Source organism: Phalangium opilio, unplaced genomic scaffold (genome assembly GCF_054372755.1).
Source record: "Phalangium opilio isolate 3A_F unplaced genomic scaffold, DU_Popi_V2 ptg000046l_1, whole genome shotgun sequence".
In the NCBI taxonomy this organism is placed as follows: domain Eukaryota; kingdom Metazoa; phylum Arthropoda; class Arachnida; order Opiliones; family Phalangiidae; genus Phalangium; species Phalangium opilio.
This window is the reverse complement of record NW_028324169.1, coordinates 191,438-263,526: the sequence shown is the minus strand read 5'-3', so window position 1 is coordinate 263,526 and position 72,089 is coordinate 191,438. Positions and strand designations below refer to the sequence as shown.

The 72,089-nt window shown below is 37.4% G+C and overlaps 1 protein-coding gene and 1 long non-coding RNA gene across 2 annotated transcripts; one reads left to right on the top strand and one right to left on the bottom strand.

Annotated features, from left to right (window-relative positions):
* Positions 1-50,548: 50,548 nt before the first annotated feature.
* Positions 50,549-55,047, bottom strand: LOC149674116 (uncharacterized). The gene is made up of 4 exons (XM_089838631.1): positions 54,149-55,047; positions 53,525-54,071; positions 51,716-53,452; positions 50,549-50,683 (listed from the first exon to the last, which is right to left on the bottom strand). The coding sequence occupies exons 1-4, from the start codon at positions 55,045-55,047 to the stop codon at positions 50,549-50,551; spliced, it is 3,318 nt and encodes a 1,105-aa protein (XP_089694757.1).
* A 5,063-nt stretch (positions 55,048-60,110) lies between these two features.
* Positions 60,111-62,192, top strand: LOC149674115 (uncharacterized). Its single transcript, XR_016366740.1, has 3 exons — positions 60,111-60,432; positions 61,727-61,793; positions 62,177-62,192. It is a non-coding gene; the product is annotated as an uncharacterized LOC149674115 (long non-coding RNA).
* The last annotated feature ends 9,897 nt before the right edge of the window (positions 62,193-72,089 follow it).

The window sequence follows — 72,089 nt, the reverse complement described above, 5'->3', positions numbered from 1 at the left end:
CAACAATTTAAAGCAGCGTACAAGAGCACTTTCATGGCAAAACTAGAAGCGTTAGGATCTGCTAATGTATTAGTTCTCGATGATACGGCAGTCCCTCACCTTTGTGAAATGTCAAACAATTTCTTGAGCATAAGTAGTCAGGGGAGCCTAGAAACAACTATAGGCGAATCATATATGACGAGAATGAGCTGAATTTTTATTTCGATGGATCTAACCTTTTGGGGGATAACATCATCCACTACGTTGGAGGCTTTGTTGTGAGAAAACTATGCAGATTCTTGAAGTGTGAACTATGCAAAGCTGCACTTGAAGAGACTCCCAATGAGAGGAATTCTAGTTTCCATGACTATAGCTTGAATTCAAGGGGCTTGATAGTTCTTCGTGACCGTTTAGGTTTAATCTATCCGTCCAAAAGCGTAGTGAAAATTTTGGAAACCACAGAAAAATGCATTAGAAGCCAAAACTTTGAGACACAAGGCAGTTCATCGAGAAGAATTACATTGAAAATTGAAAATTTGGTTCGAAGGTGCCTCACAGAAACACAGCTGTTTCCAACCCTGAATGAGCATTTGTTCGATCAGGGGTCCTATTCTGAGACGTTCGTTAGCGCTACCGAAAATTTCCTAACGATCGGGCTAACGAAAAGCCCGTAACGAATATTTTCTGCCACCCGAAAAAGGAGCAATTCTAAACACATTTTTTATCGCTTTCGTTACCTCGTCCTTCGGTGATAGAAGCAACGCGGTTTTCGGTATAGGATGATAGAAGCTTTTTTTTCCTCCTACACAAGTACCAATCATATTAAAGAAACTTTGTAGTAGACGACGTTTCCTCTTTATCTACGCAGTAGCGGCAGTACGCAGTGATCTACGAGACTACGCTGCAGCGCCGCGGCTGCATTCGTAAGAGAACGTAAGAAAAGAGCTGCGTTTAATAACAATCAACATTTTTAGATTTTGAAATTGAGCTATTTTGCTAAATCTTTCGATACGAAACATTTAATTAACAAAAATGAAAATTAGGAAATGTGGAATTAATCGATACACTATTTTTATTAGTCTTAATTTTATCATCAGAGACTGGAAATCTTATATTCTCCGGGGCTAAAATATCAACAATAGCCTTGCTGAAAAACCTAATGGCCGTTAAAATCTAAATGACATTAAAATGGTTAAACAGTATTTGTTAGACTAAATAAGAGAAATCTTTACCTTAACCTTAATATTTGGAGGAATGGCCAAAACGTTTTGCCCCGTAAGTATCTCGCCAAGAATATCACAAATATGAAAACTATCTCTTTCCTAATTCTAAATAACCTTCGAAACCTATAATCATTTAGTTCAAAAGCTTGAAGCCTATCTCTAAATATTCTTTGACGTCTTAAATCACGTCGAGGCAATTATTGCTAACCTTAAAACTTCACGTCGCAAAATATCCGCCATTTTAAAATTGTCTTTTCCAAGAAAACATCTTCGGTACAAGCCCTAACGAAAGGAAATCCCTATCGTTATCGTACCGATCATTTCACGCGATTCCTACCGAACAAAATCTCTACCGAACGCCTCAGAATCGCTTTTTTGCCCTCTAACGAAATTTTCGGCCGCTAACGACAAATTTCGTTCGGTAGACGTCCTACCGAACGTCTCAGAATAGGACCCCAGGAGTTTGGATGGAACCACCATCTAAACTTCCTCGTGTCAAGGCTAATTCAAATCTACATTGATATAAGGATGAAGAAAATCGCCAAAAATATGAATGAAGAAATAAAAAGGGAAGCAATAAGAAAGAAACTTACAAAATTGATATTGTTTCAAGGCCAATAATGGGCCAATCATCCCTTACTTGCTTATTTGCAATGAGAAACATCGCAATGATTTTTATTTCAACAATTTATTATATTAAAAAGGACTAGAGTTTTTATTATTTAACTTGCGTATTTTATTTAACACGTTTAAAAACCATCTTGACAGCTGATTGTTATTTGCTGATGATACGAAGCTATCACACGTGTTTCGCGATATCACAGACTCCTTACTACTTCAAGCAGATCTCCACTCTATTGAACAATGGGCTAAAACCAATGGTCTCAAATTTTATGTCGCCAAGTGTGCTGTCCTTCATTTGGGTCGCTCTTATCCAAGGTACACTTACTACCTTTACGATCAACCTCTGCACCAAAGTATCTCAGAGCGAGACCTCGGAATAACGATGGAGCCAAATCTCAAATTCGATGCTCATACAAACAAAATTTGTAAAAAAATCCACTCTATCAATGGCTTAGTAAAACGCAATTTTGCGCGACGATCTCCTAAATTCATCCGTACCCTATACAATGCTCTCATTCTACCTAACTTGGATTATGCCTCTGCCATATGGCCCCAACATCTATCGGTACTCAAACGATGCTTCAAAAAGCTCAAAATCAGTTTACTAAACTTACACAAGGAAGGGAAAACAGTCGGGCACCTCAGCGACTACATAACCTGAAAATAGACAAGTTGTAATTCGCCATCGTATTGATGATCTATAACTCCTTCATGACTTTTTCAACAATAACCTAGAATTAAACGTTGAAACCTTATTTGAAATCTCATCACTCTCTACCACTCGTGGTCATTCAAACAAATTGGCAAAACCTCGTGTTAAGACTTTATTGCGTCAAAACCATTTCACACAATCGGACATCAATCACTGGAATTGCCTTCCTTCGGAGATTGTTGGCATTACAAATAGAAATCTTTACACACTTTAAATGTCCAACAACTTAATTAGATTTGTCAAACCACATAATTTGATTGCTCTGCATTATTTTTATAAATACTAAATATCTAACTATTTCTGTAAATACTTTCATTATATTGTAATTTACCAGTATTGTTTTAATATTTCAACTCCATGAACCTTGTTTTATGGTCGTCACAGGTCGTTACTGGCTTACTGTACGAAACTGACAAATAAATAAATAATTTTTTTTTAGCTTGTTACACAGATTATAGCTGAAGACGGCAATAAAAAAAGTTCTTCGAATGACTAATAGGTGGCGCCACCCGTATTTGATAAAGATTCTTGCTCGACAAAAAGTGTATCGCGAATCGTCGATCTCGAGATCTCTAGGTTTGATATATATATTCTATCTCATTGGTTGGAACAACAATGAAGATATATTTTTAGATGCCACTACTGAAGTAAGTCTCAGTCAATCCACACCAATCGAAGAATCTAACGAGTCGTCGGACGAATCCTTGGGCTAATCATATGACGAATCTTTGAACGAGTCACGTGGTGGATCTTCGGATGAGTCATTTGACGAATCATCTGACCCCGACCACCCAGATGAAGAATTTTGGGGTACTAGACAATCCCCTATTCGCAAAAGATGTGTGGCCCATTCCTTACAGCTTGTGATAAACGGAGCGATGAAGAAATGCAAGCGAACGAGAAGAATGGCAAAAAAGATCAGCAAGTGGATCTGTTTTTTACGACAATCTCCCAAATGTACTAACGTCTTTAAGTCTTTGTCATCAGGAGGTAAAGACTTAAAGCAAGATGGAGGATTCAGGTGGAATTCATTATTCGTTGCAATAGAACGCTTAACTATGGTGAGTAGATGGGTAGATGATGGTTTATCTTAAACCTCTCCCTTCTGACCGATCAGCTATGCTAAGGAAGATCGTTGTTAGTCCTACGGTTTGGACAGTCCCTTTTAAAATTCTTTATTTTTTTAAGTTTAAGGTTTTTTAATGAAAATTCATTGTAGCCAGGCATGATAGAGGCGTTGAGACACACAATCGTCATAGCAAAGGGAGAAAAAATAATAAATTAGAGAAATTGTCAACACCTTGTGAAAATGATGTCCACATCTCTTTAAGTTATCGACAGATATGTTCCGAATCCATGCACCCATTGCTTCCAAAATTATCCCGACGCTATTGAGGAAATTCGATGAAGTTTGGAGGGCGAAAAATCCCTACCTCATAAAGCTACGGTCATCTTTGTTGGAGTTAATGGTAGAAATAATTAAGGGTGAGCTAAATGACGAAGATAACATTATTGCAGTTCTTCTTGATCCAAGGACTAAGGCTTCAGTATTTAATGTTAAGAACCTTCCTTGTACATCACATGTTCAGTTCTTTGAGCAATATAAACATATATATTCGCGCATATTTTATAATAGGTGCGTTTCAAAAGCCGGAATGGATCAATGAATATGCAGATATGAAATGATGGAATAAGGATAAGGCAGTTGGCTCGTTGAAGAAGCAAATAAAACTTCTTCAAGATCAGCTTATGCCACAGGAAGAGAAAGTTAGCCTGATCGAAATGTTTCCTGGCTTAGCCCCACCAGAGACTTGTTCAACAGCTACTGATATCCATGGCGAACTTAATGATTATTTGCATGAAATTTCGATGATGAATACCGTCAATTTTTCACCTTTGGAGTATTGGAGAATCAAGAAAGGCAGATTTCCAACTTTAGCCAAATTGGAAAAAAGATATCTGTCCATTCCAGCTTGTTCAGCTGATTGAGGGCGAGGAGGTCTAGAATATCACTTCAACGGGTTGCTCATTTGTTAACTCTGCGAGAGTATGGCTATCTAAGCCAGAAATCAAAGGCAGAGTAACTTGGTGCAATTTTGCCTTGAATCGGCAACATGAAAGCGGGGATTAGGGCTAGTGGTGAAACCCCGCAGGGGAAGTCTGTGCTTCCTCCAAATAAAAGCTCGTCATATATCGAACTAATTAAAGCAAACCGCGCGTCCAGTGGGTTCCTGAATATGTGACTTTCCACCGGAACCCCAGTTTCAGCTTGGCAAAGACACTGGCCATTTTTGGGCGGGGTTTTTTAATGCACTTATAAATCGCGCCCACTAGCCTTCGTCAAGCTAAACCTAGAGTTCTGGAGTACAGTAACATATTTTGGGGCTTGACTGAACTCGCGCTTTAAAGTCTTGAGAATAACGCTTCCACGTTATGCTCGATACTATTTCGATTCATTGTACCTCTTGGGTTGACGTCGAAACAATGGGCTTAAAATAATAACGCGACAAATTCCTTTGGATGCCATTAAGAACGCTTGTTTTGTGGGCTTTACTGGAGTGGATAAGGGTACTTTCAAGCTTCTGCAGCCCACGGAAACCACGTCAACGGCTGATGCTGAGTCTTCGGCAGTGGGCGGGACCAGCGAGCTGGGAGATCTTGCTGTAGAACTAACTGGAGTCGCTTTAGGTACAGAGGGAGAGGGAGGGGCTCATTCGGAAAATTTATCTTCCATGGATGAGTCCACCCTACTGGTAGAATCGGATGCGACCCTTCGGGGTCTAGACGATGAGCGTTCTAGTGATCCTGACGGGGGGGAGGATCTTTGGACTGGGAGCTTGCCTGTCAAGGAGGGAGGTGCTAATGGCCCTCTCAGGACTGATGATGTGTGCCAGGTCCCTTCTGAACCCCTCTCTTAAGGATCATGGAGACGCTACGTGCCATTTAAACCAATCTGCACCATAGTAAGGCGGCTTCCGCAGTAGTCTGTAGGAGTTTAGCTATAGAGGGTCTTGATGTGGCCCTCATACAAGAACCATGGATTTGCCGTGGCAAAATCCTCGGTCTCGACAAGTGGGGCGGCTCTTCTTTGACCGTACTACTGTTAGACCTCGGGCGTGTATTCTGGTCCGGAAAGATCTCTGCCGTACCTCTCTACCGTTATACACGTCTCAGGATACAGCGGCCATGAAGTTGGTACTGGGCTCTAGGCGGGCCGAGATGACGTTCACAGCTGCCCACAATGCGGACTCTCTCCCGACATTGGAGGTGATCAGTTTGGTTGATCAATGTGAGAAGAAAGGCGATAAACTTTTCATTGGCTGCAACGCCAATGCTCATCACGTCACGTAGGGAAAGTTCTGACTGCAACAGGAGAGGTAATCATCTATTGGAATATCTAATTGGTTCTAAACTCTTTTTTCTTAATCAAAAACAATGAACCTACTTTTGTTACTTCTAACAAAATGGAGGTCATTGACCTTACGTTAACGACGGAAAACATTGAGTCCTCTGTGTCCAATTGGAATGTATCTAATGAGCCGTCTCTGTCGGATCATAGGCATATTTACTTTACTGTCGCGACTACTTCTTTCCCGGTGGGGACGGAGATACGCAATCCAAAATGGACCAATTGGGCCTGTTATAGAGAAGACTTACTCCTACACTACGGGGGTGGTCATACACCTAAGCTAACTTCACCTAAGGATCTAGAGAGGGCGGCTGGTTTCCTACAGTGCTCTATCATTGAGTTCTATCACCGAAACTGTCCACTTAAGACCGTAAACCGCTAGAGGCTTGTTCGTTGGTGGAATGCGGATCGTAGCCGGTTTCGGAAATGTACTGAAGGCTTTTTAATAAAGCCAAGAGTTGGGGAGACTAGGCTAGCTATAGGCAGTCTCTTAATACCTAGAACAGGGCCATTGGAGCTGCCAAGAGGGACTCTTGGAGGACCTTCTGTGAGCAAATCTCTAGTGTCCGGGCTACTGCAAAGGTCATGAAGATTCTCGCGCATGCTAATACACATCGGCTTGATACTATTACGTTGAAAGAGGGTGTGTACACTAGGTCGGGGGCTGAGACTCTCAAACATATGCTGGGGTTCCATTTTTCTGACTCTACTTTAATCAAACCAAGAAGACCTGAGTCTCTCCTTTCTGTTTTGCACAGGGCGAAAAGGGAGGACTGGCTTGTAGCCAGGCAGGTTGTTACGATTCCTGGGCTTCGTTGGGCTGTCAATTGCTTTGAGCCCTACAAGTCTCCGAAACTCGATGTGGTCTTCCCTCTGCTTTTACAATCGGGCTTAGACTACATAATCTCTCCGTAATGCAAGATCTACAGACTTTGTATCGCTCAATGTCACATACCTTGTGACTGGAAGGGCTCTAGGGTCATCTTTATTCCTAAGCCTGGGAAAGGTTCCTATAACGAGGCGAAGGCATTTAGACTCATATTCCTGAACTCATTCCTCAAAATTTTAGAGAAGCTGGTGGACAGGTACATTAGAGGCAACGTACTCTCGGTAACTCCCCTCTCCTCTTCACAATTTGCCTATCAAAAAGGCAAATCCACTGAGACGGCCCTTCACGGCCTCACGAATTGCCTGGATAGGGCATTCGAGTTTCAGGAAATTTCACTGGCCGTCTTCGTCGAAATTAAGGGGCCTTTGATAAGGTTCAGCTCGGTTATTGGTATCAGCGACACTGTAGGCTGTTGGATGTTGGATCAAGTCCATGCTTACCGACCGCGAGGTGACGGCGTTCCTCCTTGGGGACTCTCTGGGGGGTGACGAACAGCATTGGCTGCCCTCAGGGTGGAGTTCTCTCCCCCCTGTTGTGGAGCCTGGAGGTAGACGAGCTCTTGGGGTTGGTGGGGGGAGCTCGTGGGGGTGCTGAAGGGTGTAGGGGCTGCCGGTGCTTCGGGTATGCGGGCGATGTGGCGATAATAATTACCGGGAAATTCCCGGCTACTAACGCCACGCTTATGAACTCCGCTTTCTCTAAACTGGAGCAATGGTGCCGGGTGGTTAACCTCACTGTTAATCCTGGCAAAACTGCCCTTGTTCCTTTTACGAGGAAGAATACTAAATACCTGTTCAATGATGTCTCCTTTTTTGGTCAGATCCTGACAAAGTCCTCCGAGGTGATATACCCTGGGGTGACTTTCGATTGCAGACCTACATGGAAGCCGCAACTTGATCGGTGCATCAAGAAGGCCAAAATACTTTTCTGGAGAACCAGGAGCTCTGTCGTCAAGACTTGGGTCCTCAACCCCAAGGCTGTAGACTGGCTTTACACTGGGATCATTAGACCCATAATATCCTACGGGGCACTTCTCTGGTGGACGAGGGCTCAAAATGGTGCAGGCTGACCTGCGCAAGCTTCAAAGGTTGGCCTGCATTGGTATCACGGGGGCCACGAGATCGACCCCGACTGCTTCCCTGGAGATACTCCTTGACACGCTTCCTCTTCATCTCTTCGTTGAGGAGGAGGCTGCCATGGGGGCCTACAGGCTCTACAATAATGGCTGCTGGGTACCCAGACTTTTGGATCACAGCCATACTAAGCTCTTCTGGGAGTATGCTGCACTAGAGCCATCGCTGACGATGTGCTCTGACAAAACCGTTACCAGTTTTGATTTTACAAAGCCATTCAGCATCCACTTTCCCAGTCGGGCCGAGTGGACTAACCTGATGCCTCTTGGTACCAGGAGTGAAACTATTTGGTTCACTGATTGTTCTAAGACTGATTCCGGCGCTGGTGTCGGCTACTACTGCCAAGCCACAAGGGTGGGTTTCTCAGAGAGTCTGGGCAGCTACGCAAGTGTGTTCCAGGCGGAAATTGCCGCGATCTCTTATTGCGCGCAATACTGCATCAAGAAAAGGTATACCGGACGGACTGTGAGAATTTACTCTGACAATCGGGCCGCTTTGAAAGCGCTGAACCAGTGTCAGATAACTTCTCAACTGGTGCGCAGCTGCCTTGATCTGCTTGTGCGACTGGCGTCCCGCAACAGGATCCAGTTTTACTGGGTGGCGGGGCATAGCGGACATCATGGCAATGAGCAAGCCGATAGGTTTGCCACAAGGAGGGCGGGGGCCAAGTTCTTGGGACCAGCGCCGGTCGTCCCCATCCCCTACGGGTAAGCTAGAAGAAGCCTGCATGACAGGTTGACTGACATTCAAAAACAGCTCTGGCATAATAAGACTGAGTATTTCGTGAGAGAAAAACAAAACGCGAACTGCGCAATCGCGTTGAAATTCCAAAAAAAACCGCTTGATATGTCATATGGCCATAGTAGTCCCTCCCGTTTTAAACCGAATTCTCCGTTTCTATTCGAATTTATTCCGTTGCAAACGATTTCTTGGTTTAAGGAACTATATTCGTATTTAAAACCCCTGTAATTCGAATTTATTTTTGAATAGTCGTTTAAAATGTCCACTTTCAAGGTCACCAGGTTCTCAATCCTACATTTTACGTCACACAGATAAAAAGGCGTTCATTTGCTGTAGTTCGCAATCAGTAAGAGAACTTTAGAAAATAATACATTTTGTGTTGGAGAGTGGGTGCCAAATAGCTGCTCAATATATGAAGTAGAAACAGTAAGCAACGCGACAAGAATGAACCTTTGGCTCATATGGGAGACTAGCGTCACTCACGTGTAATAAGAACTTCCAGCAAAATGATATAAAGAATGGGTAGATTTTACTTATTGGACTAATATTTTTGTACCACTCTAGGAGCGAAGGCACTCGGCGTTGCCCGTCAGCCCCTAGGGATGCATTTTTTAGTACTTTTCACGCGGCCATTATTCCATAAAGAAGGGTTCTTAAGTTTCTGGCCGCCATTTAAAAAGATGGCGACAAATCGAACCCAAAAGACCATTTAGCCGGTCTATAAGTTAAAGGAAACCAGTGTACTAAACATTTGTGAAATCGGTTGAAACGCGCGGACTTTGTTGCATTGAGAATATTTTTTACATTTCTGGGCGCCATTTTTTAAAATGGCAGAGGATTGGAAAAATTCTTTCTTAGTACGCCCTACTACTTATGAGTAACGTTCCTGCAAATTTTCAGCCTTCTTGGGCAAGCGGTTTGGGCTGGGCGTTGACTATCAGTCAGTCTGTCAGTCAGTCAGGACTTTCATTTATATAGATATAGACTAGGACACGCGGTGTAGAATGCTAGTTCACCCCCACAATACGACTCCAATTTTACTCCTCTCTGATCCAACCCTCCAAAATGCTCCAATTCAACCTAGCTTACATTTTATCATTAAAAAATTTCTAAGGTTGAATTTATAGTTGTGTTGAATAGGCCACCCGTCCAGATGTCATTAAAGAACATGACAGAAGATGGAAGAAGTTCCCGCTGAAGAAGGGAGAAGGCTGGAATGCCGTCTTCAACAAGGGAAACGCGGTTAACATTGGGAGTATTAGTCATTTGGAATATTTTTGTAATCGTGATTACACCTCGAAAAAGCCTTTGCATTACGGAAAAAACACTTTTTTAACGTCCTTTAGTTCGTTTCAACTCTCAATCAATTCCTCAAATTTCATCAAAAACGTCATTAACATAAGGTAAAGTATTCCACCGCTTAGCAGATATTCCGCGTCTCTACTCGGAGAGGTTATTTTGGTTTCCCAACTTGTTTTGGTTAGTAGTTGGTGAGATAGGGAGTGCGGGCGGGTGTGACCCAAAATCCCCCCAGACATAATCCCCCCGGACAAAATCCCCCCAAATCATAAGTAACGGACAAAATCCCCCCAAAACTCCTACTAGATGGACAAAATCCCCCCAAAATTCCTACTTGATGGACAAAATCCCCCCAAAATCATATTTAATGGACAAAATCCCCCCAAATCATATTTAATCGACAAAATCCCTCCAAATTATATTTAACGGTTAGGTTTGGTTAGGTTAGGTCAGGTTTGGTTAGGTTAGGTTTGGTTTGGTTCCAATAATTCGTTGACACCTTTTCCAAAATATGCTCCTTTTAATTAGCTACCACCTTTTCCAAATCATTCTCCTATAATTAGCTGCCATCTTTTCCAAAATATTCTCCTATTAATTAGCTGCCACTTTTTCCAAAATATTCTCCTATTAATTAGCTGCCAACTTTTCCAAAAGATTTTCCTATAAATTAGCTGCCACCTTTTCCAAAATATTCTCCTATTAATTAGCTGCCACCTTTTCCAAAACATTCTCCTACTAACTAGCTGCCACATTTTCCAAAATAATCTCCTTTTAAATAGCTACCACCTTTTCCAAAATATTCTCCTTTTAATTAGCTACCACCTTTTCCAAAACATTCTCCTATTAATTAGCTGCCACCTTTTCCAAAATATTCTCCTATTAATTAGCTGCCACCTTTTCCAAAATATTCTCCTATTAATTAGCTGCAACCTTTTCCAAAATATTCTCCTATTAATTAGCTGCCACCTTTTCCAAAAGATTTTATTATTAATTAGCTGCCACCTTTTCCAAAATATTCTCCTATTAATTAGCTGCCACCTTTTCCAAAACATTCTCCTACTAATTAGCTGCCACATTTTCCAAAATAATCTCCTTTTAAATAGCTACCACCTTTTCCAAAATATTCTCCTTTTAATTAGCTACCACCTTTTCCAAAACATTCTCCTATTAATTAGCTGCCACCTTTTCCAAAATATTCTCCTATTAATTAGCTGCCACCTTTTCCAAAATATTCTCCTATTAATTAGCTGCAACCTTTTCCAAAATATTCTCCTATTAATTAGCTGCCACCTTTTCCAAAAGATTTTATTATTAATTAGCTGCCACCTTTTCCAAAATATTCTCCTATTAATTAGCTGCCACCTTTTCCAAAACATTCTCCTACTAATTAGCTGCCACATTTTCCAAAATAATCTCCTTTTAAATAGCTACCACCTTTTCCAAAATATTCTCCTTTTAATTGGCTACCACCTTTTTCAAAACATTCTCCTATTACTTAGCTGCCACCTTTTCCAAAATATTCTCCTATTAATTAGCTCCAACCTTTTCCGAAACATTCTCCTTTTAATTAGCTGCTACCTTTTCCAAAATATTCTCCTATTACTTAGCTGCCACCTTTTCCAAAATATTCTCCTATTAATTAGCTGCAACCTTTTCCAAAACATTCTCCTTTTAATTAGCTGCTACCTTTTCCAAAATATTCTCCTATTAATTAGCTGCAACCTTTTCCAAAACATTCTCCTACTAATTAGCTGCAACCTTTTCCAAAACATTCTCCTACTAATTAGCTGCCACATTTTCCAAAATATTCTCCTTTTAATTAGCTACTAATTAGCTGCCACCTTTTCCAAAATACTCTCCTACTAATTAGCTGCCACATTTTCCAAAATATTCTCCTTTTAATTAGCTACCATCTTTTCTAAAATATTCTCCTATTAATTAGCTGCCACCTTTTCCAATAGATTTTCCTATTAATTAAAAATATATTTAATGCAAAACCACACAGTATGTCTGGTTATATATTTCTCAGAGGATTTTCGTTGGGGGATTTTGTCTTCTGATAAAGATTTGGGGGGATTTTGTCTTGTTATAATGATTTGGGGGGATTTTGTCTTGTTATAATGATTTGGGGGGATTTTGTCTTACATTGGGGGGATTTTGTCCTACATTGGGGGGATTTTGTCGCATTGCGTTAAATGGGGGGATTTTGGCCGGGGGGATTTTGGCTGGGGGGATTTTGGTATACAATCAGTGCGGGCAAGGTACCTAGAATGAGAGATTCAGTTTCAGGCGAAAGAGCACTATCTATAGAGGCTGTGTTTGTTTCGTTGAATACTTCTCCTGACCCTTCAATATATATGTATTTACAGAAGTAGGATAAGGGACTAGAAGTATCGAGGTCCCTTATTTTACTTCTGGTAGTTATAATCGGATTTTAGGTACGAATGTGAAAGTCTTTTTTGATTATGATCGGTGGTTGTGTATGTTTGTGGTTTGTGTGTGGAGGCTCGATCGACGAAATAGATTTTTAGCTAGGTTCAGTAAGAACTTAATGTACCCCAACCGTGAGCCATCTCGAATTTTACCTTGGCGAGTTAGAAAACACTAATACTGTACTACATTAGCACATACGAAACTAACACACCTCGCTAATGCGTTAAAATTTTACGTGACTTGTATGTTTTTGGAAAGATTTTAATTGGGGTCGCGAATGTAAAATATATTACACAACTTACTGGATGTACGGGTCAAGGACAGCGGTTAGCAATTTCGCCCCCTGCTCTAGTTAATAGGTAGGCATGCCCCTCAAACAATGCAGGTGCAAATATAGTCTGCTACCACGAACTTTCTCGTGACGTCACACCCTCCAATCTCTTACCTCTGTTTGGCGACCATATTGGAAGTCGTCAGCTCAGGCCATACAATTTAGACTACCAATGTTGACGTCACGTTCCCGTAGCTCCTCCCTTCTCAGTATTACTCTATGCAACCATGATCTCTAAAAATGGTGAAGTTTCAGTCATTATTTTTGTAGGCTTATGAATTTTTGGGAGACTGGACATAAAATCCTAGCAAAAGACCTCATTAGCAAGAAAGCCTGTTCAAAATATCTGAATGAAAAACGAGTGATGGAATTTTCAAAGACTTCCTTACACGACGTCAGCGTCTTGTTTCTGGTATTCGCGGCTTCGACAATGCTGGCCATTTTCGTCTCCTTCGCTGATTTCTTTCGCGTTTCGAGGAAAAGGGGCATTGAGCAAACTCTCAGAGGAGTTGAACTCGAGACGTATTGCCGCAGTATCCCCGAGGACATCGCCAAGGAATGCGTCCACTGTCAGAGATGTTTGGAATGTGGTCAGTCTAAAGGTTCCGTTACTGTTTTACGAAAAGCGACAGACGTCGAAAACCGATCCGAAAGCGTTTGAGTTATATTAGAGAATTTGAGAAGCTTAATTTCCAACATGTATAACTGCCACGAAAGCTTTTATATTCTGCAGGGGCCTACTTATGACCTGACACCCGTTTATAATGCTAAAGCAAAAAAAAATAACTTTTTAGGGTTTGCGTCACTTATAAAAAGCATTAAATATCGTATGCATTATATCTCTTTCCTGTTATTTATTTTGAGATTGAGAACGAAGGACACTTCTACTTGTCCATTCTAGACTTTCCCCACGTTAAATTACATAACCTAATAAAATGAGCTAACGTATTCGAATATTTCAGTAAACTAATATTGGACATATTTAAAAGTAAGAAATTTTTATTTCTAACTATTTAGGTAGCATTGTTTAATTTCCCCTGCTTAGTGCTCCGAATTTCTGTAACTTTTGTTTATTGGATAAGATCATCTGAAGGGCAATGGGATTTACTCATATATATAACATAGTATTATTTTATACGACAAACAATTAAACGAATTCAAGGTGTAGTAGAATCGTGTAATTGTATTCGTTATATTATTGGCATAATTTCAAATAAATAAAGTAATTGCAATCAGGGAAACTTAATCTTGAGTGATTAAAGTTCAACCGTGGAAACATAAAAAATTTATTTTGCCAATCGTACATTTTTTTAACCAATAAAGCTATGTATTGTTGAAAACCAAAGAGGCCGAGATTTTAAAATAGACATTAACTGTTAAATAAAAAACAGGTAGGCATATTTTTTTCATTGAGTTTTTTTTTGTTTCATTCACAATCCGCGGTGTTTTCCGCGCTTGTAATACGCATGTTATTTAGTCATTAAACATTCGGATGTCTGAACTCTTATCGTGATAAATCAATCGCATAGTATTTCTGCTTAACGAAGGGTTAGATTTTCGTTGTTAAATATCTAATAAAGTCATGGCTGAGGGTGTTTCAAGTCAATCTAAATGCCCACAAACTAGGAGCGACGTTTGGAGGCATTTTAATGTGTCTTTTAAAACATCTGAGGATGGTACCTCTAAGTATGAAGTGGCTCAATGTCGTTACTGCGAAAAGTAAGTATAGCTCATTTAATCGTGTTTTTTTTAATTGTTTTAAATCATTGTATTTTATGCAACTAATTAAGCACGTCATATACCCATCGACCAAAATCCAACATTAGTACGGGGAATTAACGATACCATATAGAAAAAAAGCATCCGCAATATCTACTTAATGAATCACTAGCAACGGTAAGTTGTAATTTAGTAATATAATGTACAAACACAGGCATTCTATGGCATGACATATTTAAAGCCTTATTTAAACCGTTACTTGCTGTACCTTGGCGAAACATTTGACACATTCTGGGTTGTCGTGAACTATAAATCGATCGCCGGAATACCGTAGTCTTATTGTAAAACTTCACAACCAGGTTGTTACTAGTATTATTTCCCCGATTTTTTGTCAGTTGGAAGCCCTATGTCTTGTGCAACTTCCATTTTTAAACAATGTTCTTTCAAAAATTATAATCTGAGCCCGTTCCAACTTGGCAGACGAAGGGGCAGACGACGTTTATTAGACCCGGATATACATACGAAAATAAGACCTGCCTCTTCTTTCATATCCCTCCGTCACGGGTAGGGGGGTCGTGGACTTGGACGCGCACCCGAATAACCCTGTTACCCATTCCGTCTTAAAAAAATAAATCTATCCCTGGTTTCACTAAGTGCTAACAAGGAACAGAACATTAAATTTTCAGAAAACGTGCACGGAAACATCAAGCTTTCTAGACGGTTTTACGCCAAATCGTTCATGTGTAGCTGAAAAACAATCGCAGATACATTTTAATTTGTAATACAAATACAATAGGCATAACACTCACACGTAGGATAGATATAAGAGTAGTCTTTTCCTGAACATGCATAGTACAGACCGTTAAAGAAGTCTTTGCGCGTTGCAGTTTTTGCACATATTTTACTATATTTCGAAAACTATGCAAGCTAGCGCTCTGGAATAAATTGCATTTTAATAAATTTTCATTTCTCTTTCATATTTTATCCGTTTCATAGTTGTCCATTGCAAACTTTTACCGGAAACCGGAAGTGTCCGAATTAGCAACTTTTTAAATATTGGATTCTCGCGGTTATAAATGCGATTTTCGGATTCCTTGGGGTCGATTCATATTAGAAAAGTTCTCACCAAATTCAATTCGGATGAGTATTTCACGAGTAATTAGCCTTTATTCAAAATCTGGCAACTTCGATTTAAATGGCGATAATAAATAATCGAGAATCGAATCTTTGTCGAAATAATGCTTGTTGATGTCATGGCGCTTTATGCATATATATATGTTAGGTCTTGTGGCGCAATGCTTTGAAACAAACCCGTCGTTCATTAAGAGAAAACCCGCGTTTTTAAAAGAGGACAAGCGGTTTGAAAACGTTGTCAATTGGGCCATGACATAATAATATCTGAAACTCATTAATTATGTCTGGGTCTTCAACACGACTCATTGCAGCCCAGTGAAAATTTCATTCATGATGGCATATGCGCTGCACGAGAGACCTTCAAATAGACAAATTGGACTATTCCATATATAAAAAACAACTTCAGAGGAGATAGCTTTCATGCTAGGAACATTCGCTACACGATTGAGCGTCGCTAAACGGAACCTAATGTTGTCTATAGCCTTGTTGAAAATAAGTATATGAGGTTTAAATTGATGTGTAAGAATGTTTTTTATAGAATTAGGCCTAATTCACGCGCGCGCGAAATATTCGTGTTTTTTGTTTGTATTAATTTGTGTTTTATATATTTTTTGTAAACTTTGGATTATTATTGTTCCTTGCAAAACAGTATAGATAGGTTTAGTCGGATATTTTGTATAAGAAAAATAAATATAACTGCTTTAAATAGAATCTTTGACCGAAGGGATCGGTTCGCTTAAAAAACAAAGTAGAAAGACTAGTTAGTTTGGATAGGACTGTTCAAAGATTCAGGGTATTATATGAAATGCACGTGCACTGTTTCAATGTTAAGATTAAGAAAAATAATATCGAAAATGAGGGGATAGAATAATAAGGGTAAAGGCCGATGCTCTGGCCATAAATGCAATTGGTAAAAACTAAACTGAACTTTGAATATGGGGGTGGAAAATAGAAATTGAAGTTTGAGACCTAGCAAGAAGTTAGGAATCCTCACTTGGACATAAGAGAAAAGTCAGTTGGTTATGGGCTAGCGAAGAAGCGAGAAGTCCTTAGATAGACATAAGAAAATAAAATGTTGTTAGCAAGCAAAGAAGCTAGAAGTCCGTAGTCGGTCATAACTTAAATGGAAATTGTTGAGATCTAGCAAAGAAGCTAGAAGTCCTAGTTGGACATAAGAAATAATAGAAATGGAGCTCAGACCTAGGCTAGGAGCTATAGTCTTCGGACATAATAATTAAAGAATGGCGAGGGGGAAACCACTTGTGAAATCAGGTGTACAAAATATTTGAAATCACGATTGAAGTCCAGAAATTATTTTTGAAGTCTCTATAAATCGCAAAATTAGGTTGATATCTCGGAAGTCCCTAGAGAAGTCACGCGAAGTCCCTTGGAAATCGCTTGAAGTCATACGAAGTCCTCTTGAAGTCATACGAAGTCCTCTTGAAGTCATACGAAGTCCTCTTGAAGTCATACGAAGTCCTCTTGAAGTCATACGAAGTCCCCTTGAAATCTCTCGAAGTTGATGAAGTCCGTTGGAAATCTCTTGAAGTCATATGAAGTTCTTGAAAAATCTCTTGAAGTCCAAGGAAATCCGTTAAAAACATCTTGAAGTCTATTGAAATTCCGTTTCAAATCTATTCAAGTCTCATGAAGTTCCTTGCATATGATTTTTTTCTCTCTTTTCGTTTCTTAAAAATTGGGTCTGTGGGGGAGAAATAGTTCATTTGAAGGTGGGAGAGATAATTAGGCACTAAAACCTTGCCGACTGAAAAACAAGGTTTCTAAGATAGATTAAAAATCACTAAACCAAGAGTTGGTTCGAGGATGAAAGGCCGAGTTTTAACAACTAAAGTAAAAGTCCAGAGTTTAATATCAAAATACAACTAAATCTATTCCATTGCCTGCTAGGGTAGCCAGGTCTTTTTTCTCATACAAGTTTTTAGAGTGAAGTCACTAAAAAGGGTTTAAAATTGTAGCCTCTCTTGACCCAGCGGAGCCTCCCAGTTGTTTCCCAAAAAATTCCTCTCTCCTGGGGTTGCGGTAAATTTCCATTCTGGAATCTCGAGGTGAGGTCCGATGAAATCTCACTCGCGTGCGCGTGCGCTTATTTGTTTGAAAAACCAACCGATTGAACCTGAGTTTGGTCAGAAGTGGTATGATACTAGAAGTATTGAGCTAACCAAATTCTTCACTCGGCATTAGTGAAAAGACTTGATAAAACACAAACGGTTGGCCCTCTAGTGGCGGTTTCAGAATTTTCCCTCCAAAACGTGAGACGCTCGCGGTGGTAGACGGCCGAACTAGATTCAAGGAGCCGGGTCCGTGTTCTGCGGCTTTGGGTTGAGGGGAAGGGGGTGGGAAATGTTTTTGGAACTCGACCAATTTTTCTCTCTCTAGTTTTAGAGCGTGGGAAGCGGCATAAAATCCTCAAATTTGTTCACTAGTGCCAGGATCTATTACCAATGCTAGAGCCCTTCACTTCTAGTCTCATACCACTTCTGGTTTGGTGTATCTAAGCTGCTGGCCCATTGGACCGAATCCCATTAGACCGAATGTCCCATTGAACCGAATCCCGTTGGACCGAATATAGCCCAAACGTGCGGGTTTATTATCTTAAAATTTTCATTGCTATTTAAAGATATATATTTAACGCCGAATTAAAAAGTACCTGTTTTGGTTTAAAGAAAATACCCTTGTCCTAAAGCTTGCGTCTATCAATTCACTTTCCCATATAAATAATGATACTGTGATGGTCACATCCCAAGTTTAAAAGGATGCCTCTATTGTAGCCGAGCCGAATCAAAGCCAACCTGAAATGACCAGTAAAACAATCAATATTTTGGAAAAGGCATATATTTATTGTTCAAGGAACTTAATAAATTCAGCGTTAATTGCTCCAGAATCTTTATAAAAAAAATTTGTTGGAAAAGGCCCGCCTTTATTATGCAAGGACCTCAATGAAAATAAAAATATTATGGAAAATCCTACAACTTCCAATCCAAACCTAACCAAACCTAAAATAACCAAACATAACCAAACCTAACCAAACCTAACCTAACCTAACCTAATCTAATGAAACCTAACCTAACCTAACCTAATCAAACCCAGCCAAACCTAACCAAACCTAACCTAACCAAACCCAACCAAACCTAACCTTAACTAACCAAACCTAACCTAACCAAACCAAACCTAACCTAACCTAACCTGACCCTAACCTAACCCAACCTAAAAAAACATAACCTAACCATACCTATCCTTACCCTACCTAACCCAACCTAACAAAACATAACCAAACCCTAACCCAACCCAACCTAACCTAATCTAACCTAACCCAACCCACCTTAACCTTAACCCTCTAAAATGTTACCGTAATTTTACTAAAATTTACGCAAAATATTTCAAATACTCAAAGGCCATTATTGCAATAGTATTTTTTTATTACTTTATAGTTTCCCACATTGTCTAACGTAACTGCAATTAAGTTCAAATGAAATTAATAATCAATTGCATGAAACTATTATTACGTAGTTTACTTTTTCTTTGGGAGAATCGATGCAAGGACTATCGCACGGTAGGCCGATACTCTTCCAATGCGCCACGGTGAGACGAAAGTTCCTATCGCTAAATTAACTTATATAGCCTTATAATAATTTTCCTAATAAAAAATCCCAATAGACAGAAACCGCACAAACGGCGGGATTTAAAAACATATTTCAGATAAAATCGGTCGATTGGGAATTCGGTCGAATGGGATTCGATCCAATGGGAGGACACCGTATCGCAACGTGTTTTTGGAGGCTCAGCTCGGATAAAAAGAGATTATTTACAGAGTATAGTACAAAATCCAAAACAGAAAAGTTTCCACAACCTGATTATCATAATAGATAATAGTATTTTTGAAGGCGATTATTAATATTCACAAAGAATGGGAGTAATAATTCCTCATCAACAGGGTCGCTAGGTTTGGAATGGAGCGATATTCCACCTGATTGGCACAATACATACACCAGTAATAAGCTTAATTTGCGAAATTTTGAGGTTCTTTCGCACTTCACTTCTAATGTTTGCGGTCAAGCTACACACCTTGTGTTAGTCAAAAAATACGATAGTATTGTTTAAGGTTTGCGGGTTTTTTTTGGAAAATCGTAGCTGGAAATTTCCTTTTCTACAACTATTATTTTCTAGAGTCTTGGTCCGTTTTGCAGTAACGCCTCCTCTACAGAGGGCACTCAATTTTCGGCCGTTTTTGGAGGTGCATTGCAATCTTACCCTCGTGCCAGACACTTTCCCCAGTATTTTTTGCCTTCTTGGACTTATTGTCGGCGGCTAATCATTCCGTTTTCAAAGAATATTCGTAAACGATATATTTTTGTTTGTGACGAAGTTTTATAGGTAAATATATAAAGAAGGATTAGTTAATTGAAAAATATAACAAATCGTCGCTATCGAGTGACGTATCTAGTCTGGAGAAATGGCGCTCGCGCTCAGAATCATAAGATCATGGATAAAGAATGCGCGTGAGGAAATTGGTTTTCATGTTGTAGGATAGTTTGAAAACCAATTTCATCTCGCGCATTCTACTATAAATCACGTGTCAAGTCACGTAAAAAATCGCGTCGTGATGACGATTTCTTATTTTCAACAAGTTCAGCAAGACCAAATACTTAATATAATCACCTATTGGCTTAATAAACTATTATTTAACTAAATTGGGAACCTTAATTTCGAAACGTGTAAGAAAATAATAAAAAGTCAGAGAATACGACATAAAAGCTGCCTATTTAAAAATTGCGCCATCTAGTTCTCTGAACCATGAATCCGAGTATGAATTAGACGATAATCACTTTAAAACACAGCCCACGCGCTCACGAACGTGATCGAGTTAGCTATGCCATATAAAATCTTCTTTCCGTAAATGGCGGCCGATCACGTGATAATATTTTTCCCGCGTATAACGCCGCAGAATTCTTTAGAGTGAGACATGGACCAATACTATTCGGGCTTGTATCTGCGCCATATAATTCGGCATCGATACTTGCTTTTGGTTGCTCTGCACCTTAGTACTTAATAGCAAAGTACATAGATACTTTTCAATTATTGCAATTTAATGAAGTCTTGAGAAAAAATAGAAATCGGCTCTAGTCTATAAATTCTATTGAAGTCACTAACTTATGTTGAAGTCACTAGAAGTCTTCACATATTATACTGAAGTCACTTGAAGTCTTCACATATTATACTGAAGTCACTTGAAGTCTTCACATATTATACTGAAGTCACTTGAAGTCTTCACATATTATACTGAAGTCACTTGAAGTCTTCACATATTATACTGAAGTCACTTGAAGTCTTCACATATTATACTGAAGTCACTTGAAGTCTTTAAATTATGTTGAAGTCACTTGAAATCTTTACAAACTAAATTGAAGTCACATTGAAGTCTTTAAATTATGTTGAAGTCATATTGAAGTCTTTAAAAATTATATTGAAGACACTTGAAGTCTTTAAAAATTGTATTGAAATCACTTGAAGTCTTTTTAAATTTTAATGAAGTCATTTGAAATCAAATACAGTTAGTGAAGTCTTTGAAGTCAAATGAAGTCTATTATAGTTCAATTGAAGTCATTTGAAATCTGAAATCAGGTGTACAAAATTTTCCTAGTGGTTTCCCCCTCGAAGAATGGAACTTGGAAATTTGAAACGGTAGTCTTTGGACATAATAAGGAAAGAATAGAAAATAAGAATAGATTTGGAAAACGGTTTAGATACCACGGAAAGGATAATGCAAGAGAAAAGCTGAAGTAAAGGAACAGTTTGAAATAAATAAAGCGTTGATTCGCCTAAAGCAAAAAACTGAGTGACTTTGCCATTGATTGGAGTGATTCTTATAAGTTACGAGACGAACGTGGACTTATGGTTTCGATTTTTCCGTCGGTCGGAACACTTCCAAAAATTTGAGCTCTCCCAAAAATAAAAGTAACGGATTAAGAGAAAAAAAGCAATGAAAGCAACAAGCCTCCCGCGTTTAACGCAAATGCTAGGCTTAATAATAAAGCCGCCCGCAACTAAGGCAATGGCAAGGCGCATTTCACAACTGACGTTCTAAGCTACCGTATTTAAAAGCATAAAAATTAAATGAACAAAAATAACTGAGTGTTGTTTTAAAGAATTAGGCCTAATTCAGGCGCGCGCGAAATATTCATGTTTTTTGATTGTATTAATTTGTGTTTTATATATTTTTTGTAAACTTTGGATTGTTATTGTTCCTTGCAAAACAAAATAGATAGCTTTAGTCGGATATTTTGTATAAGAAAAATAAATATAACTGCTTTAAATAGAATCTTTGACCGAAGGGATCGGTTCGCTTAAAAAACAAAGTAGAAAGACTAGTTAGTTTGGATAGGACTGTTCAAAGATTCAGGGTATTATATGAAATGCACGTGCACTGTTTCAATGTTAAGATTAAGAAAAATAATACAGAAATTGAGGGGATAGAATAATAAGGGTAAAGGCCGATGCTCTGGCCATAAATGCAATTGGTAAAAACAAAACTGAACTTTGAATATGGGGGTGGAAAATCGAAATTGAAGTTTGAGACCTAGCAAGAAGTTAGGAATCCTAACTTGGACATAAGAGAAAAGTCAGTTGGTTATGGGCTAGCGAAGAAGCGAGAAGTCCTTAGATAGACATAAGAAAATAAAATGTTGTTAGCAAGCAAAGAAGCTTGAAGTCCGTAGTCGGTCATAACTTAAATGGAAATTGTTGAGATCTAGCAAAGAAGCTAGAAGTCCTAGTTGGACATTAGAAATAAAAGAAATAGAGCTCAGACCTAAGCTAGGAGCTATAGTCTTCGGACATAATAATTAAAGAATGGAACTTAAAGAATAGAAAATAAGAATAGATTTGGAAAACGGTTTAGATACCACGGAAAGGATAATGCAAGAGAAAAGCTTAAGTAAAGGAACAGTTTGAAATAAATAAAGCGTTGATTTGTTTAAAGCCATTGATTGGAGTGATTCTTATAAGTTACGCGACGAACGGGGACTAATGGTTTCGATTTTTCTGTCGGTCGGAACACTTCCAAAAATTTGAGCTCTCCCAAAAATAAAAGTAACGGATTAAGAGAAAAAAAGCAATGAAAGCAACAAGCCTCCCGCGTTTAACGCAAATGCTAGGCTTAATAATAAAGCCGCCCGCAACTAAGGCAATGGCAAGGCGCATTTCACAACTGACGTTCTAAGCTACCGTATTTAAAAGCATAAAAATTAAATGAACAAAAATAACTGCTTACAGCTAAAATGAGCCCGAATGGTAAAATGTGAAGTTGGTCTCTCTGCGCTGCTGGCCTTCTAATCCTTTTGTTTATCTTCTATGGCAAAAACACCAACTTCGGGAATATATATTATATTATTATTATACTTAGTATCTTTATTGATAATTTGTTAAAACGTGAAACACATAATTAATAAAATATGCAAATAACACGACTTCCTCAGAGTTTCAAACTGAAGAATGTTCGTTAGCTTTATTGAACTTTTAAAAACCATACAGTCTCTTTCAATTGTTCCTTAATATTTTATTGGCCCTCCCTTAACCCTTAAACACATTCTTAATCTTTTTCTAAACGGCAGACATAAAAGCTGAATAAAATTAGGAGGCAAAACATTGTAAGCTGCCATGACCATATTCAATAGGTCGGCCCTGTTCTTGGGTATTCGTTTCTCCATGTTATTAACCATGTAAGCCCACATGGTTTCGATCGGGTTTAAGTCGGGCGAGAGAGCGGGCCAGTCCAGAACGTCAATCCCATTGTTTTCCAGATATCTTGCAACGATTCGGGACGGATGGGCTGGGCAGTTGTCCTGCTGAAACCATACACAATAACAATATTTTAAGTAAGAAAAGAATAATGATTAGTTTATAAATATTAATACCGGTCGCGGTCGTCTTCATTATATATAGCTGCCATATAGGGGAACATGGCGTTTCTCAAGATATCTATATAGGCGTTGCCGTTGAGACGACCCTCAATTGGTTGCAAAACTCCCACTCGTCCATCGCCAATGCAACCCCAAACGTTCACGCTAAAACGACCGCTGGTTTTCTTGTAGTTCACATACTCAGGAACGTATCGCTGGTTTTGTATCCTCGAAACCCACACAACAGGCGACGAAGATGAACTTTGGAACGTCTATAAAATAATACGGGTGAAGTAAGACATAACAGCTTTGACCAAAATTAATTGACATTATTCGCTGAACCTTTTCGTCCGAAAATAGGATGTATCGTTCTAGATCTTCCCTTGGCCAGGCTAAAAGTTCCCTGAAGAACTGGCGGCGTATTCTCTTATGCATTGCCGTCAATGATGGCTTGTTTGCGGACCTGCGTCACCTAACGCCCGCCTTTTTCAATCTACCCCAAACAGTTGGGGCGGTAACCCGAACACCGTCCCTAACTTCCCAACGGTCTCGTAGTTGTCTTATCGACAAGAACGGTTTAGCGTCCCGAATTAACGCTCTATTCTATCGAGCATTTCCCACCAAAGGTCTTCCAGACCTATCTAGATCCTACAGCGATATAAACGAATTACATTCAACTAAGCCCATTAAATTAAATATATGTAAACATAACGTTAAGGCGCCCTAGCTATATACTACCGGTTCTAGCAAAAGTAACATTGAAACCATACTTACCGTTGAGGTTTTACGACAACTGGTATTCTTACTTGTTTTTTAACTTGCAAAACGAAACGGTTGGTGTAATATGTCTTTTTATAATGAAAAAATGTTGTATATAAGGTCCCGAGAGCTCGTTAATTGTATTCATAAATCATGCCTCGTATTACATAAGAACAACGTTTGGAAATCGTTAGAATGCGGCAAGAAGGCTTGACTTGGAACCACATTGCAAATCAAGTTGGATGTTCAAGTCGTGGAGCTCAGTATACGTATGCACGCTACCAAAGGTTTCAGAGGATACAGGTAAGTATGGTTTCAATGTTACTTTTGCTAGAACCGGTAGTATATAGCTAGGGCGCCTTAACGTTATGTTTACATATATAGATTTAATTTAATGGGCTTAGTTGAGTGTAATTCGATTATATGGCCGTAGGATCTAGATAGGTCTGGAAGACCTTTGGTGCGAAATTCTCGGTAGCATAGAGCGTTAATTCGAGACGCTAAAACGTATAAGTTCTTGTCGATAAGACAACTACGAGACCGTTGGGAAGTTAGGGACGGTGTTCGGGTTACCGTCCCAACTGTTTGGGGAAGATTGAAGAAGGCGGGCGTAAGGCGACGCAGGTCCGCAAACAAGCCATCATTGACGGCAATGCATAAGAGAATACGCCGCCAGTTCTTCAGGGAACTTTTAGCCTGGCCAAGGGAAGATCTAGAACGATACATCCTATTTTCGGACGAAAAGGTTCAGCGAATAATGTCAATTAATTTTGGTCAAAGCTGTTATGTCTTACTTCACCCGTATTATTTTATAGACGTTGCAAAGTTTATCTTCGTCGCCTGTTGTGTGGGTTTCGAGGATTCAAAACCAGCGATAAGTTCCTGAGTATGTGAACTACACAAAATCCAGCGGTCGTTTTTGCGTGAACGTTTGGGGTTGCATTTTCGATGGACGAGTGGGAGTATTGCAACCAATTGAGGGTCGTCTCAACGGCAACGCCTATATAGATATCTTGAGAAACGCCATGTTCCCCTCTATGGCAGCTATATATAATGAAGACGACCGCGACCGGTATTAATATTAATAAACTAATCATTATTTTATTCTAACTTAAAATATTGTTTTCGTGTATGGTTTCAGAAGACAACTGCACAGCCCATTCGTCCCGAATCGTTGCAAGATATCTGGAAAACAATGGGATTGACGTTCTGGACTGGCCCGCTCTCTCACCCGACTTAAACCCGATTGAAACCATGTGGGCTTACATGGTTAATAACATGGAGAAACGAATACCCAAGAACAGGGCCGACCTATTGAATATGGTCATGGCAGCTTACAATGTTTTGCCTCCTAATTTTATTCAGCTTTTATGTCTGCCGTTTAGAAAAAGATTAAGAATGTGTTTAAGGGTTAGGGGAGGGCCAATAAAATATTAAGGAACAATTGAAAGAGACTGTATGGTTTTTAAGAGTTCAATAAAGCTAACGAACATTCTTCAGTTTGAAACTCTGAGGAAGTAGTGTTATTTGCATATTTTATTAATTATGTGTTTCACTTTTTAACAAATTATCAATAAAGATACTAAGTATAATATTTTCCAAAAATTCTTCAAACAGACACGGTTTCTTTCCTTCTAAATAATCTTAAAAGCCAATGTTACCCGAATATCCCAATCACGGTCTAGAAAATAAATATATGTGATCAAGTTAACAACAGCATGGGGTTTTTTTTTCAATTTGCTACACCTCGATTTCCGAAGTTAGTGTTTTTGCCATAGAAGATAAACAAAAGGAGTAGCAGGCCAGCAGCGCAGAGAGACCAACTTCACTTTTTACCATTCGGGCTCATTTTAGCTGTAAGCAGTTATTTTCAGTTTTTACCTCTCCGAGTGACGTATGTCACGGAGAGGTATTACACCGGCCATGTCTGTCTGTCTGTGTGTGTGTCTGTGTGTGTATCTGTGTGTCTGTCTGTCTGTCAGACCCCACGTGACCGCGTTCGCAGTTTACAAATCGGAGCAAACAAATACCCGATTTCCGGAACGCGTTCGCGGTTCACGGAAATTTGGCCATTCATCTACCAAGAGCAGTGTTTACTAACTGGCTTCTAAGGACCACAATCTGCTAGTCTTTGTCCATCCCACATGGACACTAAGCCTGTAGTTGCTGGCTCGTAAGCACTACCATCTTCTGTACTTCGTCAATCCCACATTGACACCAGCTTCTATGCACCACCATCTTCTGTTCTTCGTCAATCCCACATTGACACCAGCTTCTATGCACCACCATCCTCAGGTCTTTGTCCACTCCGGCTTCTTCTCCATCGTTATCGTTTGGTTTTAAGATATACGCGGCGATCGGCTAGTGTTACGAGAAACGTCTAGCCTCCCAATGGCAGGGCTTCCACCATCGGTTCACGCGAATGCGTTTTTATCTATTATTATAATGGAAACGAATCGTATATATACCCAGAAATTTGAAGAAAGCGGGCAAGAGGGATACCCTTCACTTTAAACGTCAATATTAGCAAAGTTTCGAAAGATAATAGGAACAACTTTATTTTAAACGATTTAACTATTTTTAATGTTATTTACTGGCGATTAAAATAATTAATGTCATTTACATTTAATTAATTATTTAAGATAAACTTATTTCAATGTAATGACACAAGTGAGAGTTTATATAGAACGAGTAATGAAGATTGCATCCGAATCGAAACACTACACGCACATCAAAGTTAATAATAAGATCTCTTACAAAACGATAACATTTCCTTTTTGCAGGGAATTAAATGGAAATATTTTAAATATTTTTCGGCATTACGATTCTTTAAGTAGTTGTGTAGCTATAAAGCTCTGTTTCATCTTAATATTCCAAGAACATCTTTTGATATTAATATTTCAAATTTGGTGTTTACTTTGTAATTCAGCTTTACTACATTTATATATAGTGTAATCGCATTTTGTATATTCATTCGATAATATGGGTGTTAATTCTTCATCTATCCACAAGTGTTGAAGCGATTGGGTCTGTGACATAAGATACCCTAGATTTAAACTAGAAATGACCTTGTTTCGCCTCCTCTTATAGGAGGTGTTAACGGTTCAGAGTGAGCCGAAAGTTAAATACACCCTTCAGTGATACATTTTAGGTGCTCATTTGAATTATTGAGGATACAAAGGAAATTGTTAAACGCTTAAGCCTTTGCTAAAGACCTTGGCAATATTTCGCCAATTTGAACTATGTATTTCCGGTTTTTCTCATTGGCTGGTGGACGTGTGTTTAGAAAGTAAATTCGTTTCGGCTCGGAGAGGTTTTTTTTGGTTTCCCAACTTGTTAACTTTGTTACCGGCTTGCATTTTTGTTCATTTAATTTTTATGTTTTAAATACGGTAGCTTAGAACGTCAGTTGTGAAATGCGCCTTGCCATTGCCTTAGTTGCGGGCGGCTTTATTATTAAGCCTAGCATTTGCGTTAAACGCGGGAGGCTTGTTGCTTTCATTGCTTTTTTTCTCTTAATCCGTTACTTTTATTTTTGGGAGAGCTCAAATTTTTGGAAGTGTTCCGACCGACAGAAAAATCGAAACCATTAGTCCCCGTTCGTCGCGTAACTTATAAGAATCACTCCAATCAATGGCTTTAAACAAATCAACGCTTTATTTATTTCAAACTGTTACTTTACTTAAGCTTTTCTCTTGCATTATCCTTTCCGTGGTATCTAAACCGTTTTCCAAATCTATTCTTATTTTCTATTCTTTAAGTTCCATTCTTTAATTATTATGTCCGAAGACTATAGCTCCTAGCTTAGGTCTGAGCTCTATTTCTTTTATTTCTAATGTCCAACTAGGACTTCTAGCTTCTTTGCTAGATCTCAACAATTTCCATTTAAGTTATGACCGACTACGGACTTCAAGCTTCTTTGCTTGCTAACAACATTTTATTTTCTTATGTCTATCTAAGGACTTCTCGCTTCTTCGCTAGCCCATAACCAACTGACTTTTCTCTTATGTCCAAGTTAGGATTCCTAACTTCTTGCTAGGTCTCAAACTTCAATTTCGATTTTCCACCCCCATATTCAAAGTTCAGTTTTGTTTTTACCAATTGCATTTATGGCCAGAGCATCGGCCTTTACCCTTATTATTCTATATAAATACCCAGACTTGCCTATTCTCTTACATCAAAAGGCAACCAGCTACGTTTTTATTAAGGTATTAAGTGGCTTCAAGTTTAGTTCATGTTAAATTCTTTGTTTCCCTGAAGTGAGGACAGGGAGGTATCAAAATCCCTGTTATTATAATTTTTAATTTCGGCAATAGTAAAGCTTTAGAGGTAGAGGAAGATCAGGAGGAAGCAGAGACCGACCAAAAAACCATTATCATGTCAACCTTGCTTCAAATTTGTATGGTCAATTCTATATGTTGAGTATAAAAAATAATCTTCATTAACAGGCCATCCGTCAGGATATCTTTAAGGAATACGAAAGAAGATTGAAGGAACACCCGACGGAGAATAAAGATGACTTGGATGCTATCTTCAACAAAGAAAACGCAGTTTATATCAGCAATCTAGGTCATCTGGAATATTTTTGTTTCCGTGCCTACACCTTGAAAAAGCCATTACATTACGGGAAAGATCTTTTCTTATTGAACTTTAGAACTGTTTCAATGTCAAATAACGCTTCAAGTTTCATCAAAAATGTCATAAACATGAGGTAAAATTTTTCACTGCTATAAAGGAACATTTAGATCGTAAGTTGCACACATCAAGCTCTTTTTTAATCGAAAACTACAACGCAGAAAGCCAAAAGGGTATTTTAAAATATCAGTTTTTCGATCTAACCGTGAAACAACAGACACTGTTATTCGACGGGGTAAATAGAGTCTGTTTGTTTGACCACATTGTTTTCTTAAGACGAGACATCCGGTATGTGAATTCAAAGACGTTAGATTTCCAGATACTGGATGTTCCGTCTTAACCTGTTGGGGTTTAGGCCGTGCTTTCAATAAGGATCACAACTATGTTTAAGAGCATTTATTTAGTCAACTAGTAACATCGTCCGTCAAAATACTGCGCGTACATTAATTGATCTCCCGTATTTATATACGGGTAGAAAAAAAGTAAACAGGCTTATATGATAACAAAATATAATGCTTTGGCCTACTGTTGATAAAATATAATTTTGTCTACGAAACAACACTTACATCATAGGGCAATCTTGTCTTAGAACCGAGTACATTTTATCTGAGGGTGGGGGAGATTGTCAAACAAGCTAATAATACATATCCATGGTGACGTCTTTTTCAACTCTTTTCCTCCAGCTAAACAGTTCGCTAAGAAGAATGTCCGCCATTAAGGTTAGAAATACACCTAGGCGTTTGAACTAAATTTGTTTCTTTGAATGTGAGTTCCGTTGTTTCTTTTTATAAGTAAAAAACTCTAATATCCGTGATTTACCAACAATAAATCGAAACCTTGATTGAAATTATAATTACTTCGACATTACTCGATTAGTCAATACATTTAGCAGCTTTTCTAGTTAGTGTTTTTTTACGACGAGGAAGTTAGCATTTGCCTCTTCCCACTTCTTATAAAAGCATATTTTAAGTGATATGTCTAAAACATTAGCTATTTAGACCACGTTTTCGTTGAAGCATCGAAATGATTTGTACATCAAACTTTTTACTTCCCTTTTAAAATGGACTCGTGCCTTAAAATGTGATTATTTTTGATTCGGAGAATAGACGTTCATCAGTTTTTCAAAGCGGCTTTTACAAACAATAATTAATTTTTTTATAAAACCTACAACACGACGTTTTGTATCAGGTACTATTTCTCGTTCGTGACATTGAATATTTATTTTTTAAAAATATTAAAAAAAAACCTTTGAAGCACTATAAATAAAAAATTCCTACATTTGTTGTAAGACGCTTTTTCTATTATAAAACACGAGAATAATAATTCTTGTACTTACACTATTTTCAATAGCTAATCTATGTTTCACAGGATTTGATGTCCATTTAGTAAAATTGATCTCCTTCAAACGTCCTTCGACCCATTTGTTACTCATAAAGATAAGTCTGAAATATAATTTCCAAATTTTGTAGTATGATGTTTTTTGTTTAGCTAAAATATCATAAATGTAGGCATACTTCACATTTATAAGGCTCAAAAGCACGTAACGACCAAATGCATATGCCATATTGTTGTACGGAGAATAAGGCTCCGTCAAGAAGTCCTTGTCCCATTTATCGAACCGCTATATAACGTATTTAAACGTATTTATTCACTTTAAATTCTGGGTTTTTATAAGTTTTCCGATGACCCAAAAATAAATAGTGAAGTGCAGCGTCATATGTTTTACTGCGTCAACATTCACGCGTAAGATTCATTGCTGTAAATCTATCTTTGCGCGTAAATTTACTTAAAATAAATATACTAATTTTATAGCTTTGAAATTTTTCCTGACAGGAAGCTTTTATAAAAAATTAACCATATTTAAAACTTTCTTTTTCTTTCTTCTCCCTTTAATAACTCTAGTCAGAATGATTTTCCAAATTGATGTAACATACTCGAAGCAGTCAAATTATAAATTGGATTTAGTTTACTGTTTTCAAACAAGTGTCCTTCGACATGAAAGGGTTGATGAATATGCTTTTTGAGTCATCTTTAAACTGAACCACGTGTCAATTTTATTTGCAGACTCAAAATTCAAAGGACATGGTAGACTTATTAATTGTGATTACTTAAATATAAGAAACAGTGAGATGAAATAAATTGGTAATTAAAGTTAGAAAACCAAAATTTCGAAAATATTGGTAAAAATATTCTGGGTAAATTAGACGTAATGAAAATTATAAATAAGTTATTTTGTATTAAATGCTAAGGCTAATTTTAAGGCGAAGTGGTTAATTTTTACCTCATCTGGAAATGCTAGTCAAATTATAGCGATTGGTTGAGTTAAATATATCTTCCATTCTGTTTTTTAGGAAAGATTGCGTTTTTTCCTGCAGATATTTTCCTTTAAGGGACCAAAAAGCAACGAAAATCGGAAAATTTTAAATTCTCGAGTCCACTCTGCGATAAACTCAAGTTGGGGTTTAAGAATTTCGCCGCTTTAGAACTAAAATCGACTAAAAGGCATATTTCTATTTTAAATGTGAAAAGTCATTTCATGGTTTAAACTCTACGCCAATGAAACGATAAACAAAAGAAGATGATATATTAAACTCCTCTGCATAACCAAAAGTAGTTATTATAACAAGAGACGGCTGATTGGAGTCCTCGGAATTCCGGCCAATCTCCAACACACACATTTTACCCTGCCAACAGCAGGAACCAATTAAATTGTCCGACGAGGGTGGAGCTAAAACGGATGCCTTACAGAGATTGGCGGAAGAAAAGCAATCACCAAGGGACGCCACTGTTATTGCCCTAGACTTTAAATATTGTTATATCTCTCCTTACGTGACCATTACGATAGAAAGAAAGGGGGTAGTAATCTATCTGTAGGGTGCATTCAAGGCAGGTCGACATGATATACATCTCGCAAGATGCAAATACTGGAAGTACTCACAATTCACAAACGTTTTATTCGCTAAATACATAGTAAACTAATTTAACAATTTCCTTTTAGTCGCTAAGAAATGCTAGAAATAAATAATTAGGCTATCACAACGTTTGTCGTTAATTCCTTCTCAATAATCAAATTGAAAAATTCATAATTGTTATTTATCTTACCTGGAGCGAAAAGGATTATATCCATGTTCAGGTGAACATGGATATCAGATTCAAGCATTTTTAACCATATTCATGCGTGCAGATATCACTTTTTCCAATCCTAAAATATATTTTATGGTTAGTCAGCGATATTCTGGAAAAGGCGGAAATTTATGGTTAGTCAGCAATACTTTGGAAAAGGGGGAAATTTATGGTTAGTCAGCGATATTTTGGAAAAGGCGGAAATTTGTGGTTAGTCGAAAATATTTTGGAAAAGGCGGCAATTTATGGTTAGTCGGCAATATTTTGGAAAAGGCGGAAATTTATGGTTATCAGCAGTATTTTGGAAAAGGCGGAAATTTATGGTTAGTCAGCGATATTTTGGAAAAGGCTGAAATTTAGGGTTAGTCAGCGATATTTTGGAAAAGGCGGAAAATTATAATTAGTCAGCGATATTTTGGAAAAGACGGAAATTTATGGTTAGTCAGCGATATTTTGGAAAAGGCGGAAATTTATAGTTAGTCAGCGATATTTTGGAAAAGGCGGAAATTTATGGTTAGTCAGCGATATTTTGGAAAAGGCGGAAATTTATGGTTAGTCAGCGATATTTTGGAAAAGGCGGAAATTTATGGTTAGTCAGCGATATTTTGGAAAAGGCGGAAATTTATGGTTAGTCAGCAATATTTTGGAAAAGTCGAAAATTTATGGTTAGTCGGCAATTCATACTATTTTCTCCATCATTGGTTCCGCTTTTCCTCGTAGGGGGAATACTACTATTTTTACTACTATCCTACTAAAAAAGTTTCCACTGTGGAAAACGACCTCTAAAATAGGAATGACCCCTGAAGGGTTCGTCTCCAAGGTGGGGATTTCGTTCCGTAAGCGGGGGATTTTGTCTCCAATTTGGGAGGGATTTTGTCTCCAGTTTGGGGGGATTTTGTCTTATGCCCATTTGGACGGGGGGAAATTTTTGGGGGGATTATGTTCAGGGGGATTATGCGAGTCACCCGTTTTACTAGGCAGATTACTGTTATAATTAGCAGAAGAATCGATAAAAAATAACTTAATTTTTTTTCCACCCTCCCTTTAATTGGTCATTCTTTAACGCGTGCAATGATAGAGCATTTAATCTTAAGTGTAATCCCTTTTTTACAGTCAAAGGTTGATTGTGCTCACCTTTTGACCTTGGTGAGACTGGTTCCGTTATTTTAATAATTTAGTTTAATTTCAATTGACAATAACAATTTAAAATTTGCTACTACTGCTACCATAAGTCCATTACTTAATTCCAGATGGTATTAGGTAATGGACTTTTGCTGCTACCTTGAAGAAATACGACTCTTATATTATTTTTCAGTTTAAAGGCTAACTGCCTTCCTTTAATACTTTTATACTATTTCCCCAATAACTGATTATGATAGAGGTACCCAACAGAATTCACTCCACTTACCGTTTATACAAGTAGAGAATATTACAACACTAAAATTATATTCAATCTAAGATTGAATCCTTCCAAATGCAAATTAGTTGTGTTTAAATTCCATTTTACATTGATTATCGTAACAAGTAAGGAAAGATCAATTTTATGGATTTTTTCAGCTTATATTTACTTGGGTTAAATCCATTCTCATTGAAATGAAGTAAATTATATGCGTAATACCAAGACATACCAATTTGACTTGGAATTTTCTGACTGTAGACCAACATAAAAAAATTGAAGAGCGTCACAACAAGGAGCTATGGTACCTCGAAACAAAGTGTAACAATCCAGAAGAAAAGCTTCCCCCATCTCTTAATTACGTAAGAATTCTTCTCACCTCCCTCAAGGATAAATAATCTTATGGCTATTTACTTGTTTTGCATTATAAAAACATACCGTCTGTTTCATAGTAATAATACTGCAGTATTAAGGCCCGTTTTCAATCAAGCGTTTTCAAGGAAGAAACATGTTCTCAAAAGCATTACTGCCCAAATGACTTGCAGATGCTGTTGATAAAACAACTGGAGAAGTTGTGAAAGGAATATGGCATGAAAAGCTGCACAGTGATACAGCCACAGCGTTTCAAGTGCCAAAGTCAACATGTGCAAGAAACTACAGCAGGGAATCATCGGCCATTAGGGACAATTATGCAAAATATTTTGAAGGACAAGGTAGTGTTGAGTGGCAATGGAATTTGAATGGAGTAAATAAACCAGATTTGTAAACGAGCTTCGTATGTTTTATTTACAATAAAATAAGTAGATTTAATTTGTGATTAATCCGCATCTTCTATGTATTTTATAATCACGTCAATAACACCTCTTTCACATCGTCGGCGCTTGTTGCTAGGAACGTCTCTCAATAAACTAGCTGCATAATCAGCGAATGCTGTTGCAGAGTCATCAGGTTTACTTAACTCTCTGTAATTAAATATATTTTATGTACATTGATCTCTAAGATATCAATGCCCCACTTATTTAAGGTTATGAGAAACATAACAATATATATATACATAGAATTGCATGGTTTCCGTACACAACAATAATTAATACAACTTATTTATTGCAATGGGCCAATGCTTCTAAAACCGAAGAAGGTGGAATAGAAAGTTGTTCTGCCTTTCTCTTATTAGGCCTTTCAGCTCTCTCGTGGATGAGTTTGATTTTTGATAAACCAATGAGAGAATATAGACGCCCGTATACGGACAAGATTGTCCGTATACGGTTGTACTTAGTGTAGCTGGTAGGAGGGGCTCATTCCCCCCTTTTCGTTCTTCTCTCTAGGAGGTGGTGCGCCAGAGGGGATGGGAAACTGCAAAGGGGGGGGAATTGACGTCACGTATCACGTGATGTTGTTGGCGGGAAATTTGAATTTATAGGGGATTTTTTCGTGTATTGATATGACGTTACATGACTTGTCGATGGTGACGACATTCAATGTCCATAGTGGTATTATTTTGGTATATCTTTAGGCTATTGTATACATTTAGTGGATGATTTCTTGGTAATTCTATGGGTTTAGTAGGCTCTTTCTACACCATCCTGTAATGCTATTATTATTAAGGTCTCTCCATGTATGCTTATGTCATACTAAAGAACTAGTTTTAATTGAGATATGGTTTACATTGCAAAATACATTTACAAATTAAGCTACGACGTTGTTCTAGGTGTACTCATGTTTTGTATGTTTTGTATTGTTATTATTAGGTGTATCTTTAGGATATTGTGTACATTTAGGATATGATTTATTGGTAATTCTATAGGTTCAGTAGACCATTTCTACACCATCCTGTAATGCTATTCTCTGTATGATTTTGAGGTCTCCATGTATGCTTATGTCATACTAAAGAACTAGTTTTAATTGAGATATGGTTTACATTGCAAAAGGTACCAATTAAGCTATGGTGATGTTCTAGGTGTACTCATGTTTTGTATTGTTATTATTAGGTGTATCTTTAGGATATTGTGTACATTTAGGATATGATTTTTATAGGTTCAGTAGGCCCTTTCTGCACCATCCTGTAATGCTATTCTCTGTATGATTTTGAGCTCTCCATGTATGTTTATGTTATACCAAAGAACCAATTTTAATTGAGATAAGGTCTACGTCGTTTATTGAAAATTAAGCTACGATGATGTTCTAGGTGTACTCATGTTTTGTGTATTGGTTATTGAGTTACTGGGTTAGAACAATAGTACATTTTAGTATCAAAAAAGAAGAAATACGGCAGTTTTTACACAACTTGGTAGCTGGTAATTAGTTAAAATGAACAAATTTTACTAAAAAAAACTCAGAACATAAGGATTACATTAGTTTTAATACGATTTGGTAGTTGATGAGTAGTTAAAATGCTGATCCAAACAAAAGTATACTCGAATATCTTGACTGTTTCGTATATTTTCTATTTAGCACACATTTTAAGTGACATTTTAACCAAAAAAGAATTACATATACCGTAACACATGATTTGTTACAAAACTTGTCAACAACCTTTCTCTGCAGAGTTCGGAAGTGAAATGACTCTCTATAGTTTAAAAAATTCCCTTTTGGACACCCAACAGGTATATATTATATGACATTAAGGGGGAGGATGAGGTAGAACTTGATTCATAACCAAAGAATTTATCCCCATCTGTTTCTATTTATACGTAAACACGTTCAAACGTGTCTAAAGGGTTTTGGGGGGGGGTGGCAGTGCCACCAGATTCCTTGCATTGCTATCAATGTAATTTATTTTTTATTAATTGGACCACCCACCAGGTTTTATTAAAGGGGGGGGGGTTAAACCTATATCCCCATTTAATTTTTATTTATACGTAAATATGTCCAGGCGTCTTAATGGCTTTTTGGGGGGGGTCGAACCATTTGTATTGAATCAATGGAATTTATATTTAGAGTGTTTTATAACTCACACAAATGTGTTATGTCCAAGTTTATGTCATTGAGGGGGTGGTGATACTTCCCACAAGGGGGTTCAAGCATTTAATTGATTCCAGGTGGTTGCCCCGAGGGCATTATTAGGACAAGTCTCAACAAGTTTAAGATGTTTCCGTTGCGTCAACAGAAAGGCAATATATCATTAAACCGAAACATTAACCTAAACGTACTATATTTATCAAAATTATCGACAACGTAATCAAAAATTTGTGGAAAACTTAAAACGGTATTGAAAGAAGCATCATTCACAACGCATTTCGTGTTAGAAGTAAAAAACAATCGAAACGTTTTTGATCAACTACGTTACAATTAACCGACACGAAAACGATAATTTAAAATTCCTAAAATCCCATAGGAATACATGGGGAAATGAATAATCCACCGAAACGAAAACAACCATGTACATTGCATTTTAGCAACACGAAACGAGTCATTTGAAAAACATTTCAAATTAATTAAAACGTTTCGATAAATTTTAGCTAAATTTATCAAAATTACTCTATGTTTCACCAAAAACACTTTTGATTTAGCAAAACTCCACCAATTTTTTTCTATTTAAATAAAAATTTGTTACCTCTTGACCCCCCCTCTTCGCAGTAACTAGTATAGCAACCTTTTACTATAACAAAGACTAAGCTAACTAACCAAAATATTTCTAGGGAAACGCCAATCAATTCGAGCACGAGTATTGTATATGTTTACAATGCCGAATCATTTACATAGTTTCACACTAGAATTTCACTGCTATTTACACTGTTCTAGGGAAAAACACAGATTTTCACTAACACTTTTAGAAAAGACATACATCCCTTTATACTAAAACAGAATATAGAATCAGCGAAAAGTTCAAAGTAGAACACAGAGTGTCATTTAGCTAATGCCAGTGCATGAATCGTGGATTTCTAGCAATAGAAGGAAATATTGTACGCAACATTTTTCTATAAAAATGCTTATTTGGGTTTCCTAAATTCCCCAAAGAATTGCATACAAAATTTAAAAAAGTACTGACTTCAGTTAATCCAACTCACTTTGTTTCTTTAGTTGCCTTAAAATGACGAAACGAGTCATTTGAAAAACAGTTCATGTGACTAAAAACGTTGCGATGATTTTCGCAATATTTATCAAAATGATTCGATGAAAAGCATATTTTCATTTATTTCAGAATCATTAATTTCAATACGTAACTAGATGGTGTTGCAGACTTAAGGGATTTAATTTTCTATACCTCAAAACTAGCTTTACTCTTATCGTTGCAATTTATTTATTTATTTAATAAGGCTCGAGGGAAAGGGTCGTGAAGCCGCCAGGACTTGGGTACGACCCCCCTCCATGGCACAGGAGTCTAGATACAATACGAGAGTATATACAAACGGGGAATATTACAAACAGAAACGTACAAATGAACTAACAAAAGAGATAAATCTTACGAAATGGTTAAGTTTAAACATTCTGTTACGTCATTAAAAATGTTCCTTAATAATACATTTGAATATCATGAAAAATACTGGTTTTTACAGCTATAATTGCAAAATTTGACGCCTGCATTGACTATATTTAATATTGAATATGATAACACTAGTGTTAGGGTCGCTTATTCTTGAGATGTTCAGACTTTAGGGTGGTGCTTCCCTCGATTGTTGTCTGATGATCATAGATTTTTTTAGATACATTGGAATTTATTGTCCTTTCTTTAATTGAACCACCCACCTGGTTTTATGAGGGTTAGGGGGAAGAGGTTGAACTTGATCCATAACAAAAGGATTTATCCCCATCCTTTTTTATTTTTACTATAAAGACGTGTCTTAATGGGTTTAGGGGCATGGCCGAACCATTTGTATTGTTATGAATGGAATTTATTTTGTGATTTATTGCTTTGTTAGTTTATGACTCTTCCTAACACGAAACATTTGATTCGACGGGTTTGCCCCGAAGCCATTATCCTGACAAGTCTCTACGTGTTTAAGATAATTTTGGTGCACTAACCGAAACCAGGAAAATATATGAGTATTTTTCCAGAACTATAGACTAGGAGACTAATTTCGTTCTTTTTTTTAAAGGAAATAACGCTCTTTGATCATCTTTAACGTAGCGAATAATGTAACAAAGCTATCCTAAATATCCGCCATTTTACCTTCAATCTGGCAGCTAAATCAAAAACTTTCAGTGTTTACAAGTAAACGCTGTATCAATCTAGGATTAATCAAAACATTTGTTAAAAAACAGTACGTTTTTTAACCTTTTATCGCAAACCATACAATATATTGTGATTTTCCCGCTCGATGAAGTCTCTTAAGCCGATATTAAATAGTTGGGGGTTAGATATTTACGCCTATACAGAACTTTCATGAGATTAAGATTGATTTTGCAGAAAAATCGTGCTCAAATCCTTTTGTTTCTCACAAAGTCTTCATTCTTTTTAGTGGGATTAACAGGTGTATTCAATTAGGGATTACAAATAAACGTTAGAAGAAGAAACGTTGTTCTGTGCTGTTTTTATCACAGAATGATAAACTATACGTCCACATGATACGAGTTAATATGCGCTAATATTTTTAAAATTCGGTGCTTCAAAGTCTTAATCCCTTTTCAGACAGATCCATATTTTCATTTTGGAGCACTAGAATTCTTTGTCCATATAGGACCAAATTGCTCTGGGTTTAGCTTTCTTTATTTACAAACCTTTCACAATCAATTGTGTCCCTTTTAAAGGTACTACAGTCTATCACTACACTAGCCAGTAGCTAAAATTATCTTTGTACTGTGAAATCATCCCAATCAATCTCAATTATTATACACATTTACGCCTTTTGTTATGCAGTATATACACATCGGTGGAGAAAGGTCTTTTGTTCTAATCCTACGAAAGACGCATAATGTTAGCTAATCGACTTGTTTTGAGAATTTCATTCCGTTGATAAACCTTTGCATAACGAATACTAGCTCAGTTGGCACTGTCTCTTCTTTAAAAGTTTCGAAATTTGCCCTCTTAAGGAGTTAATTATGTTATATTTAAATGCCTAGTTGCTGTCGGGTTGATTAAAAATATTTTATTACCTATTACGTTCAGGCAAGGTCTTGGGTGGGTGGTCGAAGCATTTGTTATCATTGGAATTTATTTTGTGATTCATTGCTTTACGTAGGCCTACTTCTCTTCTACACAATCATAGTGTAATTCATGACCGTGAGAAACTATCTGGTCATAGGTTAGCTTAAGGTAGAGTTGAAAGTAACATTTTGAAAAGTGTACAATGTGAAGATATCAAAGGATATTTTGACAATTGAGAATCACTAGAAACTTTTTACACACCATGTTTTTTATTTTATTACCCCAATAAAATTGTCTCTTATTTGCAGTGTTTATAACAAAAATTCTTTATAGGCCGCTCTTTTGTTGATTTTTAATTTGACATAAAGCAAATCCAATGTTCTTTAGTTTGTAACAGGGTTGGTGATTTTTTTGATTTTTTCAAAAATGATCAAATGATTTTTTTAAAAAAATCGCTTGATTTAAATCATGATTTAAATCAGTGATTTAAATCAAACAACCCTGGTTTGTAAACTATTAACAAGCGTGTGTCAGAAATGCATTGAGAGCAAAACATCTGGTGACTGGTAAGCAATAAATCAGGCTATTGTTAAAGTATTGAGAAATGAGGGCGTGTCTATTAAGAAATTTAGTATAAAAGCGGCTGAGGAAATGATCAAAATACACAGTCGATCTTCAAACACCGAAAGATAATCATGGATCCTGAAACTCTTAGTACAACTTTGAACGAACTGAATATAAATAGACCTTGGCCATTACGTTTAATATATGAGTTTTATTTCTACCTATGCGCCTATCTGCGAATAGATCCGTTGTACGGACCTCAGACTCTACCACAACTCGTATTACATGGTGGCTTAAACGCTATTCAAGCTTGCCTCGACTTACTCGAGTATATGAAAACAGTTGCTCGAACACCAGAGGACTGTAATACCTTAGAAGAATTGGAAAACCTAAGGGATCTAATACCTAGTCCCTTAATAACTCAATATGTAGATCGCCTGGCGAAACGACAAGAAGAAATTGAACGGGGTATACACGAAGAAGCACTAATCACCGACTTCAACAACTCACAATATGACAAAGAGATAGCCGAGTTTTTAGACCGAACGGATCCAGGACCACCCGTAGAGGAGATACTATTGAACGATTCCTTACCTAGGGAGAACGGTTCTACAGAGGCGATTTCTGACGATGATATCGACGTACAATGGGGAGGAGGAGAAACGGACCAGCCCGCACCTATTGACAACGTACCCTCTTGCGAGATACTAGGACAAAGCAGGGTTGTTTGATTTAAATCAGTTTGATTGTTTACGGAAATTCTTAGGCGATGACTGCTATCAAAGTCACTTCGAAACTTCTAGTAATAAAAAGTCGCTATGTGAACGCCTTTTTCACTGTAAAGACTGTTAAAATATTATCGATTTTTCCCGAAGAACTGAGACGCATATGTGTGGGGAGATATATTGTCAGATCTGTAAGAAATACCAACCGAGCAATCACTTATGTTATATCCAGGTTATCAAAGATAAACCCCTGAAAGTGTCCTCTGTTAAGAAGCCTAGACCCAATCAGCCTAACCTTATGTATATTTTCTTTGACGTAGAATGTATACAAACGAAGGTGTGTCAGGAAAAGTCAGGTGGCTGAGCTATTCCCCCTTGTTTATAACTGTTATGTCGATTAAACTAAAATAAACGGAATGATCCGTGCTGTTACAGGGGGAACTCGGGTTTGAACCAAGGACCTCTCTCTCGGTCTGCAGTCGAATGCTCTACCACTGAGCTATTCCCCCTTGTTTATAACTGTTATGTCAATTTAACTAAAATAAACGGAATGATCCGTGCTGTTGCAGGGGGATTTCGGGTTTGAACCAAGGACCTCTCGATCTGAAGTCGAATGCGAGCTATCCCTCCTTGTTCCCAGCCGTAATGTCGATTTATCTAAAATAAACGGAATGATCCGTGTTGTACCAGGGGGAACTCGGGTTTGAACCAAAGACCTCCGGTTCTGCAGTCCAATGCTCTACCACTGAGCTATTCCCCCTTCTTCAAGGCCGTAATGTCGATTTAACTAAAATAAACGGAATGATCCGTGCTGTTCCAATCCTCCTTTCGAGGTAAAGAAACCAGAATCCAAAAACTTAAAGTAGACGGTTTTTGCGAAATCAACCAGGAAATATTCGAATACTGGGGGTGTTTCTATCATGGGTGCAAAATACACTTTCCTTTAAACAGAAACAAGGCTTTGCATGGAGACCCTGCTCAGACTTTGAACTCTAGATATTTTAGTAGCATTCATTTGTTAGCTAAATTAGAATCCCTCAATTATAAAGTAAATATCAAATGGGAGTGCGAATGGCAGAATGAAAAAGCAAATAAACCAGAAATAATAGAGTTTTTAAAATGTCATGACATTAAGCCTAAAATAGTAAAAAGATTGGACCCTCGCGAGGCATTCTTCGGAGGAAGATGTTGCGCTACAAAATTATACCATAAAACAACAGGATCAGAGCGTATTCATTACGTCGATTTCACGAGTTTATACCCTTTCATTAACAAAACCACCAAGATACCTATAGGACATCCCGAAATCATACTAGACAATTTTCCTGATGTATTTTCGTTTGATGGACTTCTTAAATGTGACGTCTTACCGGCGCCAAACCTAATTCATCCTGTCTTGCCTGCTCGTATTAATGGAAAATTAACATTTCCATTATGCTACACCTGTTGTAAAACCCAGTTTCAAGGTGATTGCGAACATACTCCTGAAAAAAGAGAATTACGAGGCACATGGGTAGTCGACGAGTTACGTCATGCAGTAGAGAATGGTTACACAATCACACGAATGTACGAGGCTTGGTCATACAAAGTCACACAGTACGATCCCAAAACAAAACAGGGAGGACTGTTTAAAGATTACGTTAATACCTTTTTAGAGTATAAAACCCAAGCTAGCGGCTTCCCGCCGGATTGTCAGACTCAAGAAGATAAGGAGAACTATGTCAAAAGTTTCAAAGACGAAGAGGGCGTCGAACTAGATATCACTAAAGTAGAGAAAAATGAAGGCCTGAGATGCCTTAGCAAACTTATGCTCAACTCTTTTTGGGGTAAATTCGGCCAAAAAACAAGACACACCTCTACCGAAATAATCAAAGATGCTTGCCGATTATACGGATTAATACTAAATCCGGATATAGAGGTTAAAAGTCTACTAACAATCAACGAAAACACAGTACTACTAAAATACGAACACATTCTCGAAAATGAGATCGTACACAAACACACAAACGTAGTTATCGCTTGTTTCACAACAGCTATGGCACGATTACATTTATTATTATTATTATTGTTGATGAGGCGGGGCTCACGCCCTAGCACCGATGCCAAAGGCATATTGTGCAACCTCAAAATCAGGCCTTGAATAGGCCCGTAGCCGCAGCGTAGCGAAGAATTCGCTCCACCGTAAAAGAGGAGACCCGCGAGGGCTCCACAGTGTGTGAATCAAAATGTTCTAGTCTAAGCGAGGCGAAGAAGTCGCACTCGCAAAGTACGTGAGCGGATGTTTCTTCCTTCTCCTGGCACGACCTGCAGAGGGGGTCGTCAGCAAGACCCATCAGATGGAGGTGCCTATTTAGCCGACAGTGTCCGGTCAGAAGACCGGTGGCCAGCCTAATATCCCATCTGCTGAGCGAAATTAGGTCTCTAGCACGAGACCTGCAGGGACCATTGACTAACTGTTTTGTCTGTCTCTGGCCATCCATGTCATGCCAGAGCTGGTTTTGTATGACATTACGATTACATTTACTAAAACATCTTGAAAAGGTCGGTGACCTTTGTTTTTATTATGACACGGATAGTTTAGTGTACCTCTCACCAGATGGCACTCATTTGCTACCCACTGGCGATTATTTAGGGGAGCTCAAAAATGAATTAGAATCTTATGGACAGGATGCCTATATTTGTGAATGGGGGAGTGCTGGACCCAAGAACTATTCTATGGACATTCTCGACCCTAAAACGGGCAAAAAAACTAACATTATCAAAGTTAAAGGCTTTTATTTAAACGCCTCTACTGAAAATTATATAAATTTTGAAACTATGAAGAAACTACTGGGAGTAAACAATGAAGGTGAACCTCTACTGAACTCGGTTCAAGTGCCTATTGGCCCACAAATCAGACGTCTGCAAGATCACACTCTGATCACTATCGATCAGAGCAAAACATATCAGGTCGTAGTGGATAAAGTTAGAATAATATCTGACTATAAAACTACCCCCTACGGTTATATTAACTAGAATCTTTGACATTTTCCACATAAGTTACTTGTGTATATTTCGATAGCTGCTTTTAATTAGTATCTCAAGTATTATTTATAGTAATATTAACGTATTTCAACTATTAACATGTAACAATATTTTAAAGAATACGCATCATTTTTGGTAATATTTTTGCATTTAGTAAGTTTTTTTAATTAGTATATGTTAGCACTTTAGTTTAAAAATTAGTATACTTATTGTATAAGTGTAATTTTTATTTTTTGATGATAATTATAGTAACGTTTTTTAGTAATATTTCCATATTTTTATCCTTAATCGTATATCAGTAATTAATCGTGTATGAAAAAATATATTTCTTCGTCAATCCTGTGAACATTTTAGTTTAATAACTAGCCTAATATTTGTACTAAAATCATATAATAACCATTGTAGTTTTTTACGAGTATTGTAGGTACATGTTTATGTCAATACATTTGCTTAATCATCGTGAAATGTAGTATTTCTATATTTTCTATGAAGGTACATGGGTATATATGTACTTAATAATCTCTCGTGTAGTAATATTGTTCTATTTTCTATGAAGGTATATGTCAATATTTTTTGTTGTTTTTTTAGTAGTGATTGCGCATTTTAACTGTATATCAATATTTTAGCGCGTATGAAAAAAGATATCGTTCAGTCAATCCTATGAGAATTTTTAATTTAATAACTAGTATTGTGTTTATTTACCATGTCTTCTATGTAATCCTTATGTTCTGAGATTTTTAGAAAATTTCGCATTTTAACTCAAGTAATTGTACTTATTTTCCAAATTCGTATTAAAACTAGTGTAATTTTATTTATGATGTTTTAGCAGTACTGATTCATTTTAGCTTCTAATCAACTACTGAACTGTGCAAAAACTCCCGTAATACCACGTTTATGGTATTAAAATGTACTATTGTTCTAACCCTGTATTTCGTTTACGAACTATAACACCCTACTGTAGTACCGCGTCGTAGCTAAATCTGTAAATGTATTTTGCAATGTAAACATATTTCAATTAAAACTAGTTCTTTAGTATGACATAAGCATACATGGAGGGACCTCGAAATCATACAAAGAATAACAGTACTAGAAGGGTATGTGTAGAAAGGGCCTACTGAACCTATATAAATCATGCCCTAAATGAACACAATACCCTAAAGATACACCAAATAATAACAATACAAAACATGAGCACCGTAGAACCGAGCCGTAGCTTAATTTTCACTAAACTACGTAAACCTTATCTCAATCAAAACTAGTTCTTTAGGATAACATAAGCATAAGCATACATGCAGAGACCTCAAAATCAAACAAAGAATAACATTACGGGAAGGTTGGGTGTAGCAAGGGCCTAATGAACCTATAGAATTACCCGTAAGTTATATCTTAAATAGACACAATATCCTAAAAATACACCGAAATAATATCACTATGGACACTGTGCGCCTTCAACACCAATAAATTACGTGACGTCATACCAATACACTATAAAATAAGTTCAAAATTCCCACCAACACCATCACGTGATACGTGACGTTATCAATTTCACCCCCCCATAGCAATGCGCCCCTCCCCTGCCTGCAGACTGCCACCGCCTAGGGGGAATAATGAACCCCCCTCCCATTCGCCACACCCACTGCCGTACACGCCAGTGAATATACGTCAGCGAACTGGCGTATATTTACTGGCGTATACGGCAGTATATACTCTCTGACGTAGGTTATGCTTTAATAACAGCGTTTTCTTTCAAAACATCCAAGCCCGCCATCTATAGCTCAGTTTTACAAGTATAGTTTGCCTGTTAACCCGGATCTGGAGTTACGTTAACCTACGGAAGTTCCGGTTTATAGTAATGGCTGTCAGACCGCCATCAGTGTCGTGATTAGTGTGAAGCTTGAAATCGCGATATAGTTTTTATTTAGTATGGCTTATGTTTCTTTGCTAATTAGGAAAAACGCTTAGGATCAATGTAACTAAATACAGTCGTCGCACGCCCAAATGAAACACACATCTGAACACGATTTATGTGATACTAAAAGCACTTAACCGTAAACGACTAAAACGTTTTGTAAAACTGAAAAATATTGACCAGCATCTTATACAAAAGGAAAACGTTAAAGTAATGAAAAAAGGAAAACAAATTTCTAACTAGTAATAAATCGGTCCAACTATCCCCGCTAAAACCTTTAAATCGTTGGAAACTAAGTGCTGTATCAGGAATGCCTTAAAAATTTCCTAGCATGATGAAGGCTATTTTGATCCTTTGAATTCATAATAGTTTCCTTTTCAACTCAAGCGTTTAAAAATTGCACGAAATACCTATAGACCACCAGTTTTTTTAAATCGGACAAATAAAGTGGATTTCTATTATTATATCAACCCAACACTATGTATGGTACAACTTGTTTCCTTCCGCGCTCACTCTCTCAAACCTTTCCTCATTGGGTACCACTTCTGTTTGCTTGCCCCGCTTTTTAAAAATTTCTTTCGCACCAAAGTCAGTCCTTTGGTTTAGTTCGCTTATACCCTTTTCCCTTCAGTGCTGGGAAACAATGCTGATGCACAGCGATGTTATACGTCCAGTACTTCTAGGGTGCTGTGATATGATCCATTTATGATACAGTATACCGGTTTCCGCCCTCTGATACCACTACTTACGGGCCGAAATAATCAACTCCAATTCGTTGAAACGGTGCGTACAGCAGTGGAATTGATTTGAGGACTCCCCTCGGTTTTTTAAGACTGCCTATTTGGCTTTGAGAGTCGGCGCTGGAAAATACATATTTAGATACTCGGGCCCAAAGAATCTTCTCATAAATTCCTCCCAAGTTCATTTTAAACCCAAATGGCCCGCTATAAGATCATCTTAGCTTGAAAACAGTATAAATTTGGGCCGAAGTAGCGAAATGCTTTTTCTCCACTTTTACGCGTTGACACTTAACGAGTTGCTCGTAAATCTCGATTATCCTTCTTTTGCTATTTCTGTCTTTTCATCAAACTAGTTACCTTGTTCAAATGTCTTTAGACAACCGGTACGCGACAATTTGGTCTCGCCGATTTGGTCTTGGGACAAATGGGTTCCGATACAAATTGGTCTAGGGACACAATGTTCTCAGGACAATTGGGTCTCGAGACAATTGGGTCTTGGGGGGAAAAGGGTATCGAGACAATTGGGTCTTGGAGCAAATGGGTCTCGGGACACTTTGGTTTTGGGGAAATGAGTCTCGGGACACTTTGTTCTCGAGACAAATTGGTCCCGAAACAATTGGGTCTCTGGGCACGAAAGTGTCAATTTAAAAAATATCATCACTTCAGTATTTTTTAACCAGCCAAATTTAACCAAACCATACCTTACTTAACCAAACCTAACCTAGCCCAACCCATTCAAAACAAACCTAAACTAACCAAACCTAACCTAACCCAACCAAATCTTGTTTGGAGGTAAGAAGATTATTCTAGGAGAGCGGTAGCTCTCTTAGATAAGACTTCATACTGCCTCTAATGTATAAGGAAGGTTATTTGATTGGCTCTAACTTTCTTTGTGTTCTGTAAACTGTTTTGAAAAATTTCCACAGAACTAAAATCCGGGTCCTGAATATGTGGTTAAAATTTCAAAGAGATTCATCTAATAGTTTATTTTATAAAAAATAAAGTTGCTAAGGGTGGTTTTCATTTACATAAAATTAATCAGCCTTTTTGGCAAAAAACTGGAAAATTCCCATAGAAATAACATGGGATTTTTTTAAAAATAAGGCCAAATTGTGGTACGTATACTACAAAAACTATACATTTCTTAGGATTGAAAATGCTTTTAAATGAACGTATGATCTTTATATTAGGCCCTTTTCTACTTTTTATTCACAAAAATTAAGCTTAAGTATGTTGTGTTTAAATTTTTCAAAAATACCTCGATTTGCGATTTTTTCAATGATTCACTGTTTTATTACAAATTGACAACACATTCGAAACTCGCCTTTATTAGCGTTTAGTGGTTGAATATAAGATTTGGTGTGATTCTATTTCAAGTTTAATGGATGAAATGCTCTATTGAAGTTAAAATATTATGAATAGTTAGCGAGTCCATAAGCTCGTTTCAAATCTAATTTATTTAAGAAAAAGCTTTGCCCAAGTCTATGAATCTCTGAATTCTGTTAGTGCAAAAGTCTATGACTAATTAAGCTAGATTAACGATTACAGGTAATTAAGCTATATTAGCGATTACACCTAATTTAGCTAGATTAGCGATAGCAGCTAATTAAGCTAGATTAGCGATAACAGCTAATTAAGCTAGTTTAGCGATTACAGCTAGTTAAGCGAGATTAGCGATTACAGCGAATTAGGCCAGATAAGCGATTACAGCTAATTAAGCCAGATTAGCGATTACAGCTAATTAAGCTAGATAAGCGATTACAGCTAATTAAGCTAGCTTAGCTATTACAGCTAATTAAGGTAGATTACCGAACACTGGTAATTAAGGTAGATTACCGAACACTGGTAATTAAGGTAGATTACCGAACACTGGTAATTAAGCTATATTACCCATCGGTGCACAACTCTACACGTGTCGGTGCACAACTCTACACGTGTCGGTGCACAACTCTACACGTGTCGGTTCACAACTCTACACGTGTCGGTGCACAACTCTACACGTGTCGGTGCACAACTCTACACGTGTCGGTGCACAACTCTACACGTGTCGGTGCACAACTCTACACGTGTCGGTGCACAACTCTACACGTGTCGGTGCACAATTATATGACATGTGTCGGTGCACAATTATATGATATGAGTTGGTGCACAACTAAATGACATGAGTTGGTGCACAACTAAATGACATGAGTTGATGCATAACTATATGACATGAGTTGGTGCACAACTCTATGACATGAGGTTTTGCACAACTCTATGACATGCGTTGGTGCACAACTCTATGACATGCGTTGGTACACAACTCTATGAAATGCGTTGGTGCACAACTCTATGACATGCGTTGGTGCACAACTCTATGACATGTGTTTGTGCACAACTCTATGACATGTGTTGGTGCACAACTCTATGACATGTGTATGTACAACTTTGGCATGTGTTGGTGCACATGTCTTCGGTATTTCTTAAGTTAAAGGAATCTGTAAACACGTCTGCGGAATCTTTTTGGGCACAGGTCTAAAAAATATTTTTGTGCACAGGTCTAAAAATTGGTTTGCCCAAGCCTTAAAAACAAAACGATAAGAGTTTTTCCAGTTGTCTGAAGCGCGGATATTATTTTATTTCTATTGAATTATAAAGCCAATCCATATTTTACTACTCTTTAGAATTTAATTCAATCACCTGATTTTACTGCTAATGGATTAGTTTCCTATAAATTAATTGAAATAAAAAATTACTTATCTTAGATTTTTCAACAACAATTCCATTTTCCTTAAACATTTTATCATGCATTTATTATTTTGAGGGATATCGTGTAAATTTAATCAAATGACTCTTTCTTTTTTAATTTCCGAGAATTATCCTTTCAAAAGGTTTCAAACACATCAAGTTTTCATAATGTTGTCAACTAAATAGCAACTCAACCAACACTTCTAAAATCTTCCCCACAAGTACTGATATACACAGTTCAATAATTGTGACTGTGCTTAAAGAGGAAACGAACCCCTTTATCAAATATAAGAAAGGGGATAACAGCCCCCTTTTGTATTCGAAAAGACCGCATATAATACATTATTAATGAGAGTATTATTTGAAAATTAAAGTACGTTCTTCATTGAAAAGAAAAAAATTCATGATAAAATGTTTGAGAAAATCACTAGAAAATATTGTATGCAATTGTCTTAAGAGATAAGTCCTTAAGGTTCTTAAGAATATCATTAGAAATTAATGTATGTAATTGACTTCGGAAATTCCCTTCAATTCTTGCGGGTATTCCTTTTAGCTCCCTTGGATACTCCCTTCAACTCCCTCGGATATTCCCTTCAACTCTCTGGTATATTCCCTTCAACTCTCTGGTATATTCCCTTCAACTCCCTCAGTTATTCCCTTCAACTCCCTCGGTTATTCCCTTCAACTCCCTCGGTTATTCCCTTCAACTCCCTCGGTTATTCCCTTCAACTCCCTCGGTTATTCCCATCAACTCCCTCGGTTATTCCCTTCAACTCCCTCGGATATTCCCTTCAACTCCCTCGGTTATTCCCTTCAACTCCCTCGGATATTCCCTTCAACTCCCTCGGATATTCCCTTCAACTCCCTTGGATATTCCCTTCAACTCCCTCGGATATTCCCTTCAACTCCCTCGGATATTCCCTTCAACTCCCTCGGATATTCCCTTCAACTCCCTCGGTTATTCCCTTCAACTCCCTCGGTTATTCCCATCAACTCCCTCGGATATTCCCTTCAACTCCCTCGGTTATTCCCTTCAACTCCCTCGGATATTCCCTTCAACTCCCTCGGATATTCCCTTCAACTCCCTCGGATATTCCCTTCAACTCCCTCGGATATTCCCTTCAACTCCCTCGGTTATTCCCTTCAACTCCCTCGGTTATTCCCTTCAACTCCCTCGGTTATTCCCTTCAACTCCCTCGGTTATTCCCTTCAACTCCCTCGGTTATTCCCTTCAACTCCCTCGGTTATTCCCTTCAACTCCCTCGGTTATTCCCTTCAACTCCCTCGGTTATTCCCTTCAACTCCCTCGGTTATTCCCTTCAATTCCCTCGGATATTCCCTTCAACTCCCTCGGTTATTCCCTTCAACTCCCTCGGATATTACCCCCAACTTCCTCGGATATTCCAATCAACTAATTTACCCGCTCGGAATTTAACTTTAACCCGAGGATTTTGAATACCATATTCATTTAAATAACCACTCCAACTTCCAAAACTCCCAACAGGAGCAACGTACTACAGAATTAAGTGCAATTCTATTCAGTAAACTATCTAAACGAATTAACGATAAATTAAACTAGTGGTACTATGAAGTAAATGCCTTCCCAATTTTTTATTAACTACTTTCCATTAGTTGCCCTCTGAAGATACCCTGCAGTTTTTTGTTTATTTTATTTTTGCGATTTTTCTGATTTGCTAGTATAATCCGATTTTTTAATTATCGCCGATTTTATATTTTTTCTATTTATTTTGTACTCTTGGGAGAGACTTTAATTCTTAGTAGATCGCCCGACTGAAAAAGCTTACTACTTATTTTTCTATCTTTTATTTCTTTTAGTTTAGGTGGAATGACATTATTTCCGCTGATATTTTAAGTTTTTAACATTTTCTTTATTTTTGGATGACCCTTCCCTTTCGAGTCAGGAGAGAGAGTCTCAAGCCAAAGATTTTCTTTCGAAAACCAGTGGTTTTGAACAGTTTATTTTTTGTGATAGAAAAGGTGAGATAAGGGGTTTCTTTAACCTCCACCACTCTCTGGCTTCGGTTTTACAAATTTTTTCTTAGGGGTGGTCTTAGCAGAGAGGTCTTAGTGCATACAAATAAAAAAGAAGGGGGTAAATTTTGGCCTGAGCCACGGAAATTTTTGTTGAAACCCAGTGACGTAGGTATACCTGTTTTTTATTTCTTTTTTAACGATTTTGTCCAAGAGGGTACCAGTTTTGGGGTCTTATATATATATTTTTTTTAACAAAAGGGGGGGGGATTTTACGCTTTTATTTGAGTATTTTTATTTGTAATTTTAATTTTAATAGTGGGAATTTGATATAAATTTAATGGAAGTATTTACACTCCCCCGGGTAATACGTATGTATTACAATACAGATTCAAAATTTTTTTTTTTTACAATGATTACATGATATTGAACATTCAAAATTTTAAAGTTACAGAAATTTTTAATTATTTTTCTATTATTTTTTTTTAATCAAACCTATTTATTTCTAAGGCGTACAGCAGCTGAATGGGCCTTCTAATGATATTGTTTCCTACTTTAACCCAACAAGCTCTTATTTCCCCATCTCTTCCTAACATGACTTCCGTCACTACTCCTAATTTCCACATATGTTTGGGAATTTTTTCTTCATGCACAAGCATGACGTCGCCTATTTTGACTTTTTCTTTGTTTTTAGCTAGATAGATGTGGTGAGCGTTTCTGAGTTCCAAAAGATATTCCTGTCGCCATCTTTTCCATAGCCTTTCCATTAACGCGTTTCTGTGCTTTAATCTTCTAGCAAAGTCCGTTTGACTTGAGGGGAGCTGCGCTGTAGGTGGTAGTTGTGGTGGCAGGCAACTTATTCTTTTTCCAATAAGAAATTGTGAGGGCGACAGAGGCTCGGGCTCGTTTGCGTCATTATAAAGGTATGTCACGGGCCTCGAGTTTATTACGCCTTCGGTTTCAAGAAGTACGGTTTCCGTCTCTTGGTACGTAAGGGCTGCCTTTCCCAGTACTTTTCTCAGTATAAGCTTCGTCGTTTTTACCATTCTTTCGTAAAATCCACCAGCCCAAGGGGCTTTTTCCACTATTGACTTCCACTGAATTCTTTTGTTCGCAAAAAATTGCTTAAGTTGATCGTCATTAATTTTGTCCCACATGATATCTAAATCTGATTTTGCGCGTTTAAAGGTCTTGGCATTATCAGAATAGATAATGGATGGTACACCTCGTCTAGAAATAGCTCTTCTCAATGCCATCAGGAATTCGTAGGTACTTAGGGATGGAACTAATTCCAGGTGTAACGCTCTTGTTGTAGCGCAGGTGTACAGGCAGATATATGCCTTCTCTGTGGTATTTCCCATTTTTACTAGAAGTGGGCCCGCGAAGTCTACTCCAACAACAGCGAAAGGTTCCGATTGCGTAATTCGGTCTTTTGGTAGTAGTCCAGTAGGGGCAGTGGCTGGCTTAGCCGCGTACCTTTTGCATTTGGTGCAATTTCTGACAATAGTTCTGGCTAATTGACGTCCGGCAATCACCCAGTATTTTTCTCTTGCTTGTGAAGCGGTAGCTTGTATACCAGAGTGAAGAAATTCCTCGTGAGATCTTTGCATTAATTTTCGTGAAAGCTCTTGGTTTTTATTTAAAATAACTGGATGCTTTGATTCAAAACTGAAGTCCGACTCTTCTAGGCGGCCGCCAACGCACAAAAGGCCATCTTGATTTAGCATTGGTTTAAGTGTTAGAATGGGAGATGTTTTCGGAATGTCTCGTTTTTCTATGAGCTCGTTAATTTCGTTACAATAGTCTTCTTTTTGGACGTCTTTAATCAATTTATTTTCGGCGTTGAGTAATTCTTCGGTTGAAATTGGGCCCGTCATCATTTCTTTATTTTTAGCTTTCTTAGCCATGCGGTATAGGTAGGCTATTATTCTCAGCGCTTTGTTGAGATTGCTGTATTTATTTAAGTCTACGACTCGTTGAATTCCAACAGGTTCTTCAATTTTCACAGCTAGAACCACTTTCCTTCTTTCCTCATCTACTTCTTGGTAATTTACTTCTGGGAATGGTACAGTGGGCCATTCAGATTTTTCTTTTGAAAGCCAAGACGGTCCCTCGAACCACACCTTGTTTTCCGTCAATTCCCGTGGAGTGGACCCTCTAGTAGGTAGGTCAGCGGGGTTTTGTTTTCCCGGACAGTAGTTCCAACTTTCTGGTCTAATTAATTTTTGAATGTCCACAATGCGATTTTGCACAAATGGTTTCCATATTTTTGTGGATCCTTTAATCCAGGCCTTTGCGATGGTGGAATCCGTCCACATATTTATTTTTATTTCTTCTTTAAAGATAGTTTTTACGTTGTTTACTAGTTTGACGCCTAGCAAACATCCCATAAGTTCCAATCGCGCTATCGATAACTCCTTTTCCGCCTTCTTTGTTAATGGAACGACCCTCGTTTTCGCCGTGACGAAGGACACGCTAATTTTCCCGTCTTTGTGTACGGTTCTCAAGTATAGTACAGCCGCGTAAGCTTTTTTGCTAGCGTCGGTAAAGCAATGTATTTCTTTTTCCAAGCTTTCTTCTTTGCTAACTTCGTAGTAGCATCTGGGAATTTTTATTTCTTCGAGTTCATGTATTTCTTTTAGCCATTGTTGAAATTCAATGCCCAAGTCTTCTGGTAAGAGTTCGTCCAATGATATCTTTTTCTTCCATAGTTCTTGAAAAACGAACTTGGATACTATGCTTAACACGTATCGCTTGGTATTTTGATTAGCTTTGATTGCTATTAGAATTTCTTTTAATTCTATAGAGAGTTGGTCCGATTTCGGATCCCAGATTAGGCCTAATATTTTTTGTGTTTTAGGTTCTAAACTGTCCTCGAATTTAACGGTGGAATTAGCGTCTTCCTTTTCTCTTTTCCAAATTTTTCTTAGGTGTTAGTATTCCATTTTCTTAGTGTCATGTTTGCATCTTTAAGAATTTCTGATGACTGCTTAACTAGGTTCCAAGCGCCTTGTACGTCATCTTTACCACTAGTTAGGTCGTCTACATAAAGATCCTGGCTCAGAGCTTCACACGTGTCGGGATATTTTTCGACATAGTTTTGTACGTGAGTCTTTATAGTCGCAGCCAAAAGAAAAGGACTGGAAGTGATTCCAAAGGAAACCCGAGTCATTCGTAGAACCCTGAACTTTTTTTCATTTACTTTTCCGCTCTCCTCTTCTATTGTCCATAGGAAACGAACGGAATCGCGATCTTCTTTAGCTAAACCGACCTGGAGAAAGGCCTTTTCTATATCTCCAGTGACGGCAATTCTATAGCTACGAAACTTGAGAATTAAGAGTAGTAAATCCGGATTCAGATTAGGGCCGCTATGCAAGCAATCGTTTAGAGAGGGAGCTCCTTGTATATGGGAGGAACCGTCCATCACTACTCTAAACTTGGTGGTCGTGCTATCTGGCCTGGTTACACCCTGGTGCGGGAGGTAACACGTTCCCTCTGGTTTATCTTCGGGTTTATCTACTTCTTCGACAATTCCCAAGTTAAGCTGGTTTTCCACGACCTCTTTGTTTCTTTCGTAAAACTGGGGGTCTCGGTTGAACTTTTTGACGAGGTACTCCATTCTTTTGGTCGCCACGCCTAGATTATCCGGCAGGCTGCTTTTACTAGTGATCCAGGGGAAATTAACCTGGTATCGCTGATCTTCAAACTTTATTTCCTTCTGGAAATTTTCGAAGATCTCCGTCCCGGTGGGATCAATTTCTTCATTTTCTTTCACACCCATTATATCCAACGACCAAAATGATTCCATTCTTTTTGATATTTCTTTTTCGGTTATGCTGACATTCATAACTCGGACAGCGTAGCTTCCCACTGCTAGATTTCCCATGTTCGCGGGACCTCCAATAGCCCAACCAAGCGTGGTTTCCACGGCAACCAAAGATTTTTAAAATCTCTCAATTTTGCCGGTTACAAACTCCCAATAGGTGTCTCCTCCAATTAGAATACCTAGTGCCGCGAGTGGCAGATTCTTGATTCTCATTTGTTCTTTGATATTTTCGCATCTGGATAACTGGAAGTCTTCACAGATGTATGGTACTTCCAAGGCAAGAATTTCCACAGCGTCGCCGGTTTTGTAAGCATTTTCCAAGGTTAGCTTAACGATATTTCTCGTGGCCGTAGTGGGCTCTTGATTGCCAAAGTTGTTAATTTCCACGGTAGATTCGCCAACTACCGGCAGGTTTAATTTTTTAGCGATATCTTCAGTGACAAAGCTGGCTTGACTACCTTGATCCATCAAACACCTGACCACGGTTTCCGTTTGGGTTTGAGGGTTTTTTGTTAGCGCTTGCGCTGTTTGGAGCAAGACCATTTTTCCTTTTTCGCATGTTACCGAGTTTACCGTAACTTCTGTTTTATCTGCTTCTCTTTTTTCATTTTTCTTGATAGTTTTCTTGTTAACTTCATTTCTTTCGCAGAGGGCGGCATTGTGTTTTCCCGCGCAAATTCGGCAGCTATTATAGTGTGAGGGACATTCGCTCGTTTGGTGCCCGAATCGCGTGCATATATCGGTTATCATCCTTTTCTTTTGGTCCAGCGTGAAATTAGCGCAGTTGGTAGTAGGATGGCACGTGGATTTGCAGAAAATACAAAAAACGTTACGTGTTCTAACTGAGGTATTTAACACGGCCGCGGAGGAATTTCGAAATTGGTTTTTGTTTTCAAAACGACGGTTTTGGACATTTTGGCGATTTTGGTCAATGCGACGATTGAACTCATGACGTGGGGGTTTAAATTTAAATCTTTCTTCCGTATTATTTTCACTTTTTTGATAACCACTTTGATTATGCATATCGCCAAATTGGTCACACGTTTCCCTACTCTGTACTTCCCCTTTTAAGAAATCAATTAAAGCGTGTAGGTCCCATTCAGCGGAGCTGCCGCGCTTTGTAGTGTATTCTAATCTTATATCTCGGGGTAAACACCCAATTAATTTTGGGCATAAAAATGCTCCATTTTCCATTGTATCATAGCCTAGAGCTCCTAAACATCTAACATTAATTTCGCATGCATTGTAAAATTCTCGTTAAGCACGTAAATCGTTTGAACTACGTACAGGATTTAAATTATTTAATTTTTGCATATGGATATTCGAGATTACGTCTTCCTTGCCATATCTATTACGTAATAATACTACAGCCGAATCATAGTTCTTTTCCGAAGAGTTTAACCCTTTAATCGTTTGTAGGGCTTCGCCTACTAGATAAGACTTCAATAGCAAAATTTTTGTACCTTTGAGAGACCTGCCTTGCTATCCACGGTGGTTGAGAACTGGCTCCAGAACCCGGTCCATTCGGTGAAATCACCGGAGAATTTGTTGATGATGAGCGGCGGCAGCCTGGAGTCGTTGGCCACTTGCTGAAGTAGATTAGCGGCGAATTCTTGATTTTAGGCCGTTGAGCTGGCTGACGAGGCTTCGTGTCCATTGTTGACATCCAAAGTGATTCCCGCCCGTTTTAATTTTCTTTTTTACTTGCGTTTTGATGAGTTGAATCGCGGTTTTGTATTCTTCCACCTTATCATTTTCCTTTTTTAAGTCATGTTTTTCCGGATCTAGACACTCCGCGATTTTGTCGTTTAAGGAATTTAAACTGTTTTCTTTTAAGTCCAATATCGCACATTGGTCCTCGATGTCATCCGCGTCTAATAGTTAGGCGGCATAGCAATAAAATCATGCGTTTTATGATTGAAGTATTAAACTTTCAGGGTAGCTTATACACATGGCGAAGGGTTATTTTTTTAAAGGAGGCGTTTTAAATTGTTGTTAAGACGGCGGCCATCTTGAAAAAATGGCGATGAATGTGCGTATAGTTTAAATTGGCTATATCTCTGAAAGTTATCGTTAGATATTCTTCATTTTTAAAGCAAACGAAAGTATTTAATGTAATCTAACTTAATATACCCATATCAACTTAATCAAATTTATATATTTAATTTTTTTAAATTTTACACCGATATTTAAATTATTACAATGACCGTTTAAGATATAAAACGTACTTATGAGGCATTAGAAAGCTCGGTTTCTTCGGTTTCGAATGATAATTTAAATTATGAAAATTAGCAAATCAAAATTTAATATAGTGTATTATTTTCCCTTATTCTATTCTCAGGCCCACTTCGAAATCGTTGAGAGACAAAATTATGATAATGAAATTGGATCAAAAATTGTTTCAGTTAATTAAGCTTTAATTCGATAGTAATTAATTAATGGAAAGTGTGTTTTACAAAATGAATTTTAATTTCCATCACATTTTCCATCACACTCGCAAGAGGCTGTACATGATAAGTCAGAAGCTCTGCACTTACATCTGAGAGTGCCACATCCTTTTTTACAGCCACAGTGAATTAATTCATGGCAGATTTTTGATGCTTCTGGTAATGATGTCCAATAAGGTTCGTATGAGCTATCAAGTAATCGCCATCCCCAATCTTCCGGACGTGGCAGATCCATTATTGGGTTGAGCGTCTGTCCCCAGCAAATAGCACCCTGGTAAATTGCTCTCTTGACGTGCTGTTCCAAAGCCGCTTTCGTAGGTGGGATATTTTCTAGTGAATTGCAGTGCCTTGAAAATATTACCCTTCTGGCTTCGTTAATGTTGGTGCATGTACTCGTTCTGTCATACATTAGGATAACAAACCTTTCTATTATTGACATTTGCAAGTCTGTGATATTGGTATTCGTTGGTGATATGTTTATTAGCGCTTCCGTTAATTCTGGAAATGAACGCCAGATTTTCCACGCAGTTTTCTTTCCATGATTTGCAAATGATGAGACTGTGTCGCATCCAGTCAACGCGTGAAACAGTGGCAAAGCCAACGACTTTTGCGGTCCTATAGATATCGATATTTCGTGGACAGGAAGGTATCGAAATCCCTTTCCAGTTCCAAATGCAATCCATAGCTCGTCTAGCTTTAGCTTTGTGAATGCCATAATTGAGAGAACTACAACATCAGTATCAACTGTTCGGATTTGAATATTGAGATGACCCTTTTCACAAGCATCAGCTGCATGAATCAAAACACGTGTATCTGCCTCTTCGTGGTTGCAAGGCTCTAGTGAGAGTTTATCTTCTCTAAAAGGAACAGAGAAGATGTCTGAACCATTGGTAACCACAAATTCTTTATCATCCATTTTAAATGCTTCTAAAGCAGAATTAGACAAATATTTAAAAAGTTCTGATTTGTTTTCATCGACCCGAAGAAATGTTTGCCAGTTTCGTGGTATTGGGGAAGAATCTGCAACTCGTGCTCTTACTCCAGAGCCACGTTTTCCTCTAGTTGAAGCTTTTAGACTTTTAGGTAAATATATGTCAAATACAATATCCAAACGACAAGCATTCTGAACTTGCTCTTTCAGGTATGGTATAAAAACAGAATTAGCATACTCTTTAAATGTTTTTGCAGCGCCTGGTTGAAGCATCTGAACAATCACTGGCCCGTCTAATATTGAGCATGTGCTTAATGGACGACCTGCTCCAGAAGTATAGTAGTCCTCCATGCATAATAAAAGATCCGACTTTGTTCCATGCCGCAAGCTCCCGTTTTCCGATATTGACGGTGGATATGATTGGTTTTCGTGGGCGAAGAACTCTTCAATATCTCCTTGTCGAGATTGGCAAGCAACGTATAATCGCGAGAATAGTCCTAAATCACTTTTGATCGATGCTAGTTTTGACTTGACTTTTCCCTGACCTTTAGCAATAGGGGTCGAAAACAGAGTGAGCTTGTTTCGAGGCAAAACATCGTCAGTAGGTTTGACTCTATCAACAAGTCGATCTTTAATAAAAGATTTAAATTGTTCTTGTCCTATTCGTTCAGCATTGCGAATGGTTTCCGCTACTGAATCCGGTGCAATTACTTTAGTATCTAGTACAAGCAAATCTTTACTGTCTTCTTCAAATGGGTTTCCGAATTCTTCAAAGGCGTCAGTTAGAGATCTTACGTCCGTTTCAAATGAATCTTGAATGCTGAAAGTTTGTTCATGATGTTTAAAGTTTTGAAATGTGCTCGACGCTTCTTGAGAATCTTCAAACTCGTTTATCAAGCGAGAGATTTCGGGACCAGCTATCATCCATCTGCGTAGTGCTGATGGGTTTTCGGTTAAGCCGACAGCGCCACCGTCTCCTTTTATACATGCATTCATCTGTTCGTGAGCATGGTCAATTGAAATGGTAGAAAATGAGCGTTTTGATTTCTTTACTGTAAACTTTCCATTCTTGAAAGCCAATGCCACATCTGGATGGTTTATTGAAAGATCTGACATATCTCTAAGTCTCTCAGTAGCATTACGAAGTATAGGTAGTGTCATACCAGAAGTAAGATAAGGGACTAGAAGTAAATTGCTAAAGTAGCATTGGTAATAGCACTAATGAACAAATTTGAGGATTTTATGCCGCTTTCATAGCGCCTACATTAGAGAGAAAAGAAATACACCTAAAAATAAATTCATTCAAAATTTACAACGGCCATACGAGTTTCCAAACCGGGCTTTCACGAATGAGGGGTGATCTTATTGGTTCGCTTAGAAATGCGCAGAGGCAGAATTTTAGTGTCAGAATGTTTTCATCCAATGAAAAAATGTCACCTTTGAGTTTGTACTTCTGTTCACTAGATGGCGCTTGCTTCATTTTCAATTTGCCCCTTAACGGGCGTATATATATGGCCAGCTTGTTTATTTTATTTTTAGGTCTATTGGGTCGAGTTTCAACAAAATTTCCTACCCCCTTCCCCTCAACCTTAAGCCGCGGAACACGAACACGGACACGGACACGGACGCGGGTGCTTGAATCTAGTTCGGCCGTCTTCCGCCGCGCGAGCGTCTCACGTTTTGAAGAGGGAAAATTCCGAAACCGCTACCAGAGGGCCAACTTGGTGTGTTATCAAGAATATTCACTTTCGCCGAGTGAACCATTTGGTCACCTCGATACTTCTAGTCCCTTATCTTACTTCTGGTCATACTTATGGAACATATCTTATGGTATTACTATTACCACGTGACAGTTTAAACTTTTCACTTACTCTACTACAACAAGTTTTGTGGTATTTTGTTCATATCGCGGGCTTTGCCGATAAAAAGTGAATTCTTTCAAACAAGTTTAACTTTGCTGGAAAAAACAATTGGCGTCAGGAATGCTGAGATTAAGGAAGCTCGTTTGTTTTTCTGTAAATATTTCCTTGAAAATAACGAGTTAAGGAATGGAATTGATGAAAAAGTGTGAGTATAACTTAAAGTATATATGATTAACTATGAAATGTGCTGGCCATTTTTGCTATTACTATTTAAATGGAACAGCTAGTAGATTAGTAATACAAAATATTTAATTTATTTGCAAGATTGTTAACTTATTAAAAGTTCCTTAGTCCCAATCACATCATGCTGACGTCAGGATGCTCTCATATGGCTATATAGAATTCTTTTTCACCACTAATGTGGCAAATCTAGTTTCCCTTTAGCCTTTATTGTAAATGACCCAAAACATAAGATAAATTTATTCTTTATAAAGACAGGATTCGTACGGAGCCTGGGAAAGTTTAAAATGTTTTCCTAAAAAGTCAGGGATTTCATTCGGTATATCAAACCATGCTTCGAGCAATATGAGGCAGGTGTGATGAAGTGGGCTCTGGTAAACACATACTTAAAATGGTCAGGGATAAGCTGGAAAAATCAGGGATTTTCAATGTCAAAATTTCGTACGAACCCTGAAAGAGAATTCTACAGAACTCTCAACTACTTGTAATCAATAATGCGCGTTAGGCTTTAAGCAAATGTCCCCTCCTTTGGCGCCCGTAACCCAGGACCATTAAGCACAGATGTCCTGGAAAAATTATAAGGTAAAACCCAGGTTCTTCTAATGGCATCGCCTGTCGTCGCCCCTAGCGGCAGAGCCCCGAAACTATTCCACTCATAAGCCTTATATTATGGCTATGCTTTGAGTCGAAAAAGTTTCAATATGAAACAAACAAGGGGAAGGTTTCAATTTTTTTATTTAAACACATAGGGGGGTTTTTGACTTTTGGGGGGGGGGTTTAAGGTAAATTTTGTATATTGCATAGGTTTTCGAATGTTTTATAGCTAACAAGCTCAAAGAAGTATCATATAAGCTTAATAAGAGTGTTCTCCATTGTAGTCCATCTCTGTTTATTGTTAAATAGTCTTAACCGTAACACGTTAACTAATCTTCTACATGCCAAAGGCAGGAACCAATCAAAACTCGTTAATGTCGAGGGCGGAGCTAAAACTATCCTTTCCTAACCATAGCGAGCCAGTTAACTCCACCCCTTGACTATGGTAGCATCTAGTCGCATTTGTTTAAACTAAACCACAGCCAAAATTTGCTTTAACACGTCTTAAACTTAATAAATTTTATACATAATTAACGGATGCATTTTTCAAGTTTTCTTGTGTGATTTTAATAGTTTAAATCAATTACGAAAATGGTTGTCTGGCCATTTCGTCAAATTCCCCTTAAAAGCCTGGTTAATGCTAATTACAAATTTGAATTTTATAGTTTCTCATTGGATAAAATATTCAGTTTAACAGCGAAGCTCGATGAATCAGATTGCAATGCAACTGCTGTAAGTTTAATTACAGAATGCTAAAGGGAGGGTGTTCAACAGTAAGTTTATAAGATATGTTCCCAAAGTATTACACTTCCTATACAAAACAAGTTCGTAATGCTACAGAGACACTCACAGCTGGAGCTAATTCGAGAGAATTGATTAACTACACTCGGTGGTTAATTTATTTATTATTTTGTCTGTGCTAAGCATTTGACAGCCCGTCACTAGGCGTCGCTTTACCCTGAATCTATCACCTACGTCATTTCATGACAAGCTCCAGTTTGTAGCCAGTTACAAACTTATGGAATGAACATAACTTATGAACTTATGTTGTTAATAATTGGTACCCTAGAAGGAGCAATTTAGGAAATACTGTTGTATTTCTAATTATTTTGCAGACACGCGAGTTCCTTCTGTGCATCTTAAATAAAAAAAAGTCGTACGTTTTTGGAACAATTTTTGGAACAATTTTTAAATGTTACTTATCGAGACGCCAACTTCAAAGTCTTAAAAACGTGGCTGCTAAAAGGTTTAACGGAAGCCTTTGATGACAAGTTGCCACTCCTCGCTATTCAAGTTTTTAATGAAGTCATTAAGGTATTTATAACATACAGAATAACATTCTCAAATTAAAAAAATAAATAAATAGCCCAAATGGCATTTATAAGGGTTTCAGGAGGGGTTTTTACCCAGATTAACTTGAAACTAATTTAGTAAACGCGAAATTGGATTTTCTTCAATTTTTGGATTACTTGAATTTATTTCGCTTTTAAAATTTCCCGAAATGTGTCAAATTACTCATTAACTTTAGATATATTTTTCACTTTTAAACACTTAGAAATAAGTTTAGAATTCAATTCATTATTTGAACAACTTATAAGGCCATCTTTCAATATAAGTTTTTTTTAAAATACTATTTGTAAAAATCTATCAGCTGACATTTCGTAAGTTTTATGATACCCTAATTTAAATGTTCGCAAGTTGATATTGCTTCTTTTTTTAGAGAATTCACGCATTGGAGAACACTAACGAGGAAAGGGATTTTGCATTTCCCTAGCATAACTTGTATTACTATGGGTTTTTTTAGGCAGAATAATTAGTATGTGATTTTCAGAATATTAAAAAATAAAAACCATAAATCCATCAAAACTACTTAGTAATTTATTTATACTTATTTCTTTTCAAAATAAACTTCAAAACAAAGTGGCGTAGTGAAATAAAATGATTTTTTTTGATATTTATATATATATTTATTTATATATGTGTATGCATTGCTTTGTTTGGTTAACCACCTTTTATAGGCCTCTGTGGTTGTCAGTAACTTTGGATACGAGATAATTATTAAATACGTATAGTTTACTCACACATCTTTGAAAACAGTTGTAAATTTTTCTAACAGCCCAAACTTGCCTTCGTAAGGATACCAATATCTCTTAAAATACTACTAATTAAATGAGTATAAACACAACAAAACCGCCTCGTAATAACCCTTACCAAAATTTAGGTCACAAATAGTTCCTCAAACGTTACCTAATTGTTGCCCATTTTATGCTATACTTTTTCGAAGGTCATGTTCGCTAAACTGCTGCGTAACACGTACCGAACCGTTAGCTAACATTTTTTCGCCATGTTGACTGAGAGTTACCGAACTTTTTAAATGAGAGTTACCTACACGTTCCCTATTAGGTAAGATTTGTTTAAAACTTGTTTTCAAGATGTTACCCACTAGTTATCTTTCGGGTAACTAGGCCTACCTCGTCTGCGTAATTAGCCTTAGAACACGGTGCAATGCATTAGTTTGCATGTTAGGTGAAAGGGTTCGGCAATTTTTTTATTAAATAAGATACGGAAATATGTTTAATTTTGATTTTGTCTTTCGGTTCCCTCAAAAAGTAGACGAGTCAGCTAGCTCAAAAGTTTACTGATAGTTTTTAAAATAAATTAAGTAAACAAATTGTGACCACAGAGTTCTCGGTTTTTTGACCAATGAAAAGTAGTAAACAACTTGTGTCCTCATAGTTTGCTGTTTTCGGCCCATGAAAATTACAAAACATATTGTGACTTAATAGTTTCCTCATTTCGACCTTCGGTATGAAGGTCAACAAGTTGTTGCCTAAAAGTGGCTCTCTTTTACCCATAGTAACATTTGGTTTCCTGTTTGTTATCTCATAGTTACCCGAAAAATGGGTAAAAATTTGTGTTGACTTCAGTTACCTAAAAGTTTCTACAAAAATCCACGGTTACCTAATTGTTACCTATTTGTTACCAGAAAGTTACCTAAATTCCTTAAACTTTTTTGTAAGGGCGCTTTGCTTTAATCTATGACCTACCTCAATCACTTCATGACAAGCTCCAGTTCCTAAGTTAGCAGACTTTACAAACTTATGGAACATATCTTATGAATTAACTTATGGTGATACTAACTCTCTAAGGTTAATTCTTTGCAACAGAAAACTGAAGATGGAGTCAAAAAACTCGTAACCCCAATGAAACGCAAAGCACCACCGACTTCTGATAAAAATACACCAGCCAGCGCTGTCAAAACACCGCGTTTACAACCAAAAGGTTAATTCTAATGCTCCGCCTTCTCCCGCCATTGTTTTGTTTCCCGGTGTAAGTGCTACGGCCGTTCAAAGTTCGCCACGGAAACTTCTACTTAAATCCTCTCCACGAAAATAAGCCAATTCGACGGTAAATTATTTTATTTTTCTTTTATCTCTGGTAGTTGGTTAAGATTCACTTAATTTCCTTTTGGTTTCCTTCGAAATGATAACTATAGAAACGTATTGCGCAAAATCAATGTGTGATTGCTAAACCTCGCACCATTTAATGCGAAATTCAAGAAGATCAACCTTCATTGAACATGCCCAGGTCAATATGAAAATATCGTCCGAACCCTGAATTCTAGAAAGTTAATTTTTTATTTTTATTGTGTCTCGATGGTTCCATAAGTGTTGTTTCTGACCTTGCATAATAACAAAAATAAATTAATTCCAGAGGAACCTCATTTCAACTGCAATTAAGATTAAAGCGAGTCTTGGCTATGGTTTAGTTTGAACAAAGGCCACTAGATGGTCCCATAATCGGGGGGGGGTGGAGTTGATTTACCCGCGAAACTTTGCAAACGCTTTTTTAGCTCCGCCCTGATGAGGGTTCTGATTGGTTCCCGCCTTTTGCAAGGTAAAATAGGGACTTGGCAGTACTACGTCACGCTACCTTCCACTAGGGCTTAAAACATACCAGAAGGAGAGCAGGGTTCATACAAACCTGGAAAACCGGGAAATATCAGGGAAATTGATTTTCCAGATTTTGTATGAACCCTGGAGAGGCTTATATAGCTTTCATTCTGTAGAAGAAAAATGCATACCATAATGGCGTTGGGGGCGGAGTTAAGCCCGAATTGCCAAGTCCCTATTTGTAGGTAGAAGAGTATCCAGATTGTTTGGGATGCCACAGGAGCCAAGAGAAATTGAAATGGCTAGACTTAGACAAACACTTTTTTATTTATTTATTTTTTAGCCATATCGTAGTATACGATAGGCTCTTAGTTTGACCCGAGCCGTCCGTAGTAGTAGTAGTAGTGGCCGGGGTTGTCGCTTCGTTATCGTCAGATTTTAGCTTAAAAGGAACTTTATATTACCACAACCCACCCATAGGGGTTACAGGGCTCGGTTTGAGATTTAATTTTAATTAAAATTTTTTCAGGTCAGACCCGGGAATCGAACCCGGGTCGCTGGCGTAGTAAACATCCACTCTACCAACGAACCATAGAGACTTGATAGAAACTCCGAGTTTTTTATTATTTATTCTTATCTCTAAAATGTCGGGGTGATGTGGGGTGGGGTACCTCTTAATCTGTGGGGTCGGAAACTTTTGAATTTTTATCTGTGGAGTCGGATACTTATGAATTTTTATGTTTGGGGTTTTTATATTTATTTTCTTTCTATGTATGTGCTAATTAAATAGATAACGATTTTCCCCGTTCTTCGTTCTCGTTCGGTAGCTATCGTCATCTATGTTATGTTTGACTGGAACGTTTTGGCGGTTAATTCAAAAATGGGTTTAGATAGAGCTAACATAGTGTTAAATGAGCGTTATGCGTTTGATCATTTTAGCATTGCTAAAGGTAATTCGAGGGGATAATCACTAAAATGCGTAATCACTAGAACCAGGTTTTTGTATAATACCCTTTTCAGACGAGGATTAGAAACCAAGTATAATAAGCCAAAGCATTAGTTTCATAAACTGAAGTTAGCGCTAAATTATATTGAAATTATTTCATGTGAAACACTAACCACAGTTTATGAAAGTATAATCTTTGGTTTGTTATACAACGTTTTTACACTTCATGCTGCAATCGCGCGGTCAAAGTAAGCAGCGCATATTAGCCAAGGCTTAATATCTAACTATATGGTCAAGGAAACGTTTTAAAAGATTTGAAAGTAGATATATAAACTATGTATCGCGTAGAGAGTGTAAAATAAGATATTCTCTGCATAAAATTATATAATTTGAAACTAAAATAGGAAGGAAATAAAATTGAAAGCTCCGCATTAAAACCACTTACTTGTTTGTTCGTGTCCAAATAAGAAATGACTGCGTTCAGCAACCATCTTTATGGTACGGCTAACCTGGCTTCTAACCACTTTTTTTGGTAGGTCTAGCTGAACGTTGTTAAAAAAACCGCGAGAAACCGTTAGATGCTGCAGATATTGTTTATTCACTAATAAAGTTGAGTTTGCTGTTTAAAGCCACATATATTAAGTAAAAAATAGGTAACCGATATATTTTTTATTGATTTTTTTTGAATTTTATAAGAAAACACATAATAGTTTTAAAATTGGCGGTATAACAACTTTGTCGGGTTTCAAGCGACTTCTCACGGGAAAAGTGATAAGCATATCTTTGACAGAACAAACAAATATAACTTAGATTTCTGCTGGATATATAACTTAGATTTCTGCTGGATAATGGATTATAGTGTAATTGTTTGAAGTCCATTTTTCCTTAAGATTTCATTTACTGAAATGCAATTGAACTTAAGGATATTTGGTGTCAGTATTTTCGTAAAAAGGAAATCATCATTTCACAACAATTTTCAACAAAACCATATCATCAAGACCAACAGAAGCGAGGGCGCATGGCCGCTCCTCTGCTTGTAGATATAGTAAGCAATAAGTATACAAAGCAAAGTAAAACCTATTTCCAAAGGTAAAGGTTTCCTAGATTTTACAAAACTCCTACTACCCTGTCATAATCCCCTATCATAGTGAAAGAAAAAAGGTTGTAAAATAATCTAAAAAAACTAGAGGCTTCCTGATCAGCGGAGCGAATGATGGTCTAGTTAGCTCCTTGACTTTCATTTATTTCAGGGTTACAAATAGGTTGAGTTGTAAGCGAAAATAATGAAGAAAAGGTGCTAATATGTAGCCATTTTTGATGTATGCGCTTTTGATGTATTATTAATGATGATTTAAATAAATTTCAAAGTGAATATGTAAACACTTGAGGCTGTACGAACAACTTGATGTTGACGTACTACTATCCCATCTGAAAGCTCTTTATTGCAACGTTTAGTGCAGTCAGCAGTTTAATATTATTACCGCACATTTTACCCTAAACGTTTCAATTTCAAGCAAATTAATGTACTTTAAAGATAATTTAAATTAAATGAAGTGTGTAATAGAAAACATTGGGCTTTACCAAAGGCTTGGGTAGTTTTAATCTTAATTAAATAGTTTATTTAATATTTTTTTGAGGTTTTATCCCAAAAATGCAAATGTTTTGTTTAATTTGACATAAATTTTATTTAATTAACTGAGGCATGTGTTTCTTCAGTGTTCATGGGATTGTGTTTCGGCAGTGTTCATTTAGGTTATAAAATGAGGTTCAATATATAATTAACGTTTTACTTGCAATTTTTGGTGGAATTTGTGATTCATATTTACCGTACACTTTTGAATTTCGCTCCTAATCATGTACTTTAAATATAATTAAAATTAACTTAAGTGTGCAATAGAAAGCATGGGGCTTTACCAACGGTTTAGATGGTTAATTAAATAGTTTATTTAAAAGATATTTCACTTTTTATCTAAAAAAATGTATATTTTTGTTTAATTTGACGCTAAATTTGTGGTAACGTGAAGATTAACAATAAAATATGTTAATGAATGATGTGATTCCATAGTTTGGCCTAAATACCAGTAATTAAATCGAATACCTAAACAATTCATAGCAATCCTGGCAAATAAACGAACGGCAATGAGGACTGTGGAAATAGCAAACGTAACCCTCTGTTTCCCACGTGGTTAAGTTGAAGAAATCTCCACATGGAATTTATTTGACTAATTAAATTACGTAAAGACTATGTTCTCCTGGATTAACCAGCACCACTGTTACTTATATTTCTGAATTAAACAATCCACTCTTGGTAACAAATAATTTATAAAACGTTGTATCATATACGGACAATTTCCACAGGAAAAAAACTGTTTTGAGGAATGTGGTCCTCTACGTTGGTTGAGTTTCATGAATTATACCGCACACCTTCACAATTACTAGTATTTTAGTGACATTAACAAATAATAAAACCCTGTATACCTCAAAGGAATGTTGAATTAACTGCTCTAGAAACAGTTATTGTAACGGCTGCGGAGCTTCTGAAATTTTAATAATACTTTTAAAATAAAATAAAGATAAGTCCTTCAAGTAGCAGCTCTTTTTCTACAACATACTGTTACTATCCTAAAGAGTAAAGATGACTATTATTAAAATTATCCAAGTCTGTAAACCAAAAACGTTGCAACATAACCTTCAGCTTATAACCATGAGAGCGTAAGGCAAACTAGACGACACTGGAGGCTCGGGACCTGGGTTCTCCCGAGAATCAAGAATATATACACAATACATAAGAAACCTAAACCTTGGTCTTAAAGAACATACAAAACCAATATCTTATAATATAATGAAATCAATTACCTTTAGTTTTATACCTGGATTGCTTTATTCAACAAAATTTCGACCTGATAGCAAAGTGTTTCTTAGCAAGAGTGTTACAGTGAATTTATAAAATTAAATAAACATTTTAAGGCGCTAAAATACTAAACAAGCGTCGACTGCTCAAAAACAAGTTAAACCATGGAGCCTGTATCTTAAGATATATAGGCTCCATGGTTCAACTTCCACAGAATGAAGGTACCTGAAATTGTCAACTTAACTTGTTATCAGGTAGCTAGCTCGTTCTCCTTGAATATTGAAGAAATGTGTATCAGCGCGCTAACAGGTTAACCTGACGTTTGCCTCAAAAGCCATACTTCTGTAATTAAGTAAAATTAACATACTTAGACTTAATTGTTTTGATCAAGCTTGCACACCCTGAATACTTAATTGTAATTTAAGATAATTCCGAAAAGTATCTTCGCTGTAGTTTTTAAGTTATCGGTGGGGAAAAATCACGAAAAATCCATGTTAATCTCCAAAGGAAATTTGCAAAAGCAGGTGAATTTTACTTTAACGTTACAAAACGGTATCAAGTCAAATCTACAAGGGCCTACCGGTCCTGTAGAATTCAGTTTGAATAAGTTTTAAAACTCTTGACTCTAACGTTCTATTAACTCTGTTGGAACTTCCGAAATCCGTTAGGAGGGTTAAAAAATATAATAACGAGATTTTATATCATTCAACTGCCAAAAACTTTCTTGTCAATTTATAATTTTGTTGAAAGTTGTGATTTTAAATCCTTTGTATCCAGAAGTTAAACTTATTAAAACTTCGTTGCAATAGCCTTTATAGATTAATAACAACCTGTTGTAGACCTTCATTATCATTTTAAAACCTTAACCCTACTTTCCCTATTCCATTGAAGAAAACTAGTTTGACAAGTCCATAATAACGCCACAAGCTCGCTACACATTAAGATAGTGGCCGGTGAGAGGTCCGAGTCCCAAATTTAAGCGGAAGTTGAATGAAAGAGAAAAATTACATCTTTAGGAAATCTTGGAGGAATCACGAAATTTTCAGGGAATATCACGAAATCCCTTACGCTTTTTTGAATGCCGGCGTGAGCGATTAAAACTCTAGATTATCTATGTGTTTCGTGTTATTTTATCTTTACTCAAAATGGAATATAAGAACGATGGCTTTGTCGTGGGTTTTGTGTTAATTCATTCCTGTTATATCTTCAGCCTTGTTTATAAATATTCAAATATACACAAATTTTAGATATCAGGTGGAAGATTCATAAATTCCGACTCTTTTCCGAACTCTACCCTCAGTTGCCGGTGTTATTTTTTAATGGTTTTATATATTCCTGCACTTGATGACGGCTAATATATAAGCTCACTGCTTGGCCACTATATCAACCCAGAAAGTTGAAAACTAATTTTGAAAATATTTCGACCCCACCTAGAGGTTCCACTACTACTTATACTGAATCTGGTACATCACATTCCAAATAAGAACCACATCATTAAATAGAGAGAAAAATAAGGCTTAGTCCATTTTCAGGAGGAAGGAGATAGAACGACACATATTCCAGTGTCAGGAGAATATTTGGCAGGTAACGATTTAAAGGCCAAGTGACATTGAAAAGGTTCTAGATCGTGCCAATTCACATATATTTTTGCACGCTTCCAAGGTTAGCCAGAACATGATCTCTTGGTACTCGTCCTTTAATGTACCTTTTAGCTGGAGGGAGATGAAGTACGATAGGCCTAGGTTCCAGAAAGGGTTAGGGTAAAACTTATAAATGTTGTTTGAAAAACTTTTATAAAATTAGTTTGAAAATTTTTTATAAATTTTGTTTGAAAACCGTTTATAAATATCGTTAGAAAAACTATTATAAAAATTGATAGAAAAACTATTATAAAAATGGTTAGAATTATTTTTGCGTGCCTGAATCATCAATTGTGACCGTTAAATTGCACTAGGTTCTAGAAAGACTTTGGAATCAACTATTGAGCCATGTAAGGGGGCGTTCACGAACGAGCATGGAAGAACAAATTCTTTCGTGCTAGGACTATCCGAATCCACCAGCGCTTGAATAAATGTTTGCAAAAACCTCATCAAACCCCGCTTCTAAAGCTAGCTTTTGCAAAATTAAAAGATAAATCATCTTCCCAAGATGCTAAGGAGTCTGAAACACGAGGCGAATTCAAATAATATTGTACACTGTAGAATACAACGAAAACTAATTTGACGTGTTTTGATTTTGATTTTATTTATTTATTTTTTTGGTTTTTTGTGGGTTAAGACTGCAGCTTATCAAGTACTATGGAACAATTACAAATAATTTTCGGTAAAATAGCGCTCTTAAATTAGCTGTAAAGACTCATCCACTTTGTGGATTGCCTCTTTTTAAATCACTAATTTTGATGGTCGCGGAAATATGAACCATATGCACCACTACTTTAAGTGCGAATCAAGAAAATATCATAAAGATTATGCCACTAAGTCCTAAAAATATTTTTCAGCGTTGTTGGTGGTTGCTAAGCCTAGTTTCAAGGTTCTAAACGAGGGGCACATCATTCTAAATAGTAGTTCAAAATCAGCCTTACTAACTTCCATTGTAGAAATCTGAATCGATGAGACTAAATTGTCTCTCGGTTTTTACAGAAAAAGGGAGACTTTTGAGTTTTCTATAGAAACGGGCTTGGTCGGGTGAACATCGTTATCGGACATCGGATAGTCCTCCCCATAATAATCCCCTCGAAAATTCTCTCCTCAAGTAACATGAATGTCCTTGATTCCCTTTGTAGGATTCCTAGAATAAGCGAAATCCAGTCTCCTGAGCTGCTTTTAGATTTGTTAGTTGTGGTGGGGGGGTTTTTTGAAGAAGAAGAAGAAGTGAGGTCAGAGAGGAGAGGAAAGGAGGGTAAATTTTTCAACCTTTTCGAAATCAGCTGTCCTACATAATAATATTTGTAAACCCTTAAGTTTTAATCTATTCGAAAATTAAAGGTTGCCAGTTTTTTTTAAACTTTCGAAATATTTTCAAATATTATGGATGTCCCAATTCAAAAATTCATCATGGAGATCGATTGTGTGGCCATATTTCATTGGATACCGTTTTGATGTTATATTTGACTAGGAGGATTCATACCATTTACACAAGGAGGCCAGACTCCGTGGTGGAGTCGAAAGCCTACCCTCCTTGTGTAAATGGTATGAATCCTTCTAGTCTGAAAACTTTGAATACGTGTTTAGTTTACAAAAAAAATTTATTCATAAGTCGTATAATATGATTTAGGGGAGCATTATTTCCGATTAAGATCACTCCTAAATGTATGAAGCATGAAAATCAGGCGTATATTT

Excerpts from the sequence above, each read along its gene's own strand:
- LOC149674116 (XM_089838631.1), bottom strand. The coding sequence starts at position 55,047 with ATGGGAAATCTAGCAGTGGGAAGCTACGCTGTCCGAGTTATGAATGTC. Across the intron at positions 54,072-54,148 it reads GCTTGGAACCTAGTTAAGCA|AGAAAAGGAAGACGCTAATT; the intron begins GTCATCAGAAAT and ends AATTTGGAAAAG. Across the intron at positions 53,453-53,524 it reads GTTTGCTAGGCGTCAAACTA|GCCTGGATTAAAGGATCCAC; the intron begins GTAAACAACGTA and ends ACCATCGCAAAG.